General features: G+C 43.0%; 3 protein-coding genes across 4 annotated transcripts; 2 read left to right on the forward strand and 1 right to left on the reverse strand.

Moving 5' to 3' along the window:
- The first annotated feature begins 8,659 nt into the window (after nt 1–8,659).
- LOC309688146 (uncharacterized protein) lies at nt 8,660–13,836 on the forward strand. The gene is made up of 3 exons (XM_082503620.1): nt 8,660–9,295; nt 13,120–13,357; nt 13,696–13,836. Exons 1-3 carry the CDS (start codon nt 9,104–9,106, stop codon nt 13,740–13,742), a joined length of 477 nt encoding a protein of 158 aa, XP_082359746.1. The 5' UTR covers nt 8,660–9,103; the 3' UTR covers nt 13,743–13,836.
- An 11,617-nt stretch (nt 13,837–25,453) lies between these two features.
- LOC309687942 (uncharacterized protein) lies at nt 25,454–40,542 on the reverse strand. Its single transcript, XM_082503268.1, has 15 exons — nt 40,430–40,542; nt 39,541–39,649; nt 39,088–39,250; nt 37,140–37,332; nt 36,278–36,374; nt 36,128–36,189; nt 35,748–35,862; nt 35,452–35,513; nt 34,783–34,885; nt 32,992–33,056; nt 29,920–31,906; nt 29,779–29,838; nt 27,204–27,284; nt 26,551–26,616; nt 25,454–26,235 (listed from the first exon to the last, which is right to left on the reverse strand). The coding sequence occupies exons 2-15, from the start codon at nt 39,641–39,643 to the stop codon at nt 26,009–26,011; spliced, it is 3,384 nt and encodes a 1,127-aa protein (XP_082359394.1). The 5' UTR covers nt 39,644–39,649; nt 40,430–40,542; the 3' UTR covers nt 25,454–26,008.
- A 3,656-nt stretch (nt 40,543–44,198) lies between these two features.
- On the forward strand, nt 44,199–48,010 carry LOC309688997 (uncharacterized protein). 2 transcript variants are annotated; one of them, XM_082505111.1, is made up of 9 exons: nt 44,199–44,419; nt 44,479–46,326; nt 46,399–46,434; nt 46,512–46,682; nt 46,812–46,931; nt 47,100–47,162; nt 47,247–47,309; nt 47,397–47,498; nt 47,601–48,010. In XM_082505111.1, the coding sequence occupies exons 2-9, from the start codon at nt 46,254–46,256 to the stop codon at nt 47,702–47,704; spliced, it is 732 nt and encodes a 243-aa protein (XP_082361237.1). In that variant the 5' UTR covers nt 44,199–44,419; nt 44,479–46,253; the 3' UTR covers nt 47,705–48,010. The 2 variants fall into 2 exon arrangements, with proteins under 2 accessions (XP_082361237.1, XP_082361238.1); XM_082505112.1 differs by lacking the exon at nt 47,247–47,309 and having other exon boundaries at nt 44,199–46,326.
- The last annotated feature ends 24,079 nt before the right edge of the window (nt 48,011–72,089 follow it).

Below are 72,089 nucleotides of genomic sequence, written 5' to 3' on the forward strand. Positions count from 1 at the left end.
GTCTGTTAATCAGTGTTTAAAAACACAATAAGAGGGAAAAACTGTGCTGATTTCTACATGACTCCCACAGTGCCTTCATGTAAGTACCAGCTCGAACTGGTCTCATGACCAAAGGGAGGCTTTGAAGTAAAATATACCTGCCTGTCACTGAAATCCACTAGGACTGCTTTACTCCTGCATGTGTGATGACATTAAACTCTGCGTTGTGACAACCAGCTCCAGCAGTCGACATGCTGTTTTGACAGCCAATTACATCCAGCCTGTAGCCAGAATCGTTGCAGAGCAGGTGGATCTAGCTCTTGAGTTATTTATTTCAAGGTCACCTGGGGTTAAGGGAATATCCTTCCCTCCAGAAACACTGTTGGCACTAGCACATCCGAGGTTCCTGGGCTTGATTCACTTATGCCAGTAATATAATATGGTTGCTGGCGCATGGAAGAAAAGCTGAGAAGGTAATGCTTTCTCACCCCCCAACACACACACACACACACACACACACACACACACACACACACACACACACACACACACACACACACACACACACACACACACACACACACACAGAATCTAATGGGTGATTGCATTTCCAGGAAGGCTCTCTGCTAAATAAAGTGGCATCAAAGTGTTATAATACTGCAAATATTTAGAGAGCATTTGAGAGAGAGAGAGATAAGAAATGAGTGAAGATCAAAATGAGAGAGAAGATGAATTGGCTTTCTGCTCAGCTGTAGGTGTAGCTGTGTCTACTGTGTGTGTGTGTTTAACTCCGTCTCACCCTCACTGGCTGCGTAGCTCATTATTCTTACTGAGTCCTTTAGCACTCTGATACTTATTCCCACACAGATAACATTCCCCATTCACGCTCAGATACAAACACTATATTAATGGAAGACATTTATGCAGGTGCTAACTCACAACATGCTGCTAGAGCTGTGATTCATTTATACACAGCACGCTCTGTGTGAACGTGGGTAAAAAAAGAGACACTGACATAAACACATCCCGACACACACAAACTGGTAAATGAGAGTCTAAATGACACAGTTGATTCTCTCTGGATGGTACTCTCAGGCCACAGTAATCTACTGTAAGCTTTGGTACTATTGTGTCTTCTTTGTGTGCACAGAGGTTCTTGTACACACTTGTTGCTTTGCTGTGTTTTATGACTTTATGTGCAGAATATGTGCCTGCCTGCTCTCCAAAATAGAGCTTTATATATTTGCCCAGAGCAAACCCGGCCTTAACTCTGGCTCCCATGGATCGGTTGCTGGCCCCTGTGGCACACACGTGACAATCAACACATGTGGCAATAATCAGTTACAGATAAAGCTGATACTGCTGATCTCAGATCAGTATGTGTATGAGCCACATAGTCGAGACCAAAGAGCTGCCAAAAGAGGTCACAGATAAGACTGTAGACCTGCACAAGGTTGGATTGGTCCACAGGATCACCAGCAAGAAGATTGGTGAGAAGGTGTCAACTGTTGAAATAGAGCAAATATAAAATGATCATCACAACCATCTGTATGGAGCTCCATGCAAGACCATGCCACATGCGGTGATGATGGTTATGAGAAAGGTGGTTGTGGCATGGGTGTGGTCTCTGGCTGGCTGCAGAGGAGGGGTGACGCAGCGAGCTCCCGGGGCGGTGCAGGGGAGGGGTGAACAGGTGTGCTGGGACGTGAATGTGATTGTGACTCTTTATGTTCACAGTGACAGTCCGAGAGGAAGGAGAGTGGACGGGACAGCAGAGCGGGAGTGTCTGTGTCCCACTGTGAAACCACAGTAAATCGAATGTCAAAATAAAGACATCCGTGTGTTTACGCAAGTAAAGGGTCCAACTTCACAGTGGTGGATCAGCACAAAGAGTTACACTGGCAACACGCTATCTTAGAATGGGATGAAATGAGGACCCACGGTTGAGGAAGAGCTTCCAGAGCTTCCATACAGTGCAGGAAGAAGAGGGAACAAAATGTGGACATGGGTGCCTCTGCTACAAGCTGTCCTCAGTCATCATATTTTAACCCCAATGATACTATGTGGTCTAAAGGCTGAGCCCAGTTTTTGATCAGGTATAGTGAGAATAATCACCATAATGTAATATCATCCCATACTGTAAGGTAAAGGTGCAACGTTAGAGAGAAAACCCCAGGAATTAAATGATGGTGGGAAAGAAGAACTCCTTCAACACTCTACACCCAGATAGAATTCTGTCTGAATTTTCCAGATGCCTGAGAAAAGTACATTTTCATCATATCTTCCTCTTCCTCTTCACTTCTCTATCCTATCGTATCACATTCATCCTCTTACTCCTCATCTCCTGAAGTCAGGGCTGTAACATATAGTAGGGAAACATGTAAAATACGAGAATCTATAGCTGATACTTTTTACAATTAGTTATTGTTACCAGACAAGTGATGTGACTGTCCTATTGCCGGACAGCTGATAATGAGCCTGCTACTACAAGCTAACATTATCGTAGCTAATGTTAAACAAGCTAATGCTAACTTTAAAGTCTCCTCAAGCGTAAACAGATGTCAGTGTTTCACACCTCGCACTTTGACACTGGAGGTAAAAAGTCATGTCAGCCTAAACTTACAGCGTGCTGGTCAAAGTGTTTGAACTGAATCTGTGGTAAAAATGTAAAATATTGCAATATATATATATATATATATATATATCCTCTGGTAACTAGAGACCAGTGGCACAGTGAAACCCGATAATGAATTTATATCGAAACAAACGATAGCGTGAAATGTGAAATGATATGATGATGTTTTCATTTTGTCATCCAGTATATTTTGTCATATCACACAGGCCTGGTATTAATAGTTGTCGAGCTACATGAGTTCTCAGGAGGTCATTAAGTGTGATTCTGTTTCCTGTGAATTTCTGTTATTTTAGACTGAACCAGTGTGTTGGAGCCAACTGCCGGCCTGCTAAAAACACAAATCATTTCACACTAACAGTATCCTTGGGTGTTTTGAAAGGCTTTTTTAAATAAAATGTATTATTATTATTATTATTATTATTATTAACAACATTAATGCTGTTTCCAATTTAAAATTGCCAACAAAATATTTTTACAGTTTGCTGTAATCTGTACATTATTTCTGTATTTTATATCACAGCTGATGTAAATTAGAATATCATATCCTGCATACTTTACACTTTTAGAAACAATGGCCAGGGTTCTCACCCAAAGACCTTGCATCCTTCAGTGGGAATATTTCCTACCACAGAGATGCTCTCAAAACAACATTTTTAGAGAATGTTATTTTGAACTTCTGAGAGCAGATATACCCTTGCTCCACTTCCAGAATGCATCACAACTCTCGAAGTGAGAAAACAAGATTTGAGCTGGCATTGCTAACCTGACCTCTGCACTTGTGGGGGTGGCCTGTATTCTCCGTGTGATAAAGCCTGGCCTGTAGGCCTGCAGCCAGAGTGCTCAGCGCTACACTGGATATGAAACATCACAAGTAATAACACTCCCCTGATGCAGCACCTCTCTATTTCTTTCATTTTCTTCCCCCTTGAATATGTTTCTACCTTGTTATCTTTTTATGCACCACCCTGCCTGTAATATTTTTCTATTCTTCGATGGACTTCTTTCGTAATTCTTATCCTTGAAAAGAAGCAGTGTACAAATAACTTTGCTCTGAAAGGTTCTCTTACAACATCCTCTCCACTATGTTTTATGTTCAACAATGTAACAATGTGTAGTTGACAAAGCACAAATGTACTAATTACAGTACAATAGGTTTTAGGGTGGGGATACCACAGTCATCTCAATCAATACTATATTTTTTTAAATTAAAAAAAAAACATCTGTCATACTCCAGGAAACCATGAAGGATGTATTTTTTCCCCCTTGGAGCTCACAAAAAGTGATCCAATTTCAACTAGCTGGTTTAGTTACTAGCGAAGTCAAATAACTTGGTTAACTTTAAAACTTCTCTTTTTGTAAGTGAAGCCTTACACACAGTCACAATGAAAGTTATTATGCCCTGAATTTTATGCTATAAAAATTTTATAAAAGGGGAAATTAACTGTGGAGATCAAAACGTGTTTTACTTTGTAGTGTGTTTTGGGGATTTTTTGTTCTTTTTTCTGGGCTGTAAATATGTTAATTTGGAAGAGAGAAGGGGAGCATTGCTACACTTTGATCCATGGTACCCAGAATTTACTACCATACCACTGAATAAACCTTAGTACATCCAGAGCTGTGCTGCTGGTCTACTCACTCACTCCCACACATGCATCATTACTGTCCCACAACAGATCCACTTGCAAGCCCTTCTTTTAACCCTTGTATTATGTTGAAAAAAAATCACATTGATTATGTTGCGGGTCATTTTGACCCGTACTGTGTAAATCCACTCAGAATTGTCAAAAAAGTACAATAAAACAATAGCAACTTTATTTTCCATTAGAAAAAACATTTAGAACACAGACATACAATACAGTTTGAATTACCATAACTCTTTTTAAGAACAATTTAGTAAAAGTTTTTCCTTCTTTACAAACACATTTCTTTTGAACTTGCTCGATTTTCTCAGTTTTTCAGTGTTCAACATTTTCAATTTTGTCCACATGATGGACAGAATGTGACTGTGTGCTTTCTGCAGATGTACTTTTTGCATTTCTCACAAACAGTGCTTGTTTTAATGTCTTCTCGTGAGGGACAGACCTGGCATCTTTTTCGTTTCTTTACACCTGTATCCACTGGATCCACTGCAGATTGGTTGGATGGTGCACACTTGACCTTTTCAATGACAGCTGCTGCTGCTGGGGATCGAGCTGGTCTGACTCGCATCTGGATCTTGGGAGTGACAAGACTTTTTCCCAGTTCTTCCAGGAAAAGGCGACGTCGGTACAATTTACCCGCATTCCAATGTTGGTTGATTTCAGTCCACAGGACATAGGCATTGTAAGCAGACACATCCAAAATGTTGTAGAAAATTACCAAGGGCCAACGAGCTGTCTTGCGCTGGCAGCTGTATGTCGCTGTGACTTTGTCAAGATTGTCCACTCCTCCTTTGGTGGAGTTGTAGTCTAGGATCATTTGTGGTTTTTTGTCTTCTCTTGTGCTCAGAGATGCATCTGTGTGCATTGTGCTCATGACAAGAACATTCTTGTTTTTCTTTGGGCAATATAAAACAACTGTTGCTTTCTCAGTGAAAACAAATATTGAGGAATGCAGAGATCTTCCCTGCATCTTCAAAATTTCACTGGGAAGTTCTGGCTTATTTCTTCTGATTGTTCCCAACATAGTCAGCTTTCTCTTCTGAAGTTCCTCTCCAAGCCAGTAGGATGTAAAGAAATTGTCACAGGTGATGTTATGCCCTTGCAGCCCTTCACTCATCTGCAGCACCATACGCATCCCCTGATTCTTCTCAGATGCTCCTCCAGGTAGCTTTCCAGTGTACACTTGCATATTCCATGCATAGCTAGATTTTGCATCACAGGCTGCCCATATTTTGATGCCATACTTGGCCGGCTTGTTGGGCATATACTGTCGGAAAGGACAGCGATCCCTGAATGGGACAAGGCGCTCATCAACAGTAACGTGGGGACCAGGGTTGTACAACAAAGGTAGAATTTCCACCCATTTATCCCATACATCTCTGATTGCAGCAAGTTTGTCTCTTTCACGTCGACCAGCTCTGGTTTCACGGTTGTCAAATCTGATCACACGAGATATCTTGAGAAATGTCTCCAAAGACATTGTTGCTCGAAAGATTGGCCTTCCATTCTCTTCATTCCATAGACTTGCAGTTGCTTCTCCCTTGGACCTGTATACTCCAGCTAATATCAGAATTCCAATATAAGCATGCAAGTCAGTCTGATCCAGTGGCTTCCATTTCTCTTGAAATACACGCCTCCCTTCCAGGTTAGTCATGTCCAGTATAATCCTCTCTATTGGAGGGGATATGAAGAGTTGAAATGCTGATTGAATATCATCAACTCGTGTGATGGCAAATCTTGTAGGACCAGGAGTCATTTTGATGATATTAGAAGATGACAGCCTGCCTTGACTTCGGTGTGGTGATAATGACCATTTTATATTACCATCTTTAGATGTCCATGTCTCCTCTGTGGATGATGATTGCTGCATTCCTTGGTTTTCATTTGATGTAGAGATGGCGGCACACTCTCCTCCTCGTCTGAAAATTGTCAGTCTGGATCATCAATAACATTGTCCTCAGTCTCTGAAACATCTTCTTCTTCATCACTATCCCAGTTGAAAAGCAGTGATAAAGCTTCTTCAGTCGTCAACCTTCTGGAGCTCATTTTTGGTGTGTTGAAATGACATGAGAACAGTGAAAAGAATAGGGGAGAGAAAGTTTCTTGCATGCACACCTGGGTCTGAATGTATATTCAGAAGCAGTCAAAACAAAGTACATCAAAGAGAAATGTTTATTTTGGATCTGAACAACTTTTTACTTACATAAAAGTGTGCGGGTCAAAATGACCCGCAACATCATCTTTGTATACAAACACTGCAGAGACATTCCAGGACACATCAAAGTGTCCATATTTTACACACCAGTTCATGACCCCAGATAAGGAAAAGTCATAAGCTTTCATGAAGAAAAAGAAAGGATGACCAGTACTTTGGTCAACACAAAAACTGGAATGGGTCAAATTGACCCTTAACATAATAAGAAGGTTAATTCAGAAGGACCAGTCCCACCTCACTGACCAACCGCATGACCACAACCTCTGCTCCTCTGATGCCAAGCTCCAGTCTAGACTAATCAAGGCCTGGGGCAACAGAGCATACTCGATAGCCACCATCTCAAACTACAGCTCTTACCTGTACAGGTCCTAGATTGCTTCTTTTATGCCATATAATGTCAAATCTGTCAAGACAAAATGTACGTAAAAGAGCCGATTTGAATTACCTTCTGAAACTATGCTTGTTTGGGTGACTTAAGTGCTCAGAGACTGAATCAGCATATCGTATCTTTCAGTACTGTTGAAGATTCAACAGAAATAAATCAACAATATTACAACAAGTTGATAAAAAAATGAAGAAAATATGTGGAGCAACATTAAAAAGAAAATACATAATTCATCCTGGACTTGTTGTATTGTGTCTTGTGGGTTCAGTTAGCATTCAGTAGGATTAGATCTTCCTTTTAGAAGTCCCACTTATCACTTCTCTCAGATGCCTAATGAGCTTCCATTTGTCTCCAATCATCTTTCTTCCCCCTCCCTGTATTTTAATTAAAGTATCCTCTTTTACCTTTACATGGAACATCAAAGGAGAAACACCAGTTCATGCTAATTGGAGGTAGATTTGAGGCTTTAACAATATTTTGTTTGGACTAATTTCCTCCCGGTGCATAGGTGTACAGAGAGGACAGATGGGGGAGGGGGAAATGGATTTTTATAGGTGGCAAAAAACCCAAGAAAAACAAAGTCAGAGAAATAATGAGATCACTACAGGTAAAAATAGGACACGATTGGTATTTTGTTTTGCTAATTTCCTGTTTTTCACAGGTGAGGCAGAGGGATTACGGGTAAGTAAAAATAGTGGCTCTTGAAAATTAAACAGGATGCACATAACCACTAAAATAGCAAGAAGGCAGAGAGATATGAAAGAGAATCATCAGCATGGGAACCATTAGCAAGGCACCAGAGCAAAAACAGCTTAAACCTAATTATAAATGCTGCTCAGACAGCAGGAAACACAATATTTTGCAGCACCTATTGCCTCTTGTTGAGTCAGTGTTGCAGGTCAGTGCAGCAATATCACAAAAACAAGGTTTAATTATCACCTCTTGTCTTGTGTTCATTGCATAATCACATATCTAAGAGATGAAGAAAAAACAAGGTCAAACATTTCCAAGAGGAATATGGCGTCTCTTTATTTATCAAGTCGAAACATTCGCCCACACGAGGACTTAGGGGTGAGCACAGCTGGCATTTAACAGAGCAGACTCAGTAGGCTGAGATGAACAACATGTTTGAGTCCAGTGCAAATGTGCTGCTGGACGCTCATGGCATGCAACTGCCTTGGAGACGCTGCTGGTCAGAATGACGCCGATGTAGAATTTCAGGAATGTATCATAGCCCCTGATGCTCTGGAAGCAGAGGATGGACAGATTCAAAGTTGCATATTTGGTTAAGCTCTTTGAGGGTAAAATGACTATGACTGATTTGTCTCTGAGGGCGAGGCATTGGCTCAGTACACAGACCAGTGACTGGCACGCTGACTCACTCTAAACTTCACAGCAAAAGGACAGCAGATTAACATCACATTCTATTTTCATCAGAACTAGAATTTAAAGCAGCTTGACTTCCAGTTAGAGAAAACCTTTTGTGATCTGTGGCTGAAAGAAGCTACCTCTGTGAAGTCAGCCACATATTCACATCTTTTGAAACTTCTGCATCATGGTTACTTTCAGTTGGGAAGTTGCAAAGAAAACCCTTTGTGGTTTGAAGCTGAGATTTAGGATTGACGACATGACGATATCCCTCATACAGGGTTGGGATAACATCTACTTCTTAAATTGAACTTTGTCCTGTATAGCAGCGCTCCCCAACCTTTTTTGCTCCACGGGCCGGTTTTGTCATGGTCCCCGTGCCTGCCCAGCCGGCCTCACAAGGCTACACTTGTGTTTTTTTTCTCTTTCTCCCCCTATCTCTCTACCTGGGTGGAGCTCACAGCTGGCTCCCGCCCTTGGCTCTCACAGCTGTTGGCGATCAGCTGATTATCCGTCTTCTATTTGAGGCTGGGTCACAGATCCTCTCATCGCGGGATGATTGCGCTACTGACGTTAGTCTACCTTTCCAGCTCCCGTGGTCTTACACCTTTATGCCTTCGTGATTTGTGAGTGATGTCTCCCTTTCCCTGTTCCAGCTTATCTTCCCGGACCTGTGACCTCCCCGCGGTACGAACGTGTGTGAGGACGTGAGCGAGCGTGAGAGAGAGAGAGAGCCTTCCCCTAATCCCCTGGAACCCTGAATTTCCCGTCACTGTATATATTATTGCACGGGTGTGTAAATAAATCGTGTTCTGAGACATCAACCTGCTCTGCGCTTGAGTCCCTGCTTTCAGCTCGTGACAGAATCATCCCGCCAGGAAATGGACTCAGCAGACTCGGCGGCCTCCACTCCCACTCTCGCCACCCTGGCCGCAATGCTGGAGCGACACGAACAGATGTTTGTTCATCTCCGTGGCGAGCTCGCTGCTCTCACGCAGGCTGTGGCCCAACGAACACCCCTGCCGGCAATTCCACCTGCCGCCGCTCCTCTCCAGGAAGCCTCGGCCTCAGCAGTAAGTGCCACACCTCCTGCTTCTTCACTTTCCCAAGCTAACAGATTTCTACCCACACCGAAAGCTTTCTCCGGAGAAATTGATAAATGTGCTGGCTTCCTCACTCAATGTGCCCTTCAGTTTCGTCAGCAACCGCAAGCTTTTGCTAACGATGGTGCTAAGATTGCATATATAGTTCAACTACTCCAGGATCGGGCTCTGATTTGGGCTCAAGCTGTGCTTCACGCCAACCCTGACATAACGTATTCTGACTTTTTGGATAAGTTCAAAGGCGTCTTCGATAGAAAATCCACCACGCTCACAGCCGGCCAGCGCCTGCTCGCGCTCAAACAAGGCAAGCGGAGTTTGGCTGATTTCTCTATTGACTTCTTCACCTTAGCTGAACAGACAGAGTGGGGGGAGGAGGCTTTAAAGAGTACTTTGCTTTCTAATGTTAACGAAGACATAAAGAAAGAACTGATGCTTCGTGAACTGCCTTCTTCCCTAGACGCGCTTATGACCCTGTGCGTTCGGCTGGATGACAGAGTACGTGCACACCGGAGTGCGCACACACGGACGGGACAGGAATCACTGGATTATCACGGGGCCTCTCCAGCCGGCCGCGGGCCGCGCGACCATGACGCCGGTGATGAGGAGGAGCCCATGCAGCTTGGACACTCGCGGCTAACGCCTGCAGAGCGCCAGCGCCGTCTGGCCGCCGGTGAGTGCGTCTATTGTGGCCGTAAGGGTCACTTTGTCTCCTCGTGCCCGACGCTGGCAAAAGGGAGCGCTCGCCAGTGATTGAGAGGGTGCTGGTGGGCGATCTGTCTAGTAAAAACCCTCTCCCCAGACTTCTCTTACCGGCCAAACTTCAAGTACAATCTGTTTTTCACTCGCTTTCAGTACTCATTGACTCTGGGGCTGAGCAGAACTTTATTGACACCTCGCTCGCCGCCAAGCTGAACATCGCTTTGGAGCCCTTGTCACGCCCTCTCCGCGTGCACGCGCTCTCTGGTCACCGCCTGCCCGATATCACTCATGTCTCGGAATTCCTTTCGTTGTCTCTCTCGGGCAATCACACGGAGAGGATTTGTTTTTTTGCATTCACGGCTCCACTCACTCCGCTGGTTCTCGGTCACCCCTGGCTTGTGCTCCATAACCCGCACATTGACTGGGAGAAGGGTGACGTCCTGGGTTGGAGTGTTAATTGTCACATGTCCTGCCTTCGGGCGGCCACGGCGCCCATTCCGCTTCTGCCCTCTGGTTCGCCGTCCGACCCCCCAGATCTTTCGGCGGTTCCGCGGGTCTATCATGACTTGCGTGGCGTGTTCTGCAAGGATCGGGCGCGGTCCCTTCCCCCCCACCGCCCGTATGACTGCGCTATCGATCTCCTTCCGGGGGCTCCGTTGCCGTCTAGCCGCCTGTACAGCCTCTCCCAGCCGGAGCGGGTCGCTATGGAGCGTTACATCTCTGAGTCGCTCGCTACGGGCTTGATCCGTCCCTCCTCCTCCCCTGTTGCGGCTGGGTTCTTCTTCGTGGACAAGAAGGACGGTTCGTTGCGCCCGTGTATCGACTTTCGCGGCCTTAACCTGATCACTGTCAAGAACAAGTATCCTTTGCCGCTGCTTTCCTCTGCTTTTGAGCTGCTCCAGGGCATGACTGTTTTTACTAAGCTGGACCTGCGCAACGCCTACCACCTGGTTCGCATCCGGGAGGGGGATGAGTGGAAGACGGCCTTCAATACTCACCAGGGGCACTTTGAGTACCTTGTTATGCCCTTCGGCCTCACCAACGCTCCCGCTGTTTTTCAGACCATGGTGAACGAGGTGCTTCGTGACTTTGTTAATCGCTGTGTCTTTGTGTACTTGGATGATATTCTCATTTTTTCTAAGTCACTCGCGGAGCATCAGGTGCATGTGAGACAGGTCCTGCAACGCCTCTTGGAGAACCGGCTGTTTGTGAAGGGGGAGAAGTGTGTGTTCCACGCGCCTGCGGTGGCTTTCCTGGGCTATATAGTTGAGAACGGAAATCTACGTACCGACCCTGGGAAGGTGCGTGCGGTGGTTGAATGGCCAGTCCCTCCTAATCGCCGCCAACTGCAACGTTTTCTGGGATTCGCTAATTTCTACAGGAGATTCATTCGCGATTTCAGTAAGATCTCTCTCCCTCTCACTAGACTCACCTCTCCGAAGGTTCCTTTTCTGTGGGACCCTGCCGCTCAGCGAGCCTTCGTCCAGCTCAAGGAGAGGTTTTCCTCAGCGCCCATCCTCCGGCAGCCGGACCTCACAAGGCAGTTCGTGGTGGAGGTTGACGCTTCTGACTCCGGGGTGGGGGCGGTTCTCTCACAACAGGAGGACGGTAAGCTTCACCCATGTGCTTTCTTCTCTCGCCGTCTCTCACCCACAGAAAGCAATTACAACGTCGGGGATCGGGAACTCTTGGCCATAAAACTCGCCTTGGAGGAATGGAGACATTGGCTGGAGGGGGCTGCTCACCCATTCATTGTTTGGACGGATCACAAGAACCTGGAGTACATCCGTTCGGCCAGACGCCTCAGTTCTCGGCAAGCCAGGTGGGCATTGTTCTTCGCTCGCTTTGATTTCACCATCACCTACAGGCCCGGATCTCGCAACGTGAAACCGGATGCCCTGTCCCGGCAGTTTTCCACCACGGAGGAGGAGTCGGTACCCGAACCAGTTCTGCCGGCGGCCTGGGTGGTTGGAGCCGTTTCCTGGGAGATTGAATCCCTCATTCAGGAGGCACAAGAGACTGAACCGGATCCTGGGACCGGCCCAACGGGCCGCCTCTTCGTCCCCTCGGCGGTCCGCTCCCAGGTACTCCAGTGGGCTCACACTGCCCGTTTCTCATGCCACCCCGGGGTCTTCCGTACCCTGTCCTTCCTTCGACGCTACTTCTGGTGGCCCACCATGGCGAGGGACGCCAGGGAGTTTGTGACCGCCTGCCCCGCCTGCGCCCAGAACAAGCGGTCAAACCAACCGTCGGGCCATCTTCTACCTCTCCCTACGCCGGCTCGACCATGGTCACACATCGCGCTGGACTTCATCACTGGACTGCCTCCTTCTGCAGGTTACACCGCCATACTAACTATCATCGACCGTTTCTCTAAGGCCGCACACTTTGTCGCCCTTCCTAAGCTCCCTACGGCTCTGGAGACGGCTCGGCTCCTCGCCTCACATGTGTTCAGGCTCCACGGGATCCCCGAGGACATTGTCTCGGACAGGGGACCACAGTTCACTTCCCGAGTATGGAAGGAGTTTTGCACCGCATTGGGGGCCAAGGTCAGCCTCTCTTCTGGTTTCCACCCACAGAGCAACGGACAGTCCGAACGGGCTAACCAGGAGTTGGAAGCTGCCCTCCGGTGTGTTGCCTCCCACAATCAATCGACCTGGAGTGAACAGCTGCCATGGATCGAGTACGCCCACAACTGCCACGCCTCCGCCGCCACGGGCAGGTCACCCTTTGAGGCATCCCTGGGCTACCAACCACCCCTGCTCCCAGCTGTCGAAGGTGCGCACTCTGTCCCCTCTGTTCAGGCTCACCTCCGCAGGTGCCGCCGGGCCTGGCGTGCTACTCGGGCCGCTCTACTCCGCACTAAGGAGCGCAACAAAGCCCTCGCTGACCGTCACCGGACACCGGCCCCTGAATTCTCCATCGGTCAACAGGTATGGCTGTCTACCCGTTTTGTGCCGTTGCGGACGGAGTCTAAGAAGCTGTCACCTCAGTTCATTGGCCCCTTTCCCATAGACTCCATTGTCAACCCTGTGTCCGTTCGCCTCAAGCTGCCTCGTACCATGCGGATTCACAATGTTTTCCATGTGTCCCAGGTCAAGCCGGTGCTCTCCAGCCCGCTGTGTCCTCCTGCCAGGCCCCCGCCGCCCCCCCGGCTTGTGGGTGGTCAGCTGGTCTATGACATCTCCCGCATCATGGACTCCCGGCGCCGCGGCAGGGGTTTTCAGTACCTGGTGGATTGGGAGGGCTACGGGCTAGAGGAACGTTCCTGGGTGCCTCGGGCGGCTATTCTGGACAGGAATATGCTTCGGGACTTCCATCGCAGGCATCCAGGTAAGCCTGGTGGGTCTCCGGGAGGCTCCCGTTGAGGGGGGGGTACTGTCATGGTCCCCGTGCCTGCCCAGCCGGCCTCACAAGGCTACACTTGTGTTTTTTTTCTCTTTCTCCCCCTATCTCTCTGCCTGGGCGGAGCTCACAGCTGGCTCCCGCCCTTGGCTCTCACAGCTGTTGGCGATCAGCTGATTATCCGTCTTCTATTTGAGGCTGGGTCACAGATCCTCTCATCGCGGGATGATTGCGCTACTGACGTTAGTCTACCTTTCCAGCTCCCGTGGTCTTACACCTTTATGCCTTCGTGATTTGTGAGTGATGTCTCCCTTTCCCTGTTCCAGCTTATCTTCCCGGACCTGTGACCTCCCCGCGGTACGAACGTGTGTGAGGACGTGAGCGAGCGTGAGAGAGAGAGAGAGAGCCTTCCCCTAATCCCCTGGAACCCTGAATTTCCCGTCACTGTATATATTATTGCACGGGTGTGTAAATAAATCGTGTTCTGATACATCAACCTGCTCTGCGCTTGAGTCCCTGCTTTCAGCTCGTGACAGGTTTATGTCCAACAATATTTTCACAGACCGGCTTTTAAGGTGTAGCGGATAAATACAACTAAATAAAACCAGCACCAGTACCAAAAAAAGAAGATTTATTCATAACACACGGGAAAAGACCCAGGGAAAGAGTTAACGATAACAACAATAAAAAAATAACAATAAACCCCCCCAAAACATATATATGTTGCATTTCTCAAGGCCCTCATGGAGCTTATTAGTTGGGTCTTCTTTGTGATTTAGCTGGAAGCAAATAGCAATTTGCAAATTCAGGAATTTGGTTAAATTGGTAAACTTATGAGCTATATTAATATTACATAGAGTGCACTATACAGGTCATCGGATGTTCAAGATGGGCTTTACGTCTACCAACAACTGCTCACACTGCCAAACCAATTCACCGGACAATTATATCCACGCTCTTTGGTTCTGTCCACCAGTTCAGAAGTTTTGGCGTGAGATATGTGAAGACTTATCGAAGTGTCTGAAATGTAACATTCCAACTTCCCCCTTAGTGTGTTTGTTGGGCAGCTTAGATAATGTCACTTCAGAAAAGAATATCGCCCATATGGTTTTCACTGCCCTATGCATAGCCAAGAAAACAGTCCTCATGAACTGGAAAAATAAAAATAATCTTAATTCTAACCAATATAGAAATTATCTATTAGATTACATTAGTCTTGATACAGCCTCTGCCACCACATCAGATCAATTGCTCTGGGCTCCTTTGATCAGCTCCATCACCTAGTGGGGGTGGGGGGTCATAGTTTGGTCCCGCCTTCACTGTTGTGATTGGTGTGGGGGTAGGGACAGGCTTAGGGCGTCGGGAGGTTCCCCGGAGGCATCTTCCTTGGGGGGCTCAACCCGGGGTAGCGGTCATGTCCGGTTAGGGGCTCTGTTGGCTCTCAGGTGACTGTTTCCTCACGGCTGCGTGCAGCGGGGATAGGGGAGGGTCTGTGCTGATGGACGTGGGTTACTGACATGGTAGCCTGGCTGCCCCTGGGTGGGTCCGGGATGGGCGTGAGGTTCTGGGGGCGCTCCGTCTCTGGGCTGGGACCCGGACCGGGCCTCGGGGGCTTGGGTCCTGGTTGGTGTGTTGCCGGGGTTGTGGGCGGGTGGGTGCATGGGGGCCCAGCCCTGGAGCAGGGTGCCGCCAGTGCATCGAGCCACCTGGGGGGCTCTTCACCAGGGTGCAGAGGAGGCTACCCCCCCCTGTCCCCTTCTGGCTGCCTCTGCCTCAATTTTATCCCACAACTTAGACATTCACATTACTCACACTCTCATTACACATACATATAGGATCTTGGGGGTGGGCACGATACACGGAATACAAAGTACCATCAGGGTGTACACCCCACCCCTGGCGTCATTGCCCACCTCTCAATTTTAAATACACGTAGACATTGAGGGCTATCAGGAGGGACTATGTGCTTACCTGCTGCTCTCTGGCAGGTAGCTCCATGCCCTCCTGGGTTTTAAATGCACCTTAGAACACACATGCATCAACACTACAATGAGCGGGTGGAGGGAGGTTTGGAGTCTTCTCTCACCCCCATTCTCTGCGACCTGCTGGAGCGGGGGGGCTAGGAGGAGGAGTTGGCCGTCCGACTGCGGTCTGGAGTGTGGGGCCTCCCTGCTGCTGCGGAGTCGGGGCGGTCTGCCTCCCCCCACCGCAGGGAAAAGGGTAACACCACCTGGGTCTGGGTGCAGTTCCCCCCTCCAGGGGCGGGGGCACCTAGACCCGGTTTGTAGAGTACGCTTGGTGAGTGTGATCGTGTGTACAGCGTCTCTTTATGTCTGTCTCCACGTTGGTTGAGTGTGGAGTAAGTGCATATGAGAGCATGAGGGTGGGAATGGATGTTTGTATCTGTGTGTGCCTGTATGTCTGTGTCTATATGTCAGGTTGGGTGTCAGGCGCCACCTCTCTGGGGACATCTCAGGCCCTCCAAGGTTTGGAGGCCTATCTCCCCCTACCACCACTTCCCCTGCCAGTGGCGGACTCCCTCAGACATCGGTGCGTTGGTGGTTCTTTGTGTCTGGGGATGGGCGTCCAGGTACACACCGGCTCACTCCTTGGCGACCGCTTATCCGGGCCTGGAGCCTGGGGCTCGCTTGGGCCACTTCGGAGGTGGGGTGCCCCCGGCCTCTCGGCCTGGGGCTCGGTCACTCAGGCACGGCTGGCTGCCGGCGGAGCTCACGGGCGCGTCACTGCAACTCCCCCTGGCTTCTGCTCCGCGGCTGCTGAGTGAGCCCTCATCTGGGACTCTCCTCAGCTCTTTCTGGGACAGTGGCACGGCTGCCCCTCTGTTGGTCTTCCTTGGTCTCTTGTGTTCTGAGGGCCTCTGGATGTCTGGAGTTTTGATCTCCTCCATACCTGCTTCATGCCCTGGAGGAGGCTGTGGCCCCCCCACACCCTCTAGCAGATTATTACATGAAGGAACCTTTTAAAAAACAAAAAACAAGCGCGTCCATGCTCACAGGTGTACACACGGGTGATCACACCCACAAACTACACCCTTTTTGGCTCCTACCTCAAAGCACACTGTGTTCTGTTGATCTTATGTGCTGCACAATAATGTTTAACATTTAGTATTTACTGTCATATTCCCATATATCATTGTGATGTTGTTTATTCTATTACTCTTGTTCTCTTCTGCTTGCTTTCTTTTTTCTTTCTCAGCAGGTGACCCAGGTGATTGATATATGCTTTTTTTTTTTCTCTGCCCGTTCTGTTGGTTTTTGTCTTTTGCCCTTCTCCCCTGTCCCTCTTCTCAGCTGTTTCTCTTTCCCTCTTTCTTTCTCCCCTTCTTTCCCCCAGTCAAGTCTGTCCCGTATTCAGTAAGTGAAAATAAAATAAACAATAAAAGGTGAATCAAATGGACCATTACGGCAAGGCTGGGATGGTCAATTTGGTAAAGTAAATCCGTTGGGCATCTTTGTTTGCCTTTAGACAACAATTCTGATGGCAAAAGAGCCAAACGGGACAGGCAAAAAAAAGAAAAAAAGGTAAACGTATGAGCATTAGTTAAACTTTAAAAATGGCAGTACTACAGCCAGACAAGTGTTTAGGTTTATATTGTTGGATTGTCATTTATGCTTATAAACATATACTCATATATTCATACAATTATGTAATTGATTGCATATTGATAGGATTTCTGATACTTGTCTTGTCATTCCAGAAATAGGTCTGTGCTAGACAAACCTATCACAAGTCAGTTCAGTTTAGAGCTACTTGGAGTTCTCTAGAGCTGTCTCGATCTACCTTTAGGGTACTCTAAGTGTGAGGGTTAGAGGGTACTCCAACTGTGCTTAAATAGGGTTTAGTGAGAACTACATCATTGTTGAATGATGTGCTTGAAGTTTCAGCAGAAAGCTTTGATGCAAATTTCAAGTGTTTTTCAAAAAGCTTTTATTGTCTCTGGCTACACTCAGAAATAGCTTCCATCAGTTCATTATAGTCCCAAGCAGGATTTGACAGTCGTCCAGCAGAACAGCTCATTCAAAGTCACCTTGACTGCATAAAGGAAAGCATTACTCACACTCTGTGCTCTTTCACTGGTAGCCTAAGCATTCAAATTAGAACCCAAGGGGTTTAAATGTCATATAAGCAAATGTACACAACCTACGTCAGCTGAGTCACTGTACCCGACAGAGATCCATGACTCGGTTTGTTGAGTTCATTCATGACTCGGTATCTTAGACAGGTCTGTTCTAATAGTGCATGAACAGTAATGTCTCGAGTGAAATCGATAGCTTTGAACTGATTAATGTAATGTTGTAGACATGGAAGTGACTCCTCAGCAAGATCATCCATCAAAACTGTTGCAAACCATGAGGCATCCCTGCTGACTCAAAGGCACCAACTGCAGTTCTGCATGTGGTTTTTAATGTTTATTTAGATAGAATATTTATTTTGCCTTGCTTTTCATTTTTTGCAGTGGTATGTAGACAGTATGTAATCATAAATGATCCCAAAAATTGTTTAAAACCTGAGTGTAACTATTCCTATGTTCACTCCATCACTTGAAAGAACAGAGGTCTAGACTTACTTACTTAGAACAAGTCCCGTAAGTATGTAAAAAGTAGCCACTGAAAGGCCAGCTTAAGTACACCTACCCTTAAAAAGTTATCTATATTCTAACATGGATTATAAATATCAGCTTTTGACTCTAATGACCAGGCTTTGTAATAAATCTGCAGATTTCTTTTAGAGTTGAAAACTTTCTGTCATAATGAGTCAGGCCTTAGAATTTCACAGTGCCGAAAAAGTCCGACTTTTTGCTCCTAACTTTACTTTCTATATTGTATTCAGCTGTTTCTTAGCTGAATGAGCTGGTATTCAGCTGCAAACTCTGAGCAGAGCATATTCTGGGACATGTTGTTTCAGGCTGAGTCACCCACAACACAAATCTACTGTATCCTCTGTTTGCATCTTCCCTCAGACATCTCTGCATTGCTGATGTTGATGCCTGCTGTCGTAAACACATGGTGCTGTTGTTTGCACATGAATAGACCTGTAAAGAATCACATTTCCAACAGGTTTTGTTTCAAACTATTTAGAGCAAAGTGTTTGATGAGGAGGCACGGTGTGGTGGTTAAACCTATTTCCGCAGAGCAAGAAGTTTCTGGGTTTGAATCCAGGCCCGGAGTCTATCTGTGCTCGTCCCAGCTTCCTTACTTGATCTCTGTGTGCTGGTTCAGTTAATAAGTAATCAGTGGTGATTCTAAATGGACTAATATGTCTCTATGGGTTGATTCTGCCTCAGTGTTGATCTGTCCACACTGTACCCCACATTTCACATTATAGCTGGGATAGATCATGTCTAATTAAGATGACATGATAGTTCTTTATAACAGTGTTTTAAGCTCCAGTCTTTCTTTTTTACAAATGCCATTCACTGAGCTGTAACTCAGTTTTAATCATGAGTAAGGTCTTACAGAGCCAGTCCGGTGCATTTAACAGAGTTTATAGAAGTTCTCATTTCATGATGATGATTTTTTATCTGATTGTGAGCTTTGTGTGATATTTTCAGGAAAGTCAAATAGTCTAGAAATATTTTTATATTGCTATAGAAATAATTTGTATTCTATCTCAGAAAATACATGTGGTGAAAACATACTGCATTTTTAATCATAAAGCTGCATCCACAGAGGAGGTGGTTTACAGCAGTTTTATAACCAGGGACTATAGAAAGTCAATGACATTCCCTCATCAGTGGAAAAAATACATTTTGACTGATGTGGGTGGGCTAAGATGAGTGATTGAAGCAGGACACCAATGATTGACATATGACATAAATATGTTAGAGGGTTAGGTGTCTAGGTGTCCGAAACCTGAAATGACCAATGGTGACCAACAGTCATCTTCAAAGTGTGGTCATAGCTAATTTGAGATCTGGGACTCTTTTAACACTCATTCTGTGTATTTTGAAGACAAGCAGAAAAAAAGTAAACAGGCTTAAGAATGATTATTTTCTTTGTCTCCTGACAGAGGAGACTAAGGAACTCTATTTTTAAAAATAACAAAAATGACACCTGGATGACTTACTGTTAGAGTCATCAGCGATGATGACTCAACCCTCAGAGACCTTATGAGTTATGCAGCTTTTTTCATAAACTCAACTGTTCTTATTGCCAAAGTCTGAACTGATAGACAATTTATAAGAAATAGAAGTTTCCTGACTCTCTCGGTTGCTCCAATAAAAGACTTAGTTATGAAAAAGAGAAGTAACACTCTTGGTTGCTTAAATATCAGATTGCATCACAAACTAATGTGCGTGCTTAGCTAGTAGCTACTTTTGTGAGCAAGCGAGGTAATGCAACAATCAAGCTGCTGCTTTGTATATCAAGCAATTTCTCTTCCTTAACAAATAAGATAGCATTAGTCACAAGAAATACAAGTTATTTAATGAAGCACTGATTAATGACAGTCACAAATCATTAGCCAAAACACAAAAAAGAACACAGGAAATCAAATATATAGAATTACATTCTCAAATAACAAATATGATCAAAGAGCAGTTCAAAGAGCAGCATAAACTATAGAAATCAGAGTAAATACAGGAAGTAACTTTAGTACACAAGTGTAGAAAAAGAATATAAAGTTTCTTCTACCCCAGCCCTACAAAATGTCCGGTGGGAATTCACATAAACTCTGATTTTCACACATTTGTGATGAATGTTCCCTCTAAGCTGTGCATGTGCGCAATTGTGCACTGCTGGCACGCTCTCTGCGCACAGAAAATCTGTGTTGCGCACAAAAAAAGAAAAATCTAACCTGAAATGAAATTAAAATAAAAACGTTAACAATTCAGTTTTGCAGTGTTAGTCAGTAAGTGACTGGCTGCTCCCGTATGGGATTAGAACGATGCCACCTTATCCAATAGTCCAGCCAATGATGCAATTCACACTCGTATATACGCAGCTAATCAACGTCGCTGACAGGCTCTGACAGCGTCCTTATGGGCCGACACCGGTGTTTTAGCGAGCAAAGCGGCTGATGTGGAGTGAAGCCACGTTAATGACAACGTGTACAACCATTGGAGATGTGAGCAGGACAGACGGAACAACTGACGGAACAAGTGTGGACTTCATACCAGTTTTTAAATTGTGTTGACCGGCCACGTAAAACCAGAGTTATGATAAAAATATCTGCAATTTTTGTTTTTCTTCCTGAATACTGTCGTTGTTTATATTTACTGCGGGAAGAAATGGTAAAAACGGCATTTTATAAGGAAAACGCTCGAAAGCCTGTGAACAAAAACAACACCAAAAAACCTCAGCCTTTCCTATTGGTGGAAAAATATACATCATTGTCAGATTGTGACAATGATGTCATCAGCACAAATGATCTATGAAAACACTGGAGATGTCATTATTGGGGATTACCAATGATGACATCAGCATGAAACATCATAGTGTTAGTGCAGTCCTTGCCCTTAGGGCGGAGTTACCTGGTTTTAAATGTAATTTCTTAAAAAAAAAAAAAATCAGTTACAGGCTAGCACTGCCAAAGAGCAGTGAGTCTACAGTTTATTTCAGCAGCTCATTTTACTCAGGGTTTGTTTGACTTTTTTAGGAGTTCAGTTCAAGAATTTCACATTTAGGAATTTAAGAATTGTTTAGAAGTCGATCAACAGCTAAAAGATAAAATAGGCATGTTTTTTGTGTATGTGTGTTTTTCACAGTAATGTCCCTGTTAATGCTGTTTCCTGTGATGCATCTTAAACTGAAGCATCGTTCGCCAGCTGGTTGTAAGTAGTGTGAAATGATCTGCTGCTCACCCGCACTGAAATGACTGGATTGGGACTCATTACATTTGAACACTTGAGCACTTGGTACTTTTGTGGGGATTTCCACATCTTCACTGCACAGGGAGTTTTTGACCTTTGAGTTGAAGCTCCTTCATATTTCAAAGGTAATCAAAAGGGCACACACACACATACACACACACACCATACAGTAAACAGTGACACTATTTAGTAGGGCTGGGTATCGTCACTCATCTATAACAGATATTCTGTTTCACAAGGTCCCGCTTTGATTTGATCCCTGATTCGATTCGATTTAAATTTTGGCTCAAAAATATTATAGTTATGATCATTTATCAGTACATACCCATATTTTTATATTTACAGTGGGGCAAAAAAGTATTTAGTCAGCCACCGATTGTGCAAGTTCCCCCACTTAAAATGATGACAGAGGTCAGTAATTTGCACCAGAGGTACACTTCAACTGTGAAAGACAGAATGTAAAAAAAAAAACATGAATTCACATGGTAGGATTTGTAAAGAATATATTCGTAAATTAGGGTGGAAAATAAGTATTTGGTCACCTCAAACAAGGAAAATCTCTGGCTCTCACAGACCTGTAACGTCTTCTGTAAGAAGCTTTTCTGTCCCCCACTCGTTACCTGTATGAATGGCACCTGTTTGAACTCATCATCTGTATAAAAGACACCTGTCCAAAGCCTCAAACAGTCAGACTCTAAACTCCGCCATGGCCAAGACCAAAGAGCTTTCGAAGGACACCAGGAAAAGTATTGTAGACCTGTACCAGACTGGGAAGAGTGAATCTACAATAGGCAAGCAGCTTGGTGTGAAAAAAATCAACTGTGGGAGCAATCATCAGAAAATGGAAGACATACAAGACCACTGATAATCTCCCTCGATCTGGGGCTCCACGCAAGATCTCATCCCGTGGGGTCAAAATGATCATGAGAACGGTGAGCAAAGATCCCAGAACCACACGGGGGGACCTGGTGAATGACCTGCAGAGAGCTGGGACCAAAGTAACAAAGGTCACCATCAGAAACACACTACAACGGCAGGGAATCAAATCCCGCAGTGCCAGACGTGTTCCGCTGCTGAAGCCAGTGCATGTCCAGGCCCGTCTGAAGTTTGCCAGAGAGCACATGGATGATACAGCAGAGGAGTGGGAGAATGTCATGTGGTCAGATGAAACCAAAGTAGAACTTTTTGGTATAAACTCAACTCGTCGTGTTTGGAGGAAGAAGAATACTGAGTTGCATCCCAAGAACACCATACCTACTGTGAAGCATGGGGGTGGAAACATCATGCTATGGGGCTGTTTTTCTGCCAAGGGGACAGGACGACTGATCCGTGTTAAGGACAGAATGAATGGGGCCATGTATCGTGAGATTTTGAGCCAAAACCTCCTTCCATCAGTGAGAACTTTGAAGATGAAACGAGGCTGGGTCTTCCAACATGACAATGATCCAAAACACACCGCCCGGGCAACAAAGGAGTGGCTCCGTATGAAGCATTTGAAAGTCCTGGAGTGGCCTAGCCAGTCTCCAGACCTCAACCCCATAGAAAATCTGTGGCGGGAGTTGAAAGTCCGTGTTGCTCGGCGACAGCCCCAAAACATCACTGCTCTCGAGAAGATCTGCATGGAGGAATGGGCCAAAATACCAGCTACTGTGTGTGCAAACCTGGTAAAGACCTATAGTAAACGTTTGACCTCTGTTATTGCCAACAAAGGTTATGTTACAAAATATTGAGTTGTATTTTTGTTATTGACCAAATACTTATTTTCCACCCTGATTTACGAATAAATTCTTTACAAATCCTACCATGTGGATTCATGGATTTTTTTTCACATTCTGTCTCTCACAGTTGAAGTGTACCTCTGGTGCAAATTACTGACCTCTGTCATCATTTTAGGTGGGGGAACTTGCACAATCGGTGGCTGACTAAATACTTTTTTGCCCCACTGTACAAAAGCTGACACTGTGAGACTTCATCAGAGGTGTAAGCGTCACAGCAGATGTCTTAGTGTCAAAGAAACTGAGGATAAAGCTGAAAAACATGAAGGAGACTTTCCTGGCCTTTTATAGCAGGTAACTGCCTTAAAAATATTCTGCAGTAGATGAAAAACTATGAATCATCATATGAAAATTACCTGATGCTGCTGAAGTGAATCAAAGTTACAAAGGTTTGATTAGAGACACAGCTGAGAGTTTTGAAATGTGGCATCATTTGTAAAAGTTTAAATTTCTTTGGTATTGAACAGAAGAAACTAGGCTTTCTTGTCGGAGGTCATTTTTGAAATCAAAAACAAAAAAACAGTGGCCGACAGCACTGAACACAATGGTAGACTGGTGCAGAAAAAGCAAGCAAATAATGTAGAAAACAGAGATTTTTGATGGTAATTGATTTTCAAACCTACCCCTACTGTGTGTGTGTGTATCACGGTCCCTGTGTCTACCCGACCGCCTCAGTAAGGCTACATGTGCTCCCGCCTTTGGCCCGTGCTCCTGCTGTTAATCACACACCTGAGGCTCATTATGCGGCAGTCTACTGGCCGCCATTTAAGATGGTGGCTCAGAGCTTCTTGTTGCTGGACGCTGTATTGACTCACGTTAGTGTAACCCTGGCCGTAGCAATCTCTTGAGTTCCCAGTGATTTCCTAGTTGTAATTATTCCGTCTTTCTAGACTTCCCTGAACGTGTTCCTGAGGTTTTTCTTGCCGTAGCGTGAATGTGAGCTGAGAAGTGTAACCAGTTTGCGTAGAGTGTATTGGAGAACAGGAGTGGAGCCAGTGTAGGAAGGAGTGGAACGAGGATTGTGGAGCGAGTGTAGAGTGTGTGTTTTCCCCACATGCTGTGGATCCCTGGAGCACTGACCTTCCCACCTGACTTTGTACATAGTTAACGTGGTGCTTTGTACATAAAGATTGTTTTGGCTGATTTCTGAATCTGTGTGTGAGTTCTTTACGTCAGCCCTGACAGTGTGGGCTTGTTTGGAAACAAGCATGCACTGTGGACTCAAAGAAACACTCTGTTACGTCCATCGAGTCATCCATCCATCGCTCTTTACTTCAAGTCCCACAAGCACACTCGCTGATCCATCTCACCAACAAGACAGTGTGTGTCAAATCTTAGTGAGGATATGACACTAAAACCACATTTCGAGCCTCAAAAATGTCTTCAAACTCGCATTTGGTCCTCATAAGTGACGGTTGGTCCCCACAAGCATAATACCATGCCAATTATCTGTCCTCACAAAAATGTCTAAACATGTACACACACACACACACACACACACACACATACCCGTTTCTTGGGTTAGAGGGACAATTTCTGAAATTTTTGGCAAATCAGACTGGACATAGGGCTATGGGGACACCGGGTTCCAGAGGTGCTAGAGCTACAATATGCATATCAAAAATCATGAAAAAAATCAGCAAACCTATACACAACTTAAAATTTAAACATTTTCTTTGCTCAACTGAGATATAAAAAAGGCTATTTTTTCAGACATTCTGGTGGTTTGTAGAGACTTTTCTGTAGCTCGGTCTATAAGGACAGTCTGGTGTACAAGGTCAGTGATGTCATCATACATATACACAAAGTATAGTCTGTTCTGAAGGGACACATGGTGTGTAAAGCCAGTCTACTGTACACACACACAGTGAGTAAATCTGGTTTAAAAGGACACATGGTGTGTAAAGCCAGTTCACTGTACACACACACACTGAGTTAATCTGGTTTAAAAGGACACATGGTGTGTAAAGCCAGTTCACTGTACATATACTCACACATGCACTAAGTATAACCTTCTTAGAAAAGAACGTGTATTATAAGACTGTGACTGATACATCATTATAGTAAAATTGAATAAATTTGCTTAGGCTGCTGCCCCTGCGACCTGGCCTCGGATAAGCGGTTGAAGATGGATGGATGGATGAATAAATTAAAAAATAATAAAAAGACTATATTTTGGTTTTCTCTGATGAGCATTACAATCTGACATACAAGCTTACATAAAACACCACAGATCATATCTGTTGTGATCTACTAACAGGTGGTCAAAGTGTCATTAAAACAACTAGAAGCATAATAATAATAATAATAATAATAATAATAATAATAATAATAATAATGGATTGGATTTATATAGCGCTTTTCTAGGCACCCAAAGCGCTTTACAATTCCACTATTCATTCACTCTCACATTCATACACTGGTGGAGGCAGCTACAGTTGTAGCCACAGCTGCCCTGGGACAGACTGACAGAGGCCAGGCTGCCATATCGCGCCATCGGCCCCTCTGGCCAACACCAGTAGGCAAGTAGGGTAAAGTGTCTTGCCCAAGGACACAACGACCAGGACAGAGAGCCCAGGGATCGAACCGGTGACCATAACACAACAGTGCTTGCATCAACTAGAACAAACTATGTATTATAGAGTTTTTCATTGTCCTGAAGAAACTGGCACTGAGTGGCTGACCAATAAAACAGCACCTTTGCACACCAGGGGTGAGTCGGGCTGACACCATGACTTATACATAAGACTTATATCAACACACAACACATTTGTTGAATTACTGAATTATATTTAATATAACCAACTCAATAATCAATTCCTTAAAAGGACAGCATTGTAACAATTATTGAAGGAAAATAAAAGTGAATCCTGGCATTAAAAGACTCAGGCTAACCACACATCAAAACAAAACACTGCCTGTGAGCACAGTGAAGTCAACTACATACTTTTTGAACGGAGAACACTAACCTTGAAATCAGGCCCAGAAAGGTAAAGGCTCAGACTGTCAAAAAGTGCATTTAGTGTTTAACATTTATTTATTTTTTTTAAAGGCCAGTCCTCTGTTGCGCACAAAATCTCGAATGTTTTGAATAGATCTCGTCTCCAAGATAGGTTGTTCCTTTTCTTTGCACTTCAGACACTGCTGGTTGGTGACAGTGATACCGTTTTCAATAAAAGGCTTCATATGTTTCATCACCGCTCCTATCTCCTCCTCAGACCATGGTCTCTTCACACACCGCCTTGATGAAACACATAAACCTGTTCAATAAAACAAAACAAATTTGAAGTTTAAAAAGATCATGTGAGATGCACTTGTAGGTAGAGATGGTGTTCAAAACTGTGAAAACAAGCTGGTACTTGTCTAAACAAATTGTGTGTGATAATAAATAGACTGTAGACCTGATAAAATTTAAAGTTTGATTGTTTTCATTAACATGATAGTTCATCACACTGCTTGGTAAGCACAAAATACATTCAGCTTCTTTATATGTTATATAATGTCTAACCACATGATGTTGGTGTTGACTGCACATAGTGCCTAGTGATGGACATGGCATCTGATTTATATCATACCTTTAGTAACTGAGTCAGGGACAGGAGGTGAACCAGAAGTCACACAGGCATCATTCCCCTGGTCATCTAAAAAATATTGCACAGTATAAATGTATGGGCTTAAAGAGGCTTTCTGCCTACCAATCAAACACCATGGGCACAGAGGGGACAGTGACAGCCAGTTCTATTATACTAACTATACACATGGCAATGCTGCTGAACTGGATGAAGTCAACAATACCTTGGGTAATAAGTTTACTGGGAAATGATGTAGATTTTGCACAGGCCAAATTTTGCTTGGCCAAAACTGATGAAGCATCAAAATACTAGTCATAAAGCATTAGTGTCACAATTAGGAATGGAACAACTAACAATCGACCATGTAAAAATGTACTGATGGTTAGTAATATTGTTCTATTCACAATCCCAGGTTATCGTAATCAGCATAGTAGTGTTAATAGTAAAGTCTGATTTCATTTTTAATGCAATGAAAAACAGAGATGCAAGTGGCATTAATGAAACAAGAGAGCATCTTTATCATACGTGATGTGCGCTGTTAAAATACGTTACTGCACATTTCACTGGATTTGTCTCTGAACAGGACTAACTCACAGATCCCAGCTCATTACCTAAGATATGTTGGGCAAACTTTGAGTACAGCATTGAAAATGTACCTTGAGCTGCAGTCTCGGAGAAGTGAGGCAAATCAGAAGTCACAGAAGTTAATATTTCTTCATTGTCATTGATAGATTTTTCTAGCAAAAAAATAAAAAAATTTTTTATTTTATTTACACACACATATATATACATACATATGTATGTATGTGTATGTATGTGTGTATATATATATATGTATATGTATGTATGTATGTATGTATGTATGTATGTATGTATATATATATATATACATACATACATACATACATACATACATACATATATATATATATACATATATATATATATACATATATATATATATATATACATATATATATATATATATATATATATATATATATATATATATATATATATATATATATATATATATATATATATATATATATATATGTATGTATGTGTATATATATATATATGTATGTATGTGTATATATATATATATGTATGTATGTGTATATATATATATATGTATGTATGTGTATATATATATATATATATATATATATATATATATATATATATATATATATATATATATATATATATATATATATATATATATATGTATGTATGTGTATATATATATATATATATATATATATATATATATATATATATATATATATATATATATGTATGTGTGTATGTATGTATGTATGTATGTATATATATATATATATATATATATATATATATATATGAATGAGGAAAATGAGTATTTGAACACCCTGCTATTTTGCGAGTTCTCCCACTTAGAAATCATGGAAGGGTCTGAACTTTTCATCATAGCTACATGTCCACTGTGAGAGACATAATCTAAAATAAAATTCCGGAAATCACATTGTATGATTTTATAACAAGTTTTTTGTATATTTCTTTGTAAAATAAGTATTTGAACACTTGAGTCAAACTATATTAATATTGCCTTTGTTAACAATTACAGCAGCCAAACAGTTCCTGTAGTTCTTCACCAGGTTTGCACACATTGCAGAAGGTCTTTTGACCCACTCCTCCACACAGATCTTCTGTAGATCTGTCATGTTTTGGGCCAACACAGACTTTTAACTCCATCCACAGATTTTCTATTGGACTGAGGTCTGGAGACTAGTGAGGCCACTCCAGAACCTTGAAATGCCTCTTACGGAGCCACTCCTTGGTTTTCCTGGCTGAGTGCTTCAGGTCTTTGTCTTGTTGAAAGACCCAGCCAGAACCCATCTTCAATGCTCTGACTGAGGGAAGGACGTTTTGGCCCAAAATCTCACAATCCATGTCCCTGTTTATCTTCTCCTTAATACAGTGCAGTGGTCCTGTCCCCCGTGCAGAAAAACAGCCCAGAGCATGATGTTTCCACCCTCATGCTTCACTGTAGGATGGTATTATTGGGATGAGACTCATCCTTCTTCTTCCTCCAAACCCCAACAATGGAGTTTAGACCAAAAAGTTTTATTTTGGTCTCATCGGACCACAGGACTTTCTCCCATGACTCTGGATCATCCAGATGGTCCCTGGCAAACTTCAGACGGGCCTGGACATGGGTTGGCTTAAGAAGGGGAACCTTCAGTGTGATGAATGATTTTAAACCATGACGTCTCAGTGTATTACTGATAGTAGCCTTGCCAACGGTGGTCCCAGCTCTCTTCAGGTCATTGACCAGCTCGTCCCGTGTAGTTCTGCGCTGATTCTTCACCTTTCTTAGGATCACTGACACCCCACGAGCTGAGATCTTACGTGGGGCTCCAGTCCGAGGAAGACATTAGCCTCTTCCATTCAGGGGCGCCTGCAGGAGTCTTGCAGAGGGTACACACAGTCACCTGCACGCGCTCCATCGCGCACACGCACATGCGTGCACGCGCACTGTCGCGCACCGAGCTGCTTGGCAGTGGCTCTGGAGCCCTTTCCAGCTTTGTGAAGGTCTAAAGTTTTGTCTCTTGTGTCGTTGGACAGCTCTTTGGTTTTACTCATGTTGCTGCAACACTTTTGACAGATTGTGGGGTGCACATGTGTCTTTATGAAAGCTAACGGCATCAAACAGGTGCTGCTAAATTAGAATCATGAGCAGAGTGTAGTTGGACTGTTTAAAAGCAGAATAACAGGTCTTTGAGGGTCAGAAATCTGCATGATAAGCAAGTGTTCAAATACTTATTTTAAGCAGTAATATACAAAAATATTTTAATAAAATCATACATTGTGATTTCCGGAATTTTCTTTTAGATTCTGTCTCTCACAGTGGACATGTACCAACGCTGAAAATTTCAGATCCCTCCATGATTTCTAAGTAAATGGCCTGCATTTGTATAAATGGCCTGCATTTGTATAGCGCTTTTTCTAGTCCATAGGACCCCAAAGCGCTTTACACTACATTCAGTCATTCACCCATTCACACACACATTCACACACTGGCGATAGCAAGCTACAGTGGGAGAACATGCAAAATAGCAAATACTTACACAGCAAAGTACAAACAGAACTGCAATAACATTATCTAAATATATAAAAATGTAAATTTTAAATATTTTATCAATACAACTACAAAGTCTATAACACAGAATACAATAATTTCAGTACCTCGCAATGTGGAAGCATCAGGGAGTTGCTGTGATCCAGTAGCCATCCCATCTATGTCATCTATAAAATTGAAAAAATGTTATTAGACCAACCATATTCACAAACACCAAGCCGATTTAACAACATATAAACCATGCATACCACCAATTTCATCCAGAGTTTTTCCTTGAATATCCTTCACAGTTCCCTTCTCCATGGCCATGAGCAACTTGGAGATCTTAGCCAGCTGAATTGTTGATTGGGGCAGTCGATAGTATTCTCTATGGACCCTAATGTCATGGCCGAGGAAATCGGCCAGCTGGTCTAGTTCATTATCTTTCAAGTTCATGACTTGGCTTATCGTGGCAATCTGTTTGCGAAGGTTAGTTGATCTGAGGTTCTGAGGATGTTCAGCTCCGCAAGCATCTGCAAACTGACCAAACTGCCCTCTGTAGTGACCATCACTACAAGGAATGGCGAAAAGGTACATATTGTTTTCAGATACCCCGCACTCTTTCCTCTTACTAACGAGGAGTGACAGGTTATCGGTCATATCAGAAGTCAGGATCACAGCCACCTTTCGTCCTTTTTTCCCCTTCAGTTCCACTCTGGCAAACTGTTGGCAAAGCCTTTTCTCAACTTCTGTAAGCCCAGAGCTGATGTCATCGTTTAGTTTGGACATGTCACGATCTTCAAAATTTTTGACAGTCATACGTGCTACTTCACCTTCCCTCCTCCTATTGAACAAAATCACTTGACAAAGGATCACCTTTGCTAGTGCTGCATAAGTTCCTGCTGTTGGGTTATCACCTAGTTTCTCCCTAGCTGATTCCACTTGCTGACCAAGATATAACTGCAGCTTCTGAACATCTCTGGTCAGTGGAAGGCTGTCGACCTTGTTGTATTTTGCCTCACTCAGGTTTGATAAGGCTGAATGGGAAACTAATTCAGACCACTTTGTTTCATGAAGTGTGTGAAACCTCCTGATTGAATCGATCGCCTCTTGATCCTCTTCCATGAGAGCACGACACATGATAATATCACTTATTTTTCTGAGAGAATGTCCAAGCTTCAGGGCCAAACTTGGGGCTTTGAATGTGCTGGTTTCAGTATCAAAACCTGAAACTCTCTTGACAGCATTAGTAAGAATAAAGAAGTTGGCTGGTTTTATTGCCTCTTCCATATTATGGATTCTTGTTGTGTGACGCAAAGTCACAAGTAATCTCCCAAGTTCCCTTACTTTCTGTCTTATATACTCATGCTTTGATCTGTCACTTCCATGCTTATTAAAAAGAGACTGAGCCAACTGCATAATATAATGATCATTCCTTATTGCACTAGACACATCATCCTTGTGCATCTTGCCCAGTACTGAGTAGAGTTCACTTGAAATTGGCTGAGACATTGTGGATTGAGTAGATGCTATACCAAAGACTCTATCTTTCAGCTTCTCTTCAGCATTATTCTCTGGTCTTAAAGCACATCTTTTCATATGCCGAGAAACTTCTTTTCTGGATATCATACCCTTACAGTATAAGCAGTACTCGTATGTCTCAGCGCTGCTGCTGCTCTTTTTTGAGATCCTTTTCACTTTAAGACAACCTGATCCTGTGGTTTTAACAGCAGAGTTGTGCTTGAAGTTACCAAGGTTTCGTAACCTTTCAAGATGAACTTTTCTGTCCTTTGATGATTTGGGTAACTGAAGCACCTGGGCGACTTCAGCATTTTCATTTACATGCGTCTCCAGATGACGTGCAAATTTTGTTTGAGGTTTTCCACACACAAAACAAAAATTGACTGTGCTTTTGATTAATTTTGTTGACTTGGTTGGGGATTCATTTTGGCTAATATCCACAGTACTCTTTTCGCTACATGCATCTTTTGTTTTCTGCTGGCATGACTCTGAGCTGTCTGGTTCTTGGTCGGGATGAAGATCATCAGTAGTTTCAAGATCATTCAAAATGTGCTCAAAGTTGTTCTTAACATCCATGGTCTGTTCTTTTTCAGCAAAAGTAACGCATAAATCAGGCATGCTAGCAGCATGGGAGTTTTTTGATGGTCCAGGTAACTCAATAGACAACTCTGTTCCTGAGCTTTCTGAATCTGATGCAGAATTTGGGATGTATTCTTCATCAGATGAGACATCACCCTGTTCGTAGATACAGCATAGATTAAATAACAGAAATAAACATGGGAAGGATAAATGCTAAATTGTTCACGTCACAGAGCTCGGGACGTAAACCAAAGTCTCTAGATGTCTTAAAAGTACTAAGAAATACCTCCTGATTTAAAGAAGAAAATGTGCAGCAGATATGTATTTTGTGCAAGTATTTTGATTCTGCTTGATCAATTTGCAATCTGTGATCGATTCAGTACTTTTTTGATATTTGTCCCATTTCTAATATCCAATTTATATTTTTTGAACAATGACATTAACAAAAAAAACAAACACAAAACAAAAAAAACTAAGACACCAGCCCTAACCTGGTCCCGGAGCCCCTCCCACAATGACCCCCACAGATCAAAATTTGTAAAACCTTTGAGACTAGATTGTATGAAACTGTTTTTTTTTTTGTTTGTTTTTTTTTACAAAGGATTATAATAAAATCTAAGTAATATTTTTACAATGTGTTTATTTCTGGCCTCTCTCACATAACTTCTACACTCTATCCAGTCCAAAATCTCTCTGCTTTCAATTCTCTATCTGAGACAACACTTACAAAACTGATTATCCTTATAATTTTGTGATGAAAGAAAAAGGAAGAGCAAGCAACATGTGGCAATCTTCACGAACTGCATCTACGTCAATATTAACTATATTATAATGAAGCCTGCGTAAATTCAACCTGGGAGAAACACCTGCACATCATCTCCATCATCATCATCATCATCTCAACTCCCTTCAGCTGCTCACTCCGGCACAGCCAATCCGGAGCTCCCTCGCACCTATGCCTCCATTCAGCATCCGGGCATTTAAGCTCTTTCACCCATAGCTCGGCCTCTCAGCGTTTTCGCATCCCTCCACCACCCCTGCACCCCCATGCTTGCCCCCTGCCTCCATACCACCACCAGTGTCCAGACCCCAGGGGAAGACCTCCTACTTCAATCAGCAATGCTTTTATCAACAGTTTTCCCGCCGGGGTCTGACCGCCAAATATTTAATGTTCAATAAAGCATGTCTAATTCTTTCTCCGTATCTGAGTCTTTCCAGGTTGAATTTCACTGTACACTTACGTCGGACATATCCCAGTCTTCTGAAGATGTCTGGAGGCAGATCTTATGCCACACACAACGGCATTCTACAAATACAAAGAAACCACAGCATTAGACAACAACCGATGATTCATTAAGTTATAATTTAAAAAGTAGCGATCCCACACATCACAAATTATATTCACGAAGACCACTAAATATAAACAAGCATAAAGTGAATTTAAAACCAACGCATAATTCAGAATAAAAAGCAGATTTTTTTTTTTAAGTTTAAGACACATTTTAAACTTATGAATATGATATACTGAATCATCCTAATAATAAATTTTTTCATCAGATTTGAGATATAAAACATTGTTATTTTAAAAACAGACTAATTGACAGACAGACAGACAGACAGACATACATACGATCTAATGAGAAACAGAAAAGCTAAAATGTTTATCCTACATTAATTAATAAGGATTGAGATGAAAAGGACTTCTACTAAAAAGTCATTGAAAATGTGTAGAGACACCATCAAGCATTTGTATTGCAAATTGCCTGATTGATCTATTGGAATAGGTCTGGATTAATCAGACCCAGTACCTTATTGGGCTTCCTATATTGACATTGTAAGAAGTTTGCAAGTTTGATGCAATGTTTACTCAAAGGGTTTATTATCATCAAACATCATCTTCCAAGTTTGTGTGTATATGTGTAATTACAGAATGACAAACAGACTTGAGGGCAGTTTACTTCATACATGTTGATACTCTCTTAAATATAATTAAACATTTGTGCATTTTGCTTTATCTTTATATAACAGATCAAATCAGGAACTGTGGTTTTTGCATTGTAACATCACAAATAAGCTAAATCAGCATTGTCAGTACGCATGCACGACGCGGCCGGGTCAGAGTACACCACTACCCACGATGTAAAGGCTGAATTATACTTCTCCGTCAGATATAGGCTTGGTTCTTTTAATACATCCATGGATATAGGCCTACGGGGAAGTGCTGTGCCAGGGTTGCCAGACGTCAGTGGCCAAACCCCGCACGAGCGTCTCCGGGCACCACAGAGGCTGATGGCTCCGAATATGAGGCTTTGAAAGTGAAAGTTTATTTGCAGCTGTTGATTCATTGTACCAACCTTCCCTCAGCTCTAAGGGATCTGGAATTGTCATCTGACAACTGTCAGTCTCGATCTCGAGCAGAGACTTATATCCAAGGTAGCATAGCCTCCCACTCCTGCTGTTTTGTTAAAACTATAGGGGCTTTTTGTAGTGAAAACGCCCAAGCGAGGGCCACGAATTCTTTCTTTCTCTTCCCAGCAGCACTGTATCCCCGTTTCGTACCAAATTCTTTTAAAACATTGACTTTAGGACGCTCAAAATATTCAATATCGCTATCACACGCGGCAGTGTTTACTGTTTACGATGCACGCTGGGTAGTCGTGACCCTTGACCCGGACCGGCATGCCTTGCGCGCGGTGAGATGCTTATTTAGCTTATATGAGCTTGATGTTGAAAGAGTGAAACAAAGATTTAAAGTTGTAAAGTTCAACAGTCTAATCAACAAAGAGTAAGAGGGCAATATACATTATTACAGTATGTTCTCTGTTCTCTGCCACACTAAGCAGACAAACTCAAATGCATGATATGTGATAGTATCTGCCATTACACTGTGTATCATTGCAATGGTTTGAATTGATAAAACTTTGAAGTGATTTTTTTTATTCTTTACATATGAAAATGTAGACCTGACTCATGGTAACTTATGGTATAGTGAAAAAATGCATTAATTAACACAAGATAAATAATACACTTACGCTTGCATCTTAGACCGTGCCATCTGATAGCTGTCAAAGGTGAATGGCATATCCCGCATTTGTCAAGTTTCACCGATTCAAATACCAGCCTATGAATTGTACACTGGAAAAAATTAAAAACATGAAATGAAACATAAAACATTGTTACCCAAATATTTTATGACGAATTAAAAATAATGTTTGACCATTTTACATATTTTCTACCAATCCTTCAGGAGAGATTGAAAGGGAGATAGGAGTTACTTTTTAGATAAAATAGTGAAGCATATCTATTCAATTCCTGAGATTTGTGAGTTAGAGAGAGGGGAATCTATTTAGATGAAGCAAAAGTAAAATACTAAGAAGCTAAAGTGACTGTGAGTAAAAGGTGCATGTATATGTCTGACACAGAAAAACCCAAGGTTTACAAGGACACTGGCCATCAGCCTCATAATGACATCCGAGCTCAAACTGATGCTTTCACTGTTTCACCTCCAGTGTGTGGCCACTCAGTAAAACACACTTGTTAAGGGGACACTGTGGTTAGAAAAGACCTCCTGTTCTAAATAGAGGACATTTCCACCACCGCTGCCAGATGTTTGCTAAAATACTCAAAATGGAGTTTCATGTAAACACCATAACACTTCTAACCATTGGTCAATTTTAAAACAAAGGTCAATTTCAACTCACCTCACAAGCAGAGTCGTTAGGCACAGCTCTGGATGATTGTGGCACCTCTTTCGATTTGCTCTCTGTACAAGGGAACATAAGGAGATTCAGTGCTTGACTTTCGTTAAGTCAAAAAAAACACATCTACGCATAACGCAATCAATTCACATCCCTGACTGTTACAATTCTACTCAAAATATCCATCAAGACACTATAGAATCATCAGAAATGTCCCAATACTGGCACATTTTTCATGCAGCAAACCTTCAGGCATGTCATGCATTGCCAGAAGTTAACAACATTTACTCAAAACTGACCACTGGTAAGTTCTTCTGAGAACGCTTGGGGTGACAACTCCTGATACTGGACACCAACTTCACCAATTAACTCTTTCAGAGAAGAAGTGCCACGCTGACCTCCAACAGAATGCACCTAAAAAGATGCAAAGATGAACAAGCATCAATGGTACAGTGTCCATCTGATCAAGAGGGACACTCTCAGTCAAACCTTAAAACACCCAAATGATGTTGAGAGGGAAATGCAATGTTAAATGATGACTACCTGTACTTACAATGATTTAAAGACTGCACATGCAGTATAATTGTAATCAATTGATAAACATGATCTTTACAAACCACACTATTTACCAAACTACACATTGATACAATCTTTAGTAAACAGATGAATCCATGCTAACCTCATGTTCAGAGTTGTCTGCTGTAGGTCTAGATGACTGACACTCTGCTCTTAATTCTCTGTCTGTAGAAGAGAACACAAGACATGGAGACATAGTGCTTTGCAAGACCCCAGGGTTTAACAGGTAGTGCTTACTCAAGCAGGGACTCACCTGTGAATGAGTCTGTAGAGATCACATGGTGCTCCACGTCATGGGCAATAGGCTCTGCAACACACTGTTGACCAGAAGGGATGCTTGCGATCTTTAGCTGGGTATGAAAAGTAGAACAAATATTGTAAACATCTGGCAGCTACAGTGGAAATGTATTTAATCCACTACAAGTGGTCTTTTCTAACCAGTGTCCCCTCAACCCGTGTGTTTTTCTGAGTATGCCAAACACTGGAGATGAAACAATGAAAGACTCAGTTTGAGCTCAGATGTCAGGACAGTGTTCTCACATACCTTGAGTTTGTCTGTGTCAGACACACACACATAGTTAAGCATTTTCTGTTTCACCTTCAGTTAAATACAGTTCTAACTCTCACCCTAACTGCAAGGAAACAGAGTGATTAACCCTTACCTAGTTAAGTGAAGCCAAAGTAAGACAATACTAAGAAGCTAAAGTGACTGTGAGTAAAAGGTGCATGTATATGTCTGACACAGAAAAACCCAAGGTTTACAAGGACACTGGCCATCAGCCTCATAATGACATCCGAGCTCAAACTGATGCTTTCACTGTTTCACCTCCAGTGTGTGGCCACTCAGTAAAACACACTTGTGGAGGGGACACAAAACAGATAAGCTTGCAATCATCACTTGGGAAAGTCATACAAATTCAAGATTTAGTTAAACCAGATTGAATACCACCAAGAGGACATTTAAATATTGTGACTAGGGCTGAAACAACTAATCGATTAATCGACAACTAATCGATTATTGAAATAATCGTTAGTTGCAGCCCTAATTGTGACATCTAGATATGTAGGTTTTAAACAACAATTCATAGGGGGAAATTTTTTTTTAAATGACCCACCTTTTTCCGCCAGGGCCATTCTTTCCCACCATAGTCATAAGTAATTTCACTTCCTGCCGCAATTTCCTTCAGTGCAAAAAGGCAGAGATGTGGCTTCCCTTCTGCTTCAATCAACTTCATTCTGCAATTTGGTGTCCTGTGTTCATCGTTTACTAGTCGCCCAAATGACCCATCTTCAAGTGCTCCATCAATACTGCAAATTTGGAAACATACATTAAACAAACATTTATAGTGACACGCCTATGAACTATACTATAATTTTTAAGCACCAACACAAACACAACATCCAATACAAGTTTAGTTGTTAAATGCATAGTTGATAAGTTAAAGAGGGTCCATCAGTCAAGGACGCGTTGCTTTCTGACTGAGATAAGTGTTTGCGCTTCTACTTGTGCTTAGAGCTTAAACGTGGTTTTGTTGTACTGTCGCGCTGACCTAGTAGGTGTAGGTGTGGCTGTGGCTGTTACTCTTCTCTTCCTCCTCTTGCCCACTACCTGCTCTGTGCTGCTGCTTGCGCGTGGCCGCTGATTAGACCTTGTGCAATCTACAGCTAAGCGCAGCCTGGTGCGCACTGCTCCGCCAGGTGAGTTGAATTAGAGCAATCAAGGGCGGGCGTGCCTAGTAGACCTTAAAATGCATGCAGCAGTCATTTGACCCGAGCGTGACATGCTGAGAGGACAGCAAACCAAGCACAATCCACTTTGAGAAAGACTTTGAGTTAGACGGGCTATCGGTAAGCTTGGACTCATATTTGCTGCTTATGTTTGGGAACTATGGAAGCTCAATTGTGGAAATGTATTTATGCTTTGGGAAATAGTTACTGCATTTAAGTTTAAAAAATTATATTGATATTAAAATAAATGTTTAAGTTTGAATAAACTGTTTATGTAGATAGTGTTTCCCACACTTATGTTAATTAATACTAAAAGCAATTACCCCAAATCCTTGGTTAAATCTTAAAACTAGTGTAAATATGTTTGGTTTAATTTAAGGAAAATAATTCTTTGTAAAAGAAAATCCTTGGTTAAAGTCTTTATTAAAATATTTGTAAACTCTAAAATGTATACTTTAAAAATGTAATTGTTACAGAAAGTGTAAAAAATGCAAGGTAGACCAGTTTATTTCATCTTTGTTGTTTGAAATTACTCACCTCTGATTCAAAAACTAATGAATGTAAAACTAAAACTAGGATAAATGATAGTTTAGACAAAAGTGGCTTTACTGAAGTGTATATTTTTGTTATTTCATTTGTCTTCTGTATAATGCATTTAATTTATCTGAATGATTAATGAAATGTTCTTTATTTTTTGTGTTGAAAGGTTTTTCACCTATCCATCAAGCCATCCATCTACCTACCTCACAGACAGAGAACACTTGACATGTACTATTTTGGCATTGTACATATTATACAGTAGTTTTGGACACAGTATAACAGTGCACGAGTCTCCGTGTCCACATGTGCCAAATGCGCACAGACACAGGGGCGCTCATTCAGCCCTGGCCATTTGAATTTTCTCTTATTATTTTCTCTATCTCTATATTATATTTTAAATCTTCACAGCAGCGTGAGCACACTGTCTTAGCTGTAAAATGTAGGCTTATATTATTACCCCTCTAACCCCGTACATTACGCCCGTGAGTGTGTATTAGAGAAGGCACACACAGGCTGAATACGGGGACTAACGGGCCCTCAGCATATGTGGGAGTCCCGTCAGTCCCCAGTACTGCGAGTTCCCGGGGACCACAGGGTCACCGGGAAATGACGGAGCCTCAGTAAGAATGAGATCCTGCTATTCCACGGGTCCGTCACTCCCCCTTCTATAGATTCTGGGGACTGACGGGGCCGGGTACTAGAGGTAAGGACTCGTTAAAGAGCAATATGAGAGGTTTGCTTCAGAAATCCTGACCTTGCAATAGAAATGTAAACATTCAGTCATTTTGAATTTACCACAAAGTCTTCTGCTTCCATATGAATTCAAACATGAAGACTGAACATGCGCTGGGGTACAGGTTACGTCTGTGTTCAGCTTCAGTTGCATCAATAAGCTCCCCTCTATACTCGACCACGAAGTCTCCTTGTTTGAAATTGGCTAAAGTGAAGATGCCACGACCTGAAGAGACAACCATATTAGAGACACAGGCGTGGCAGCACTGCAAATAATCAATTCATTAAATATGTATATCTGTAAATTGCAAGTATGCAATGTTGTGCTTTTTTTCAATTCTACATATATAATAAAGAAAACATGTCCAAGTGCAGAAAACATAAATAGCCAGGCTCGCTAATAACTAAATTATTATTAAAATACCTTAGATTTTAATTTATATTGATGTTTGTACAGGTCACCACTGGTGATGTGTAACCCCTCAGTCTAGCCTGCAGTGTGTCAAAGTCACTCACCTTTAACTGAATTAATAAATTTGATTTCTAACATTGAATTCTTGTCTCTTCTTGCAAGGATGTGATTAATGGCATCCTGAAGGGGAGTGGTTCTCCGTGACATGATTTGCTAAGGAAATCAAGATAAAAATGTAAACAACATCAAAACTTCAAGCCTTTATGCTTACAAGGGCATTAGTAAAGCTGAATGAGAAGCACCCCCCCCCCCCCCCCCCCATGTTAGCGTATTATTAGTTTAAGGTTATTTTAGTTTGGTGATGAGTGCTGGAGGGATTCTGATTAACAGATAAATGGATGGGGGCGAGGCTGTATTTGTGCAGATTAACTTGACTGTGTTCCACCTGTGTTGATTAAGTCAAGTTTCTGACATGCTCCACCCAATTTTTCTTATTTCACTAATAGCATGGATACTGAAACTGTTTCAATTGAGTTCTATGCTTTCATTACATTCACATAACAGACACAGACAAGGCTGATGTCTGAGTTGTTTTAACAGAAAGCATGCACTTGCAGATATTAAAGATACTTAAATGTCCTAATTTAACTAAAGCCTAACTCTGACTTAGCCTAAACCTGTCTGTCAAACTAAGCTTTAGATCTCTCAGGAATCATGTGCTTCATCAACACAACTATAAGAGCAAAACAAATGTTTTTTTTTTTTACAATATTTTATAAACAAATGTGTGCAGAGTGACACCAATACTGTCTCAATTTAATTTCATAAATCTACAAGAGTTTATTTGTATTTGCCTTCCAATGTTTCCTTGGTATTTGGGCAAAGATCATCTAATAGCAGTAGCAGCCATTTTACATTAAACAAGTGATCTTGTCGTGAAAAAGGCCTTCTTTCAAACTCAGTGAAACATCACACACTTGTGTAATTTCTTACCTTGAAACAAGTGATGAGATTAGGCCAGGGTAAAAATAACCCTGGGACAGTCCGGGAATCCCCGCCCCGCGTGTTGCTGTGACCTCCGTGAACCGTTCCGCGTGCTCCGGCCCGCTCCGGCCCGCTCCGCCGTCCTCACCTCGTTGTGGTCCGGTCCCCGCGGTGCGCTCTCCGCCGTATGCTTTCCACCGTACCTCGTCGTTCCCTCACCTGCCGCCTCACCACGGCTGTGCCTACTCTGAAGCACTGTGTCTGTCAGAACGCCCGTCTTTTAAAAGTTTTATAATTACCTTCTTACCTTTTCTCCAAAGCGTGTCAAAACTCTGCCAAAATTGATGGATGAATAAGAAGCGCCCAATCAGTCAGTCTAAATCATTGATGTAAATATCAATGGTCTAAATGGGTAATGTTAAAATGCGCATGCGCAGCTTCCAATTTCGCGCCATGTGTATAATGTCCCGCGCTCGTGTATAATTTCCCGCGCTTGTGTGTGCGGCATGCAGGGACAACTCCAACCGACAGGGGGCAGTGGCGGACACACAAATATACAACATATGTCAAGTTTTTGGTTTACAAAGACTTTTGAGAAAAACACTTTTTGGGTATTAAAACATGCCCAGAAACCATTTTAAAAGGTCAATTTTATGAGGACAGCAAAATGTCCTCCTGTAACAGAGGGTCCTCATAGCTCTTTGATTTGTCTTGAAAATTGTCCTCCTAAAACGAAAAACAAACACACACACACACACACACACACACACACACACACATCATCAGCATCATCATCATCCTCAAGATCTTCCACTAACAAATGGCGGCAGCCATTATAAAATGTGCCAGCTTGTAGTTCCCTCTACTTAACAAGCTTCAGCTAACAAACCACGAAAGACTCGAATAATTAGAGAACAGTGAGGAAGAGAAGTGGCAGAGTTAGAAAAGAAGCAACTACTGAGAAGCCATAATAATGCCAATAAACAATGAAAGACGAGATGATGAAGTCAAGGCCAGTGGGACATATATACATACACATGTATACTGAATGACAACAACATCAGAGAGAAGGAACAGGAGACACTTGAAAAGGACCAAGGGCTCAGAGAAGAGCTAGGCGAATGTCTCCAGTAGATCCCAGGAACAACATCCAGAAGAGCGCAGTCCTAGGAACAGCTAAGATGCTGCAGCTCCCTCAAGCTCAAGGATAGACCACCCGCAGGAGCAGGAGGGGAATTTATATATATATATATATTAGGGGTGCAACGATACTCGTATCGCTATTGAACCGTTCGATACAGTGCTTTCGGTTCGGTACACATATGTATCGAACAATACAAAATTTTTAATGTATTTTATCAACTTTTCTTCTGACGATGCTGTCTGTGTTGAGCGCTCAGTGGATCCGTGTTGTGGCGTTAACGTCATTTCAACGAGATTTACGCTGACAGCACTAGTGGGAACACAACGAATATGACTGCACATTTACACCGACATCATCCTAGTGCAAAGACAAGTGGAAGCAGACAAAAACAACAAGCACGCATGCTACAAACTTTACCCGAGTCATTTAGACAGCCGTTAGCACATGATTCTCCTTATGGGGACCTGATATGTTTAATATGCTGCTGAGAATATAGCCCAGAAGAAGCGTATAGTATAGCTTTTATTTTGGAAAGAGCCATTTCTCTGTAATAAACTCTCTTTTCCAAAGATGAGTGATTCCTCAATCAGATACAGGGCTCGCAAAATCGCTAGCCCCAGGATGTTGGGCTAGCGATTTTTCCAGGCTACCAAAATCTATCTCTTCCCTGCCCGTCGGCCTATCGTAGGAAGGAAAAATATATGTCAATGCTTTTGCATTCTTTCGGAAATGTAGCTGGGTAATTATGTCATTGGCATCGGTGAGCCACTGTCAATATGTGACATATTGAAATCGCGTTTGAATTTGCGCTTGTTTTTTGCTTTCACTTTGCAATCGCGCGAACTGTGTATAGAGAGCGACAGCACTGATTGGTGAGTGATGATAATTTGTGCACCAATTCCTCTGACATCGTCTTATCAATCGTTAGCTTACTATGCAAACATGACAAGTGAAATCTCCCGCAGCAAGCTTAAACATGTGAGAGGTTGATCGCGCAGAGAATCGCTGAGCGTTATGTGAGTGCGTGTGTAAAAGCAGCAGGATATATATTTTAGTTCTGCTGAGCCAAATAAGACAGGTCAGGGTGAAGAAGTGACAGCCAAAGAAAAGCTTACCACAAAACGGAAAAGTTATGACAAATCAGACTATAAGGCAAAAAGAAAGTGCAGCCTTATGGTTTCATGGACAAAAGAATTTCTGTGGCTGCAATATGACGAGCTAAATAACCAGGGCTGCACATAAGTAGTCCGCAGGTGCGCATTCGCTGTCAAAATAAAAAACGCGCACAAGATAAGAAGTTGCAACGCGTGTTTGTGTACATAAGATTTTCAGGAGGAGGACAGACATTTGTTTAGAACTCTTAAAGATGTTGAAGAAGCTCCTTTAAGCAATTACTTTGGTTTTCCTCCACCTCCAAAGAAATGTCAGGAGTCCGAACCTCAAAAGAAGCACGTATTCTCAGAAAAGTAGTTGCAGGAGGTGAGCTGGCTTCAAACAAATGATGAACGCACAGAGATGTGGTGCGGAATGTGCCGTGAAAATTTAATAAATGACAAATTAAAAAGGCATGAACATTTTTTTTGTATCGAAAAAATATTGAACCGTGACACCAAAGTATTGAACCAAACCGAACCGTGAATTTTGTGTATCGTTGCACCCCTAATATATATATACAGTATATATGCAGGAGAAATGAAGGATAAGAGGGAAGAGGCAAAATACTGTAGTGGAGTGCTGGTACAGGAAGCAAGAGAGGGATTATTTATTTAGAATTGTTTTCTATCCGGTATCGCCTCTAGGGAGAAAAGAAAAGGGAAAGAGAAAGAAAAGGTAGAAAGAGAGAGAAAGCGCATAAGAGGGAGAGGAAGGATGCTGCCAGAACAGTTTCTGTTAAACACACAGGGAGGAAAAACATGCTTGCGGCACACAGAGAAACAAATACAGGAAAACACAGAAACAAATACAACGCCAGCACGCTCACATGCACATGTAGGAAAATACAGGATAATAACAGGGGCAAATGCACACAAATGGGTCTGCTTGTGAAAGTGGATGCACATTCAGGTAGATAAGAGAACAGCAGGCAGGACTATCAGTTAGATTGTATTGTGACCTCTGATCCACAAACTCAGCTGGTGGTTAGGGCTGAGAGAAGGAGAAACCAGAGAGAACACAGATGCAAACCCAGGAAAGCCGATTCCACACTCAGTCTAATCAGACAAATTGGGAAGAATTTTCTCTTCAGCAAAGATACTGAAAGCCTTTGTTTTCATTCTCTAATAAAGTTTTGATATGAATCAGCAGCCAGCTGACAGAATTCACGGTGGTATAGTTTATGGCTCAAGTATGCCTAATAAGGAAAACTCTCTATTCCCATTTCTTTATCCTTTACTTGTTTTACAACTGTAGGTCTTTGCTAGAGAAGAGCAGGGATAGTGCTACACTGTTTTAATGTCTAATTAAAATAGTTTGGCCCCATTACCATCTTTGACCTGTGGTAAATGGACTGATTCTTATATAGCGCTTTTCTACTCTCCCGGAGTGCTCAGGGCGCTCTAAATAACATGAGAGAGTTATTCCCATACAGCTTATGACAAAATTTGATCCGAAGTGATTGATGGCCCTAATCACGACCTTTTGACCTCCCGCCCCTCCCCTCCGTGGGAAACCCCCCGCGTGACGAATCGTATCCGGAGAAGGGGGGGTGGGAAACCCCCCGCGTGACGAATTATATCCTGAGAAAGGGGGGCGAACCCCGGAAGCGCGCCATCTGTTGCTAACCGTATCGAATTGCACCCTGAGAAAGGAGGGGCGAACCCGGAAGCGCGTCATCTGTTGTTGGGGAAAAAAAAAAAGTTTTTAGAGGGAGGGGGAAAACCTCCGGAAGCGCGTCATCTGTTGTTGGGAAAAAAAGTTTTTAGAGGGAGGGGGAAACCTCCGGAAGCGCGCCATCTGTTGGAGGGGAATAAAAAAAGCAGAGAGAGGAGTCCGTCACAATTTCTAAGGCACAGACACAAGATGGATTTCCTTCTGCAGCCCCGCAGCGGTCCTGTGTCCGATGAGATCTGCTCTCCCAAAGAAGAAGGTTTTGAATATGACATATTCAAATACAGCATATTTACTATGGAAGGCATCGATCCGGACCTTATGACCCTACCGGAAATACTCCGGAAGTGTCTAGTCATTTTCAGACCTGTTGCATCATGTTCCCTAAGCACAGCGGTGATGCAGCAGATGATTCTGTGATGAAAAGAAGAACTTTCTATCCGCTTGTAACCTTTAAGATACACCATAGCTTGTGATGAACAGAAGAACTTTCTATCCGCTTGTAACCTACAGGCTGCCTATGTGTAAAAAAATTGAATAAATATCGCTTAGTGAATACTACTTTTCCTTTTGAGAGTCCTTTTTTACAAGAGACTGAAAAAACAAACCAGCGACAGGCGATCTTGTTTCACACACACACACACACACACACACACACACACACACACACACACACACACCTCTGTGGGAAAGAGTCAACCATGAGAGTTTTGTCAACAGCAATTGTCCATTTGGCAAAACAAATATCCGTCTCAAAGCCGTATTTTACCGTTGCAGAAAACAGACGGCGTTCACAAGAAGGCCCACACACACACACACACACACACACACACACACACACACACACCCACCCCCACCCCGCGGGCCAAGGAGGAGTGAGACAGCAGATATCAGTTTTTTTTTCTCAATGCTTATATCCTATAACACGCCCTCCAAAAAATATTATTATTATTAAAACATCTATATGAGGTAGGTTTTGCGCAACCTGCTCCTTGTCAGACCAAAGTAGAGAGTTTTTTCTTCAATACTTTAACAATAAGTTTTCTCAATAGATAGAAAATGTTGATCCGCTGAGGAGTCAACATCCGATATTATCATTGCTTGTAACCCGGTTTTTTACATCTCCCCATAAAACTAGTCTTAGCGAGGAAAAAAAGCTCATATTCGAATAAGTTTATTAAAGCACCCCCCTCTGTGGGAAAGAGTCAGCCATGAGCCGAGTTTTGTCAACAGCAATTGTCCATTTGGTAAAACAAATATCCGTCTCAAAGTCGTATTTTACCGTTGCAGAAAACAGACGGCGTTCGCAAGAAGGCCCACACACACACACACACACACACACACACACACACACCCCGCGAGGCAAGGAGGAGTTTTTTTCTTCATTACTTTTTACAATAAGTTTTCTCAATAGATAGAAAATGATGACGCTGAGGAGTCAACATCCGATATTATCATTGCTTGTAACCCTGTTTTTTACATCTCCCCATAAAACTAGTCTTAGCGAGGAAAAAAAGCTCATATTCGAATAAGTTTATTAAAGCACCCCCCTCTGTGGGAAAGAGTCAACCATGAGCCGAGTTTTGTCAACAGCAAGAACAAGGTCAGACAGCAATTGTCCATTTGGTAAAACAAATACCCGTCTCAAAGCCATATTTTACCGTTGCGGAATGGGGGAAAACAGACGGCGTTCGCAAGAAGCCAATCAAAAAAAAAACAGCCCACTCTAACTACCGGTATTGTCAAGAGAAAGATGCGAAAAACAGATGCTTCGCTAGACTAGGATAAAATGAGAGAAGAAGCGGAAGGGGAGTCGCTATCTGTGACAGTTCTACCAATCGCGAGGAAGAATCCGTGAATATTATGTCAGCATTCCGTTCAAACAACGCCGCCGATCAGAGGGCCATCTCGCCAGATCTGTTCATACCTCACCCCGGTAAGTTTTTTTCTTTACGACTTTAAATTATATATCAACAGAGATGTCAATAATTTGATTACTTTCTTTTAGATTTCTACATCAATGATTTCACGCAAGTGGACTACGGTACGTTTAAATAAGTATATACCATTTTTTAAACAAGTTTAGATAGACTTGATTTAACCATGCTCTGATACTTACAGAAACAATCGATAATGCAGTGAGTAACAGCAGAAATCCGGCCGTTTTCCGCGGCGAATTAGAAGCCATATCCCCCGCAGAACCTCCGCTGCCGCCGCGTCGAAGAGAAGACGGCACTATTTTCGTCTCCGCATACCGGGAGAACCGCGGAGAAAAAAGTTTTAAAATCGAAGGTAAACAATATGATGCATTATCAGCCATTTTGTTGAATAACAGGATGTGACGGAGTAATCCGAGTGTGCTATACCGCCCCTCCCGACCCGGAGCAGATTTTTAAAAAGTTTTGCTTTATTTCTCGACAGAGGTAACCGAGAATATACAGACCCCGCCGCAGCGAAAAGAAGAAGAAGAAGAAGACGACGACGTTATTTTCGTCAACGCATACCGGGAGAACTGCAGGAAAATACCTTTTAAACCAAAAGGTAAACAATATGATGCAATATCCGTCATTTCGATAAATATCAGGATGTGACGGAGTAATCCGAGTGTGCTATACCGCCCCTCCCGACTTGGAGTGGTATAAAGCGTGCTAGAAAGTTTTTTTTTTTTTTTTATTAAATCTTTCTCTTTTTTGTTTTATTTCTCGGCAGCCGAGATTGCGGATATACCTATTCAAGCCCCCTCCGCTACAGACAATCGCGCGGAGGAGCGAGGTAAATAAAAAGTTTTTTTCATTCTCGAAAAATAGGAAAGAGGAGGTTGTTTTCTTAAATCTCTTCTGTTTTATTTCTCGGCAGCCGAGATTGCGGATTTACCTAACCAATCCCCCGCCGCTACAGACAATCGGGCGGAGGAGCGAGGTAAATAAAACGTTTTTTTCATTCTCAAAAAAATAGGAAGGATGAGATTGTTTTCTTAAATCTCTTCTGTTTTATTTTCCCCGACAGAGACCGATACAGAAAATCAGGCGGAAGAAAATCAGGCTGAGGAGGAACCGTCCAGATCGCCTCCTCTCAGGAGAGTGAGAGCTCCTCTCGGGAGACTGAGAGGTAATTGACGGGGGGGTGAATCGATCCTATTAAACTTCTCTGCTCTATAAAAATAAAAAATGTAAGGTTTAAAAAATACATTCTGTCCGTCTTTTCTTACAGCTCGACGGATGCTTCATAAGAAGAGAATCCTTGAAAACCTCGCTTTCATGTACGCCGTAACAGTTCGCACATATGCATCGATATACAGACACAAGGACCTGTAAAGTAAAAGCATGTAAAAGTCTGTGAATTAAGAAATAAAGAAAATCATGTCGGAAGAACACAGCATTCCTGAGGCTTTGTTGGAAGCCGTGGCAGAATTAAACAGAAACGATGAACATTTAGCCCCACCGTTAGAAAACAATATAGCCCCACCACCACCAAACGACCCTCTACAACCTTTAGAAAACGCATTGCAGGTCCTCCTTCAAAACATTGAAAACGAGCGGCTTGCCGGTCTACTGAACTTTGACCCTCTGCAGCCGATAGAAAATGCTCTTCAGCTCTACGACCGGCAGCAGGTGCAGCAGCAGGTGCAGGTGGAGCAGCATCATCATCAGCAGCCCAGGGAGGAGGAGGACCGGCCTGCGGAGCATCAACAAGGAGGAGGATCTCGGGTACAGAACGATGCGGTGACTCGCCGCGAACATTTTAATAATTTCGAAATAAGGCGAGTATTTAACATTCCCTCTCCGGATGAAGCGAGCGACCTCGCTCAATTTTACCTCAACGTCAGGGATAATTTTGTAGATCTAGCGGATAGGGTCAGACCGGAAGTTAGTCGTAACGACCGGGTTCAACTGGAGATCATCAGCGAGCACGCGCGAAATCACTCTGTTTTTAACGTCGACGACGAAAGCGCTGAAAACATTGTACCGGTTTTTGAGGACCTGGTAGCCAGGCTGATACAATCAAACGGAGCGATCGTCGCAGGCTCTCCCCTAGAAATTGTTGTGCAAGTAATTAGAAATCCTAGAGGCGGTGGCAGTAATGACCCGCGTAAAAAGATTCACAAAATGTTAGACGATGAAATTCTAGTCAAAAAGCGTCGCTGTCTGTACGTGGTAAAAAACAAAAACGATAATCTGTGTTTTGCCATCAACCTGATTCACCTCACTCAACCTCATTTCACAGATAAACAGGCCCTGGAACGCGGCAGAGAGCTGCAGCGTTTAGCGGGGTTGAGCGATCGCACTCAGGTAACTCTCACCGACATAGGTAAATTCGAACAAATACTAAAACGTAAAATCGTCGTGTTTTACCGCCCGGCCGAGGACAGAACTCTTTCATTAATCGAAACAGACTACCCGAACACACGTCACCCGCTGTACTTATTCTTATTCCGCCATCACTATTACGGAATAAAAAATCTAAAAACATTTTTAGGAATCCAGTACATTTGCAACGAATGTCACCGCGGGTATTATAAAAGAGAGGAACACTTTTGTCAAAACCGCTGCAACCTCTGTTTTGACCCCGCATGCCCCTCTCACTTTCTGGACTCTGTAATCTGTACGGATTGTAACAGATCATGTCGCACATGTGCGTGTTATTTAAAACACAAACAACCTGGAATTCACTCCGGTTCAGACCTCAGCGTTTGTCAACAATTGTATAAATGTCCGGACTGCAAGCGCCTCTCCCGTCGCGGAATGCACAGGTGCACAGCCGCCAGGTGTAAAATCTGTCGCGCGGAGCTTCCTCCCGACGACGATCAACACCTGTGTTACATCCAACCTTTGAAACATGAAAACTCTGATAATGCTTCCCAGACAGGGAGGGGGCGCACGTCCCTTACCTAGTGTGCACAAAATCTCTAGAAGGAGAAGAGTGGCACGCTTACGGTGTAGACTGTGTTGAAAAGTTTCTCCAAAGATACAGAAGGAAAAAATATAGAGAGACCACATTCGTTGCGCACAACGCGAAAGGGTTTGACAGCTATTTAATTCTAAGTCACCTGGTGGGGGGTGGGATGACGCCCTCTCTCATCATGCAAGGCAGTAAAATTATATGTTTCACAGAATCCGATTTCCTTCTCAAATTCATAGACTCGCTTTCTTTTCTCACCATGCGTCTCAGCGCTATGCCCAAAGCTTTAGGCTTCGAGGACAAATCCAAGGGATTTTTTCCTCACAAATTCAGCTCGCGGGACCGCTTAAAATACTCGGGTCCGTACCCTCCTCCTTCAGATTACGGGGTGGAGCGCATGTCACCCCTCGAAAGGGCAGAGTTTTTGCGTTGGCACTGCGAGGCCTCCCGGGGAGTGTTTAACTTTGAAAAAGAATCCCTGTATTACTGCCGAAACGACGTTAATATCCTGAGAGAGGCGTGCGTAAAGTTCAGAGACGGGTTTATAGGCGAAACTAAAGTAGACCCTTTCAGCTGCGTCACTATAGCTTCAGCCTGCATGAAAGTGTTTCTCACCAATTTCCTACCCGAAAACAGTCTGGCCATCCCCTCGCCTGACAACTACGGGCGCAGATTCAAAGCCTATTCGCACGCGTCCATTCAGTGGCTGGAGTGGGTAGCTCACTCTCAGAAAATTCCCGTTCAACACGCTCTCACATCCGGCGGGGAGAAAAAAATAGGCCCGTACTTTGTCGACGGATACGCGCTGATTAACGGGGAAAAGTGGGTGTGGGAATTTCTGGGATGCTTTTATCACGGCTGTCCAAAATGCTACAGGCCTGAGGAAATCTGTCCTTTGACCCGCGCTCCTTACGGGGACCTGCACGCCTCTGCCGAGGCGAGGCTCCGGGAGCTGAGAAACGTTTACAGAGTCCGCACGGTCACTCTGTGGGAGCACGAATGGAACAAGATGAAAAAATCGAACGAGGAGGTTATTAATTTTATGCGGAACTACGAAGCCCCGGAACCTCTGTCTCCTCGCTCGGGGCTTTACGGAGGCCGCACTTCGGCCTTGAGACTGCGTTACAGCGCCTCGCCAGGAGAAAATGTGTATTACGTAGACGTCACATCCCTGTACCCTTACGTCAACGCCAAGCGCGCTTACCCTCTGCATCACCCCCAAATCATCAGAGAGAATTTTGCAGACCCTCGCAGTTATTTCGGGCTGATCAGAGCCACCGTTTACCCGCCGCGCGGGCTCTATTTCCCCGTTCTACCGTACAAAACCCCCGGAGGTAAATTAATATTCTCCCTCTGTCGCACCTGCGCCGAGACCAATCAACAAAGCGGTCCGTGCCTTCACGACGACGAGGCCAGAGCTCTCACCGGGGTCTGGGTCACCGTCGAGTTTAACAAAGCCTTAGAATTAGGTTACAGAGTGGTTAAAATCACAGAGGTCTGGCACTTTGATAGTAGCAGCAGCGATATTTTCGCCGGCTATATTAACACTTTTCTCAAAGGCAAACAGGAAGCCTCCGGTTATCCTCCGGAAGCTCGCGACGAGGATGAGAGGAACAAATACGTGGAAGAGTACCACAGGCATCAGGGCATACGTTTAGACCCGTCAAAAATAGAGGTGAATCCGGCCAAAAGACAAGTTTCGAAATTGTGTCTCAACAGTTTCTGGGGAAAGTTTGCTCAGAGAGCCAACATGACTCAGACCGCTCTGGTCAGAAAGCCGAGTCAGTTTTTTAACTACGTCTTTTCGGGACAGTACGTCTTTAAACACGTCTCTTTTTTAAAGACCAAAAAACAGGAAGTGGCTTTAATTCAGTGGAGCTATAACGAGCGGTGTGTGATACCTCCCGGCGGTACCAATAACGTTTTCATAGCCGCTTTCACTACAGCCTACGCCCGTCTAAAACTCTACGAGTATTTAGAAAAATTGCAGCGCAGCGTTCTGTACACCGACACCGACTCTCTGATCTACGTAGTGAAAGAGGGGGAGGAACCTTTAGAGCTGGGTAACTATCTAAGGGATCTCACGGACGAATTAGACGGGGACACCATCCAGGAATTTGTCTCCGCGGGTCCAAAGAGTTACGCCTACCGGACCAGAAACAAAAAGAAAATGGTGGTAAAAATGAAAGGAATAACGCAGACGAGAGAATGTTGCGAACGTGTCAATTTCGACAGTATGAGCGGGTTGGTGGAAAGTTACCTTTCTGGTATGAAAGAGGCGGAGCTCCAGACCCCTCAGAACGGTATTCAGAGGGATAAGAGAGGCTTTGTGCTCAAAAACAGAACATTTCAGAAAAAGTTTCGCGTGGTTTACGACAAGAGACGTCTCTTTCCAGACGGTACAACTCTGCCTTTCGGGTACTAGTGTTTTTGTTTTAGTTTTCTTCTAAAAAAGAATGGAGGAAACTGATTTTGATCACAGACTGAAAGTGCCTTTTTCCTGTCTAGTTGTGGGTCCTAGCGGGTGTGGGAAAACTCATTTTGTAAAGTGTGTTTTGGAAAACTGTGAACGCGTCATGGATACTGTGCCCGCGAATATTGTGTGGATTTATACTTCTTTTCAACCCATGTATGAGGAGCTTTCAAAGACCAATAAAAACATTAAATTTATCGAAGGGCTGCCTGATTCTTTTGAAGATTTCCGAGACGTTCTGGTGGTGCTGGATGACGTCATCTTTCAGGCCTCGGATCACCAGGAAGTGGTTAAAATTTTCACTCAATACCGCCACCATAAAAACGTCTCGGTTATGATGCTAACCCAGAACGTTTTCCATCAGGGTAAATACAGCCGCACCATCAGCTTAAACTCCAATTATATGGTGTTGTTTAAAAACCCCAGAGACAAGCTGCAGATTGAGATTTTGGCCCGTCAGATTTTCCCTTCGCAAAAAACATTTTTCTCAGACAGTTTCAAAGACGCCACCGAGGAGCCCCACGGGTATTTAATCCTCGATCTCACTCCTTCGTGCCCAGAACGCTACAGAGTGCGCGCCGGTCTGCTTCCGGGGCAGTACCCCGTCATTTACCTGCCTAAACCCAAGTAGCCATGTCTCAGCGTATAAAAAGAAACGCAGTCTTACTGCAAGCTCTGTACCACGCGTCGCCGCAGAAACGCAAAGACATTCTCGCTCACAGCTCCCCGGATTTCCTCCAGGCGCTGTGCGAGATAGCTTTAAATCTTTTAAGGGGAAACATACCTCTTTCCGCTCCTCAATACCAAAAACTGAAACGCCAGAAAAAGATCATCAGGCTGCTGGCCGACAAGAAAACGAGTTTAAACCGTAAACGTCAAGTTTTAAAGAAACAAACGGGCGGGTTTCTTTTCCCTCTGTTGTCCGCAGCCGTACCCATTCTGGGGAACCTGCTGGGAGGAATATTTCAAAAACGCTGAGATGTTTAAAAAAATGATTCTCGTTCCCTCTCACGAGTTGAAAAAACTGACCCGACCCACCGAGCCTACCGTCAGAGAAACTGCCAAAGACGATTTGGACGAAAAGATGAAAGCCATACTGGAGGATCCGCGGTTAAATTCGTATGAAAAAATCAAAAGATACGAGTCTCTGCTGCGGAGATATCTCACACTCTCTAAACAGGACCGGGACGAGGAGAGTAGGGTGACTTTCCACCTCCCGCCAGAGGAGGCGCAGCAGCAGGTGCAGCAGCAGGTGCAGCAGCAGGTGCAGCAACAAGTGCAGCGGCCCAGAGAGGAGGATGATGAAATGATGGAAGAAGTATTAAAATCCTTACCCCCTCGAGATCGCAAAAACGCCCGCTACATTATGCAGAAATTAGCTGAGGGTGGAGGAGGATGGACAAAGAGGGGTGAATTTGTTTACAAGGGGGATGCGGTGCGGGGTTCGCACATGATTGATCTATTTAAAAACCTCTCCCTCTCTTTTAAAAGTAAAAACCAAACGCGACCGAAAGGATGGAACACGTTTTTAACTACTTTGGTCGAAACAAACATACCCTCATCCTCAATACATAACCGTAGAGCTCGCGACCAGTATGCGCGTCTTAAATCTGTGGAGGAGGAGGAGGAGGAGGGAGGACAGACACCTGCGCGAAGGGGGAGAAAACCTTCTCGGGTCAAAATAACGCTTTCCCCGACCTGGACCTCTATGTAAAATCAAATGTTTTTTTGTTTACAAATGAAATAAAAAAAACGCTGCAACAAACTTTTTTTTGTTTACGTTTCTTTATTCGATACACACATCTTTAAACTTTTGTAAGGAGCACGCCACGTGATGACCTCTGCGAGAGCGAGCGGGGCAGCGTCCTTTCAGAAAGTCAGACACCATGTCATCATTTTTAAACACATCGTTATAGTACAGAGAAAGTATTTTACCGACGGATAACCCCTGAGCCTTGTGACATAGATAAAAAATGCAATGTTGCCCGCAAACGACAGACATAGGGTGCTGAAGTTGACGATCGTGATAGAGTATTTTGTCAGAGCGGCCTTCCAGAAACTCTGAGATGACCGAGGGATAGTGAGCAAAGTCGGGAGGGAATCCGTAAGAGTCAAAAAAAGTGGAGGAGCCGTCCTTTTCCAGAGTCAGAGCCAGCCAGTGTTCTCCCCTCAAGTGCGAGGGGTGAGTGTTTACTATAAAGTAGGCGGGGGGTTTAAAGTCGCGCCTCAAAAAGGCCAGCTGGTCCGAGGCCCAAACACCGCAGAAAACGTCTCCCAAGGCGCGATGTAGAATGTGCTCCAGCTGAAGGTTATCCATGTGTGTATATTTTAGTAATAATCCACCAGCACCTGTCTTTTAGAGTCAATCTCCAGAATTGAGTCGTAGCAGGCGTACACTATGAGAGTTGTGGTCTGAGGTAGAGGAACTCTGAATCTCATCTCCAGCCTCAAATTCCCGTTGGAGACGGGAGACAGGGCGTCAGCATCCTCGCTGGGTTCCAGATTAAAGGCAAAAAGGGCGTACCCTTCATTAAATTCCCGGCGATCGATGCTCAGAGGTAAATCTTTGAGGTGTCTCCCCGTGGCGGAAAACATGTGATAAAACTCCCTGACCGAATTTCCGCGGTCAAACTGTGGCTGGAAAGCTTTGGCGGGCACCTGCCTGCCGTCCTGACACAACGCCAGATACTCTACATCGTTGTGTCTAAAGTTGAAAGGCGACAGATCCCTCCTCCCGGTGAAGGCGTCGTGATGAACCATGCCCAGGACCACGTATTTGGGCATGGCTCCCAGAAAGAGATTCTCTTGGTTGCAGATCCTGGAATTTTCAGGGATGGAGTAGGTTTTCACAGAAACGCGCGAAAGAGGATAGAGGGCGTTTCCTTTCATCAGGGCCGCGGCGTGCCCCAGCCTGACGGCCGGCGAGACAGTGACCTTTTTAACAAACAGAGAGGCCGAAGTTATTTTCAGAGCAAACTGCGAATCCCGAGTTCCCATCAGACTGAAGGCATCGCTGTTGCGTATCAATTTAATTCTCAAATCCACAGAGTTCAGCAGGAGCCTCTCGCAGAAGAAAATATCTGCGTGGAGGGGACCCAGCAGGTCCACTTCTCGCGACTCGGCCGTGAAAACGGCTCTCTGTTTTATCCCTCTGTTCGGCCCGTTGCTTATAACTATAGAATCCATGTCTCCGGCAGTGTCTTTGTAAAACAGACCGGCGCTGAATTGACTCTTTAGAGTGTCTTCTGAAAAGTTGAGCAGCGTCTCGATCATGGCCCTGTAAGGATGGGTGGCGCTGGACTGCGAAATCAATCGATCCCCCAGAATAACGTCGCACTGACTGAAAATTGTGTTGAGAGGATAATTGATGAGGGCTACCCCCGCATCGGGTGGGATGTTGCTCCCGTCCCTTTCCGTAATTTTCACTCTCAGATGGAGCATGGTGTCGTTCAGATCGAGATACTTTTCCCCGTCTCCGGGGATGAAAAATTCAATGGGTGAGTTGTCGTTCAAAGCAGAGAGGGGCTGACATTCTTGATATTTTTTATCCTCTATGGATAGCTGGGTCATGGGAGCCGAAAATAGATCCAGTTCGGCAAGGGTGCATTCGGCAGATTTCTTGTGTAAGAGAGACATTTTTTATTTATTTTCTTCTAAAATATGTCAGAGCTCCTCTGGGGCTTCCTTCTCTTCCCGCTGCCAGCCTTAACTGATTTACTTTTTACTCCGACGCTTTTATTTTTAATCCGCTCGCCCGGAGGGCGTTTCCTCTTCCTGCGGGAGAGGACCATCATACCCCCCGCCCCCTCCTGGCGAGGCTCTGTCAGCTTACCCATCACTCTTTTCACAGCGTCTGTAGCGATATTGGTTGCGGCCGTTTTCAGGTGAGGTTTAGCTACGGCGAACCCGGATTTGAAGAGAGGAGACACGAAACGAAACAGTCTGGAGAAGATGGATCCTATCCCTCTGCCGTACATCACGGGCGCTCCGTAAAAACCCGGAAGGGAACCTCCCACCTGCCCCTCATAATACCTCACAAAACGGTGAGGGTCCTGCGGGAGACGCGCAGCCATTCTCAAGCCGGTTTAAAGTGCAGCTTGACTATCGTTTTCCCGTAAACAAAATCCACGAATCTGTCGCGGTCCGTTTTAATTTCTACGCGTATGGTTTTAATGTATTTTTTAGAAACGCGCAAGTAATGGACCGTATTATGTCTGATGCTGATCACGTCTCCGTAATCGCCTTTCACGTTAAGGACGCTGAGCAACGGTGAGTAACTGTCACCGACCGGCTGGTACTGAACGATGTCGGTGTAGAGAAACAGGTTATATACGCCCGCGTTCATATCGCACGGATACGGAGTAGAGCGCTTCGACAGAGTCCACCACTCGTTCGTTTTCAATCCCAGCATGTAAGCCAGAGGAGGGAAGACCTTTATTTTATGGCTCCCGACTCCTTTGATATCCAGACGTTTGGTGATGTTGTTGAATGAAGCCTCGAAGGACGGGTCGTACTTTTGGATCGCCGGCACCAGGTGATCCAATAGATCTTTAACGGGTCCGTAATGACCTCCCCTGCCGAATTTTAAAATCACCAGGGGCTGATCTTCCTCCGTCGTCCGCATCAGCTCCAAGTAGGAGGCGTCCGGCGGTAGATTGTACCATGTGCGCGGGTAAATGAATTCGCATAAGCCCACGCTCCATTCTCCGGTCAGCTCGAGGGGTTTGGCCAGATCCACCGTGTAGCAGCCGCTGGCGTTATCTTTAAATAAGCCCTTGCTGGCGTTGGAAGGCAGGGTCACGTAAAACCCTTCGGACTGCATGATGAATTTTAAAAAATGAGCCGAATGATGCGAGGGGTCTCTTTTTTTATACGCCTACCACTTCCGAGGCTTTCACCCAGCTGTTGAATTTATCCGGCCAGTTTTTCCACTTGACAAAAACCTGTTTTTCCCCTCTGACTGTGCGACGCTTTAAAATCTTCTCCACATGAAACGCTTTGTCCTCGGTCAGTTTCACTTTCTGCAGCTCGGGCTCATAAAACGACCCATCAATGGGGTCCCCGTCATAATCTTGTAGTTTATACACGGGTGGCGATCGGTGAAGGACCCTGATCACAGTAAAGATTTCGTCCGTGAAACTCTGTTCGTATTTTTTATCAAATACTCCTCTCAATTTGGATATCCTCACCAGATCCGCCCTCTTAAATTTCAACTTTATTTTAGGACGGACGGGTGTCTTTCCATACAAGTTGCGAAACACCTGATCCGCGTTCTCGGGGCGCACCTCGGCAGGTGCCATTTTAATGCTGCTGTGATAACTGCGGTTATATCCTTCTAACAGGTCGGGCAACACCTCCAGATAGCGTCTGGTATTGTGCGCGGTGAAATATCTCCACATCCTCGTTTTCAGAGTGCGGTTAAATCTCTCCACCACCGAGGCCTTTAGGTCGCTGGCGGTAGCAAAATGGGAGATGCTGTGATTTTTCATCAGAGCTTGAAAACTCTTGTTGAAAAACTCTTTTCCCGCATCGGTCTGTAAATTTTCCGGTATTTCACTCTCTCTCAACACAGATTCGAAAGCTTCAGTCACTTCAGAACCCGTCTTCTTTTTCAGGGGGCGGGCGTAAGCCTTTTTTGAAAATACGTCTATGACGGTTAATAAATAATTGAATCCGTCGTTGTATTCAGACAGCTGTCTCATGTCGCACAGGTCGGCCTGAAGCTGCTTCAGGGGTTTGGTCACAAACACTCTATTTCTCTTAAATCTTACTCGCGCCGGCTTGTGCAGAGTATAGGCGTCCTGCTCGGATAAAAAATTCTGCACCTTGCGGATATCAACTTTTTTACCAGTTTCATCTTCTAAAGCGCGTCGGAGTCTATTTACTCCTCCGAAACTACCTGGGTGATGCGGGTCATAATACACTTTTTTCATCTCACTTTTCTCGGCCATCTCGTCTTCTGATAAAAAGCTCGTCTGCGTTATAACGTCGCAGGAGTCGGCTTTTATTATTTTATTCAAAAAACCAGAGGGCTTAATGTGCAGAAAACAGGAATACGTTATTCAAAAACCAGAGATGAATGCTTTTTAAATATTTTTTATTCAAAACCAGAGGGTTTAACATGCAAAAAAACAGGAATACATTTTTATTCAAAAACCCTGAGATAAAACACACTTATAGAATACAAGTAAGTTACAAAAAAACAAAACAAAACAGGAATACACTTTTATTCAAAACCCTGAGATAAAACACACTTATAGAATACAACAACTCTTTCTTTTTTTTTTAATTCAAAACCAGAGGGTTTAACATGCGAAAAAAACAGGAATACATTTTTATTCAAAACCCTGAGATAAATCACACTTATAGAATACAAAAAAACTCTTTCTTTTTTTTTTTTTTTAAAAACATGAGGTAAACATGTTAAAAGGTTACAAACAGGATACTTTTTTTTTTATTAAAGCATATACGATTAAAAAATGAGGTAGTTTTTTGTTTTTTTCGTTTTTTAAAAAGAAACAGAATACATGATTAAAATAAAGCAGAATTAAAAAACGAGTTAGGTTTTTTTGTTTTGTTTTTTAAAAAGAAACAGAATACGCTTTTATTCAAAACCCTGAGATAAAACACAGTTATAGAGTCAAACGGTTACAAAAACTATTTTTTCTTTTTTTAAAAAACATGAGGTAAACATGTTAAATGGTTACAAACAAACAGGATACTTTTTTTTAAAGCATACACGATTAAAAAATGAGGTAGGATTTTAAAAAAACAGAATACACGATTAAAAATGAGGTAGTTTTTTTTTTTTTGTTTTTTTAAAAAGAAACAGAATACATGGTTTAAAAAACAAGGTTAAATATAGGAAGCATGCAGGATAAGAATCAGCAACCTTTGTAAAACTCCGTAACCAAACGGAGTTCCCCGATTTTAACCACATCTTGCCCCACCAAATTGTCATAAGCGTCTGTGATGGCGTCAAAGACTTTCCTCACCGATTTCAGCTCATGAAGCAAGGTCTCCGCAACCATCCCGACTTTAACATCCTCAGTTTTGATGTTGCGAGCAATCAGCAGACGTTGAATGGAAGGGACAAAGCGAGGAGTGAGCAGTTTCTTTCTGATGTTATAATAATTGTCGGAATAAAAATCATCCTCCAGAATTTGCAGGCACTCGTGTTGTCTCTGGCTGGGATGGTCTATCTTACATCCATTACATTCGTCGGTGCGGTGCTTGTTTATCACCAAGTTGACCAGATGATACACAGCAGTTTTCACAGTGTCGATGAATAAAGAAGACGCCCAGCCGTCCATCTCGTCGGTATGCTGCTGCCGCCTCTGGCGCTTCAGAGGCCAGTAACCGGGAGTGTCGGGTACCAGCTCGCCCTCGTCAGAAAAACAATCGGTGGAGCCGGTCTCCTCATCGCGAAGCAGGGGTGCAGAGTCCATCTCTCTCTCTCTGAGCTAAAAAAGGCTTTTTGATCGGACTTTTAAAACAGAAGGAAGGGGGCGTGGTCCGGGAGGGGCGGGGATTTTCAGAAGTTGAGACATTTCCTTACTCCTACGGCATCCCTCCAGCAGCGGCAAGTTTGAAAAAGAATTGTAATATCCTTCCTCACTTGCAGCATTCTTACGACCCACTCTTTGGCTGGTATAACCATCATGCTGCGAAATAATCCGCAGTCGGGGTTGAATTTTTCCATGACAAAAATGTCAGGGGCATCAGACTCGTCAGTCGAACGCAGACTAGCCCTCATTCTCCATCTCCCTGTGGCCGTGGTTCCTGAAGACCAGACGGTTGACAAGATTGTTTTAGTCTTGATCAGCTGCTCATCATTGAAGCGTATGCCTCCGTTCCGCGGCGGGGGAGGGGGAATAGCTTCTATTTCTTCTTCCGTAGCTTTTTCTGGAGCCGGGGGAATGTTTTCTTTATTCTCAGCGGCTGCTTTCTCCTCTTTTATTTCTGGAGCTGGGGGAATGTTTTCTTTTTTCTCAGGAGCTGCTTTCTCCTCTTTTATTTCTGGAGCTGGGGGCTCATCATCTTCTTCTGGAAGTTTTTCGGCCAGGGGCTCATCATCTTCTTCTTCTTCTTCTTCTGTAACTGTGTCGAGAGGATGATGATCATCATCATCATCATCATCAGCTGATTCATCAGGGGAGGAAACATCCTCTACAGAGGGGGTCTTTTCTTTATCCTCATCATTCTCAGCAGCAGTATCCTCTTTTTCATCAGACGAGACAGAAGGAGGGGAAGGAGGATCTTTTTCATCATGCTCTTCTTCATCACCGAAGCCGGAAGGAGAAGGAGGGGGAGGAGAATCTACCTCTCTCCGGGGTCTTTTAGCGGCAACATCTTCCTCTTCAGGAATGGGAAAATCCTCATTTGCCTCTCCGATAGCCATCGCAACCAGCAGCTTCAGCACGGCCCAGTCATTGGGAGTCAGCTTCACAATGCTGCTCGATTCCGTCAAGCTTTCTCCTTCGTTCAACTGATAAAACCAGAGCTCCCCCGATTCATATTTGAATATGTAGCCCCACTTTCCACAACCCTCAGCAGGCAGAGTCCATTCTCCTCGCAAGTTTCTCGGTGCTGGAATTTGGCTGCGGAACATGAAGACGCTCTTACTTCTTCCTTCTTTCCGCGGAGTGTCGGTTGCTTCGGGTCTGGTACTGTAGACAGACACCGGCGTATCGCTGATAATCGACGAGGCCCACTCGCTGCTGCTGCCGCCCATGCTCGAGGGTTCTGCGGGAGAGCAGATTTCTTCACCGTCCAAGTAAACAGGACCGCTGGAGGGCTGCAGAAGGAAAGAATCCATCTTGTGTGTGTGAGACTTAGAAATTGTGACGGGACTCCTCTCTCTGCTTTTTTATTCTCCTCCCTCGCTGCAGTCCCTCCCACTAAAAACTTTTTTTCCCAACAACAGATGGCGCTCTTCCGGGGGTTCACCCCTCCTTTTTCAGGATGCAATTCGACACGGTTAGCAACAGATGGCGCGCTTCCGGGGTTCGCCCCCCTTTCTCAGGATATAATTCGTCACGCGGGGGGTTTCCCACCCCCCCTTCTCCGGATACGATTCGTCACGCGGGGGGTTTCCCACGGGGGGGAGGGGCGGGAGGTCAAAAGGTCGTGATTAGGGCCATCAATCACTTCGGATCAAATTTTGTCATAAGCTGTATGGGAATAACTCTCTAACATGCTATATTCACCCAATCACAGCCATTCACACATGCACTGTCTTCTACGTTTCTTAGTGCTTCCTAACTACCATTCATACTCCGATGAACGCATCAGAGAGCAGTTTGGGTTAGTATCTTGCCCAAGGATACTTGGCATGTAGACTGGAGGAGCCAGGGATCGAACCACCAACGTGCTCTACCTCCTGAGCTACAGCCACCCCAATGTATCGATTGTCATTGGTGGATGGTATCTAGTGAACCCAGTAGAGGCTTTATCACCACCTAAATCATCTGCATGCATGCTGCAACTCAAAGTTTATCTGTTTGTGTTGTTACTAAACACTATAATAATTCAAAGACTTGCACAGTTTGATATCTTCATATTATTGGATCTAGTGCCACTGGAATATCTTACATGTGTACTGCACTCAAAAACAGATCAATTCTTTAAGGTGTTGGAACCATACTTGAATTATCTGGAACCTGACGTTTCTAATATTATGTTACAAGGATTCTCTTGAGTGTTCAAACTGCAACGTACTACTGGGACCACAGGTATTGTACTGCATTGTATTCTCTCTTTATTTATTTATTTATTTATTTATTTATTAGATGGAACTGAGCTGGTGTTCTGTGCTTAGTTATCAGTCTGTTTGTTTTGTTTATTTGTTTGTTTTTGTTTTTTATTTATATATTTATTTTTGGTTCTGAATTGTACACTTTATTATGTTATGTAATTATGTATTATTTGTGAAAACAGAAAAACTAATAAAAATACATTATTAAAAAATGAATGGAAATAAACAGATGAATGAAAACCTGCAAACACAAATCAATAAATGGAAACGGCGTCTTGCTGCTGTCTCAAAGGATGTTTTCGGTTTTGAATTGGACAAGCTTCATATGAATTGTTACAGTAAAAGAATATCTTTAGAAGGAAACAAGGATTTAGCACTTTATTACTTTCACTTCTCAAAAGAGTTCTCAAAAGAAAAAACAATGTTTTTATAAATCAGCATTTGCAGGAGAATCTTGGACTCTGCCTCATATTCAATAGAAAGTACAGCATATTCCATTTTCTACTTAAGTCATTTTTCCTTTATCCATATATGTGATTTTTCTGGGGTTGCAGGAAACTACAAGAAACTGCTGTGGACCTCACATATAGGGATGACTGATCTGGACTGCCGCGTCAGCCTGATAACAAACTTGTTAGTGAGCATTGTTCAAAGGCGATTGCTGCAAATAAACTCATTAGTGTTGACAGGGGAGATTTCCGTGGAGGTCTAGCAGCTTCAGGCTTAACAGCCAGAAGGCACAGCACTGCATACAGAGATAAGCTCTGAGAAATAATCTGAAAACGTCACTGGAGAGCTGTTCACCTGAAGAAAAGAATGAAAGAAAAACACGATGTGCCATATATAGAAAAAAGCAGTTTGCAGTCTTAATATCTGCATGTGTGAACTTTTATTTTTAAATCCACCTCCTGATCAATTATAATGGCACAAATTTGCTCTCGCTGCATGAATGTGATACATCAGTGTGCATACTGAATGCTGACACAGCAGCAGTGCTTTCTATTTTACTACCTGTTGCTTTTCATCAACACACTTCAGCTGTGTCTGTTTTCTTCCATCGTTCCCCTCACCAACTGAAACCAAATCTGTGGTGTACTCCGAGCACAATAAAGTCACCATTTAGAGATTACTTAGTCCCCGACTCTTTATCAGTGATGCGTAAATTAAAAATTCATTTGGGAGTCAAGCAAGAGAGTCCTTATTCATGAGGGCTTTTTCATTCTACAAACAAATCATTGCTTTGGAAAAAAAAATAAAAAAACCCACCTCTTGACTAAGCAAAACTGACAGTTTAATATGTTTATTACAGTTGCTGTTGCTGTGCTAAGCCAAGATGCTGTTACTCCCTTTGCATTTTTCTTTTTTTACACTTATATGTTTGCATTGCTTTGCCATTAAAATGAGCTATGAGTTACACTTAGAGCTAATTAATATCAAACAAGTTACTTTAACTAAAATCCAGGAAAGTGAGAAGATGTAAGAACCAATGGAGTTGAATTTGAAAGTCACAAGGTGTTGTATTTGCATTTTGAGTAAGTTATAGTCATAGCCCATAATAACCTGAAGCATGCTGATGTAGTGGGCAGCACTGTCGTCTTGGACCAAGAAGGCTCCTTGTTCAAATCTTCTGGCTTGCTTGGGTGGAATTTGCATATCCTCCTTGGGTTTCAAGTAGTCCAGCTTAGTGGAGTACTTAAAATGTCATTTGTAGTCTAAAGTGCTTTTTCAGTGCCCAGCAAGACTGAAAAGTGTAATTATATAAATGCACTTGTGTTATATTAATACCAACCAGCAACTTCCTTGGCTTAAAACATGAATAAATAAATAAAAAGAGTGTTAATGTCAAAGCAGAAGTTTGTTCCATTGAAAGGCTGGTGGACTGTGTTATAGAGACTTGCTCATTGGCCCTTTGTCTGCATGAAATGGGTTGAGATCAGGTGACTTACTTGGTCATTGACGAATACTGCACTGATTTCTCCTGAGAATCTCTTGGGTTGCTTTTGTGGTACGTTTTGGGTCATTAGCCATTTGCACTGTGAAGTCCGATCAGTTTTGGAGCATCTGGCTGAATCTGAGCAGGGACTACAGCCCTGTATGCTTCAGGATTCATTCTGTTACTTCTATCAGCAGTCACATCATCAGCTAACCTTACTGGCACACTTCCATTGGCATGGGCAGACATAGACATACAGTAGTTACGCAAAACGGCGCGTGCCTGCTCTGACCGGTTTTAAAGGGTTAAAGACCGGTTAAAGTCCAAAGATATGCTGATGTAAAGATGCTGTCATCAGGTTGAGACACAAAATAAACTTATCATACAGATAGCAAGGAGTGGTGAAAGCAACATCTGATACTTTCCTAAGAAAAGGAATGAACCAGACCAGCTCAGAAACCCCAATAAACCCAGAACACCACAGAAGACAAGTTTATGTTATGAAGATTATGATACCGAATTCACAGAATATTTTTCTTGGTTATAAAAAAAGAAGAAACATCTAAAATCTAACGTTGAAGAGGTAGACATATTGTTGTCAAAGTCGTCAATCAAGAGATGCTTTCATGAATATAAATGCAAAGGTTTTACAACAAACCCACCAAGAAGCATTGGTTACACTGAAGAACAAGAAATCTTTGGACAGGTGAACCCAAGATAACTGGAGAAAAACATGGAGAAGCATAGGAACAGGTCAAGATCCAAAAGGTACTGCATCACCTTTCAAACACACTGGAGCCAATGGGCATGTACAGTGGGGCAAAAAAGTATTTAGTCAGCCACCGATTGTGCAAGTTCCCCCACTTAAAATAATGACAGAGGTCAGTAATTTGCACCAGAGGTACACTTCAACTGTGAGAGACAGAATGTGAAAAGAAAATCCATGAATTCACATGGTAGGATTTGTAAAGAATTTATTCGTAAATTAGGGTGGAAAATAAGTATTTGGTCACCTCAAACAAGGAAAATCTCTGGCTCTCACAGACCTGTAACGTCTTCTGTAAGAAGCTTTTCTGTCCCCCACTCGTTACCTGTATGAATGGCACCTGTTTGAACTCATCATCTGTATAAAAGACACCTGTCCACAGCCTCAAACAGTCAGACTCCAAACTCCGCCATGGCCAAGACCAAAGAGCTTTCGAAGGACACCAGGAAAAGTATTGTAGACCTGCACCAGACTGGGAAGAGTGAATCTACAATAGGCAAGCAGCTTGGTGTGAAAAAATCAACTGTGGGAGCAATCATCAGAAAATGGAAGACATACAAGACCACTGATAATCTCCCTCGATCTGGGGCTCCACGCAAGATCTCATCCCGTGGGGTCAAAATCATCATGAGAATGGTGAGCAAAGATCCCAGAACCACACGGGGGGACCTGGTGAATGACCTGCAGAGAGCTGGGACCAAAGTAACAAAGGTCACCATCAGTAACAGACTACAACAGCAGGGAATCAAATCCCGCAGTGCCAGACGTGTTCCGCTGCTGAAGCCAGTGCATGTCCAGGCCCGTCTGAAGTTTGCCAGAGAGCACATGGATGATACAGCAGAGGAGTGGGAGAATGTCATGTGGTCAGATGAAACCAAAGTAGAACTTTTTGGTATAAACTCAACTCGTCGTGTTTGGAGGAAGAAGAATACTGAGTTGCATCCCAAGAACACCATACCTACTATGAAGCATGGGGTGGAAACATCATGCTATGGGGCTGTTTTTCTGCCAAGGGGACAGGACGACTGATCCATGTTAAGGACAGAATGAATGGGGCCATGTATCGTGAGATTTTTGAAGATGAAACGAGGCTGGGTCTTCCAACATGACAATGATCCAAAACACACCGCCCGGGCAACAAAGGAGTGGCTCCGTAAGAAGCATTTGAAAGTCCTGGAGTGGCCTAGCCAGTCTCCAGACCTCAACCCCATAGAAAATCTGTGGCGGGAGTTGAAAGTCCGTGTTGCTCGGCGACAGCCCCAAAACATCACTGCTCTCGAGAAGATCTGCATGGAGGAATGGGCCAAAATACCAGCTACTGTGTGTGCAAACCTGGTAAAGACCTATAGTAAACGTTTGACCTCTGTTATTGCCAACAAAGCTTATGTTACAAAGTATTGAGTTGTATTTTTGTTATTGACCAAATACTTATTTTCCACCCTGATTTACGAATAAATCCTTTACAAATCCTACCATGTGGATTCATGGATTTTTTTTTTCACATTCTGTCTCTCACAGTTGAAGTGTATCTCTGGTGCAAATTACTGACCTCTGTCATCATTTTAGGTGGGGGAACTTGCACAATCGGTGGCTGACTAAATACTTTTTTGCCCCACTGTATTTTTAAATCCCGATAGCACTGCAACCACGTGAGCTAGCGCAATAATTTTTTTTGCATATGAAACCGGAGGAGTTGTACTTACATCTTATGCCATCAGCTTGTCCTAGGTCACAGTTTCCTTCCACATATAGCTTTGCAAAAACTGCATAAAAAGCGCTTGCAGCAACAAAAACATAATATTCCAAAAACACACTTTGCTGATCCGATCAGCTGTTCATAACACTTCCTACGTCCATCAGCACAAACTATCGCATGTCTGCCATGACCTGCCCGAAACCGGAAGTGACGTCATTTTCGCGGAAATGTAGTTTTTTACCATCAAGGCCTCATGAGCTTATACAGTTTTTTTAAAAAAGTTATGTTTGACTTTATGACTTTCTGTGTCGTTTCTGGGATGCTTAGGACTAATATCGCACGGCTGGAAATAGTTTATTTTGATGCATATGCTGCTTTTTTGCAAATTTGCACTATAATATTTATTTTCATTTTTCCTGCAGTGTATAGAAATTGGTGTATTTAAAAAATAAAACTATGAAGACACTCAAAATAAATTTCCTGTGGTGGGCAACTATTTTGTGCAACTTTTTTGTATTTACAGTTTTGAGGGATAAGCCTCTTAAATTTCTCTAACTAGAAATATATGTTAAAAAACAAAAACGATTTTCAATTTTTTTGTAGTTTATTGCACTTTTTTGCAATTTATGTAATTACTATGCACTTAATGCAGACATATTATTAAAATTTAGGCTGCAATGGTTGTATTGATGTATAGCAACTTGAAATGCTCCCAAAAATGGCTGTACAACATTTAAAAATATAATATAAGCTCTGGCGGACTTTGTTCTATGGTAGGTCTTAAAGGATTAAGTGATGATGTATGAACCCTGCGTTTATAAAGGCTGTTGTGTTTTTAACATGTTTTAATTTTTTGTGTCCTGCTCTGTTTAATTAGTCAGTGATCACTGCCTCTCTCAGTTTTTATTACCAATGTTCATTTTAAAGCTCAGTTTTTTAAAACCTTACAATGTAACTACAGCCCAGCCCATGCAGCAGTATATTAATAACTAACCTTGTATTGTGGATGGATTATCCCAGTTGTTCTCCTTACTGAAGTTTGGTCCATTTACTATGAGGTGCCGTAAGGGACATTATTACTGAAACGCTCTCACACACACAACTGAAACGCTCCCATACACACTACTGAAATTTTAGCTCTCACACACACAACTGAAACGCTCTCACACACACTACTGAAACGCTCTCACACACACTACTGAAATTTTAGCTCTCACACACACTACTGAAACGCTCTCACACACACTACTGAAACGCTCTCACACACACTACTGAAATTTTAGCTCTCACACACACTACTGAAACGCTCTCACACACACAACTGAAACGCTCTCACACACACAACTGAAACGCTCTCACACACACTACTGAAACGCTCTCACACACACTACTGAAATTTTAGCTCTCACACAGACTACTGAAACGCTCTCACACACACAACTGAAACGCTCTCACACACACAACTGAAACGCTCTCACACACACAACTGAAATTTTAGCTCTCACACACACTACTGAAACGCTCTCACGCACACAACTGAAACGCTCTCACACACACAACTGAAACGCTCTCACACACACTACTGAAACACTCTCACACACACTACTGAAATTTTAGCTCTCACACACACTACTGAAACGCTCTCACACACACAACTGAAACGCTCTCACACACACTACTGAAACGCTCTCACACACACTACTGAAATTTTAGCTCTCACACACACTACTGAAACGCTCTCACACACACTACTGAAACGCTCTCACACACACTACTGAAATTTTAGCTCTCACACACACTACTGAAACGCTCTCACACACACAACTGAAACGCTCTCGCACACACAACTGAAACGCTCTCACACACACAACTGAAACGCTCTCACACACACTACTGAAATTTTAGCTCTCACACACACTACTGAAACGCTCTCACACACACTACTGAAAAACCAAGTCATTTGAGTTGAACGGGAAGGCATTTCATTTAAACAGGAAGGTGTTTCAGTTGAACAGGAAGGCATTTCAGTTGAACAGGAAGGCATTTCAGTTGAACAGGAAGGCGTTTCAGTTGAACAGGAAGGCATTTCAGTTGAACAGGAAGGCATTTCAGTTAAACAGGAAGTTAATTCTTGACAAGGAAACTGAAGGAAAAAGTGTTAGATTTCAAACAAACCACTACACAGATGTCTACTCAGCAACCTGTTAGTTAGGGGTGGGTTTTTATAATCATTTATTGATTAAAATCGATTCTGGCTTGGATAACGTGAAATCGATTCATTAAAATCCTGAATCGATTTTTTAATATAAATTTATTTTGCCCGAAATGCCAGAATCTCTGGTGAAACCTCACAAAATTTCAACAACCACCAAACAGCTAAGACAGTAAATGAGAGCAGGTACACGCTTCTGCACAAAGACGTAAACACACAGCGCGGACCCGCGGATCAGAATCAGTGAGATGTCGCCTTTCTCACCCGACAGCACGGACACGGTCGGGGCTGAAAGCCGACAGCTCGCTGACTCTGATCTGTCGGCAGGTCCGCGCTTTGTTTTCACGCCGTTTTTGCGCCGATTCTAAAGCTGTTAGTTTTATCTCTCTCCAAACAATATTGACTGAACCAGCAGCAAAAGAAGATCCAAACTGCGCTTCACATAAACATCGTCATGAATTCCCTCACTGTTTTGCTTCCACCACGATAAAATCGCACGTCATGCACAGCCCTCTCTCTCTCTTTCTCTCTCTCTGTACTTCAAGAACAGTTTCCCGTCTAAAAATCTGTTTTCTGCATTATTCGCTTGCTTGTTAGGCACAAGTCTACTGTTGTTTACAGCGCAGTCGGCCGCTGTTTTTTTTTTTTTTCATTTTACATACTTCCGAAAAGAAAACCTAATTTCTGCCGTTCAATACTGAATAAATTTAAACTTTTTAAAATTATACAAAATGCAAAACGTTAGCCGTGTCTCTAATAAAACCGCTGTAACGTCAGAGGTAACGTTCATATGTTGATTAATGGTTTTCTTTCGTTTTTGATGTACTGCAGAATATTTTTTATAAAATCCCAGGCCAGGAAAACCACCTTCATGTTTTTATGTGTTTTATCTTCAGCTACTTTGACACAAAGGCATCTGCTGTGATGCTCACACCTTTGATAAAGTCTTGCGTGTGTCAGCTTCCTTTTTTTAAATACAAAAATATGTAAATGTACTGATCTGAATTATAATATTTCTGACTGTCAAAATTCCCCATAATCAAATCGAATTGAATTGAATCGAATCATGGAACAAATCGATTCTGGACCTTAGTGAGACAGCTGCATTACTTAACAATATATTAGCCTCAGCATAAGTCAAAATTTAGAATAGCGGGAGACGTGCATTATCCTGGTTATTTTTTTGGCATATGTGCTTTTTGTCTTTTTTAGCAAAGAAAAATATCTTAAAATCATCAATAAAACCAGGGAGAGAAGGCTTAGCGTTCCTCCATTTAGCACAATGGATATGATATTTACTCAAAAGTATGATGATGTTAATAATGTCTGAGACATCCAATGCTAGATGATCCATATAAAAAAAATTATGATGTAATTCAAACAGTGGCACATCATTAATATTTAGGGAAATCCAATTTTTTAAGTTGCACCAAATACATTGTGTGATAGGGCATAGGGGAAAAAAAGATGTTCTAGGGTTTCATTTTCATCAGTACAAAAAGAACACTGATCCACCTCAAAGCCAAATCTCTTTTTTTAGAAATTCTGCCACAGTATTAGTTTTGTTTAAAGTGTGTTTCTTTAACTTTAGGTAGAATAGGCTCTTTCATAGATTTTTAGTATGCTTTATCCAGTGTATATGAAATAACTAAATTAGAACCATGCCATGTAACCATTCTGTTGTAACTATGAAATATTTTGTCTTTGAAGAAACTACTAACAAATTTCTTATTGCATTTTTATCAAACAGCTGACATTGCCCTAGCAATAAATTTGGGAGCACTGATGAGAAATTATTGTATATCATAAAAATGTTAATCAAATGAAGCAGAGGCAGTGGGACCAGTTCACAAAATTTGTTATATTCTCTTTGAGAACAGTTTAGACAATATTTTTCTGAAAAGTCTGTGTAACTTAGAATGACACCGTTATCATCCAACAAATCTGTTATGAATATAATATTTTTGTTCAAACCAGTCACTCTTGAAAATTGATTTTTGATTAAGTGTTATTACCCTATTATTCCATAAGGTTGAATTATGGGGAGAAGTTGTGGGTAAATCTCATTTTCCCAAAAATGCAACGTCTGTTTTGGAAAGTTTGATATCTTTATGGGGATTTTATTTGCCGCAAAATCACATTTCAAAATAAAGTCTAATTCTGTATACTATTTTATTAAACAAGAATCATGGGATGTGGAGCTAAGTAGAGTCTGGCTGTGACAGACAAGATTTTAACCATTTAATTCTAAGGGTGCCAACCATAAATTCCAATTCTGGAGTTTTGATACCACCTTTATTGTATCCCTTCACAAGCTGAGATCTTTCTATGTAATGGGTTTTATTCCTCCACAAAAATTCGAACACATTTCTATTCATGGTTTTCATGGTATTTATCTTTTTTTTTTATATCATTTACGTGGCGCAAAAAAGGTTGGGGACTGCTGTACTAGCAGGTTGCTGAGTAGAAATCCTTGTAGTGTTTTGAAATATACCACTTTTTCCATCAGTTTCCTTGTCAGGAAACAACTTCCTGTCCAGCGGAAATGCCTCTGGTTTCAGTGGTGTGTGTGAGAGCGTTTCAGTAGTGTGTGTGAGAGCGTTTCAGTAGCGTTTCAGTAGTGTGTGTGAGAGCGTTTCAGTAGTGTGTGTGAGAGCGTTTCAGTAGTGTGTGTGAGAGCTAAAATTTCAGTAGTGTGTGTGAGAGCGTTTCAGTAGTGTGTGTGTGAGAGCGTTTCAGTAGTGTGTGTGAGAGCTAAAATTTCAGTAGTGTGTGTGAGAGCGTTTCAGTAGTGTGTGTGAGAGCGTTTCAGTTGTGTGTGTGAGAGCGTTTCAGTAGTGTGTGTGAGAGCGTTTCAGTAGTGTGTGTGAGAGCTAAAATTTCAGTAGTGTGTGTGAGAGCGTTTCAGTAGTGTGTGTGAGAGCATTTCAGTAGTGTGTGTGAGAGCGTTTCAGTTGTGTGTGTGAGAGCTAAAATTTCAGTAGTGTGTGTGAGAGCGTTTCAGTAGTGTGTGTGAGAGCGTTTCAGTAGTGTGTGTGAGAGCGTTTCAGTTGTGTGTGTGAGAGCGTTTCAGTAATAATGTCCCTTACGGCACCTCATAATTTACAGCATCCTGCCATGCGATTGCATTTGTCCCTAACCATCGGGAACCCTCACATTAACTTTTAATGTGAGGGTTCCCAATAGAGTGATCGTGGCTCAAGAGTTAGGAGTTCGTCTTGTAATCGGAAGGTTGCCGGTTTGAGCGCCGGCTTGGAGAGTCTCGGTCATTGTGTCCTTGGGCACGACACTTCATCCGTTGCCTACTGGTGGTGGTCAGAGGGCCCGGGGGCGCCAGTGTCCGGCAGCCTCTCCTCTGTCAGTGCGCCCCAGGGCAGCTGTGGCTATAATGTAGCTTGCCATCACCAGTGTGTGAATGTATATGTGAATGGGTGGATGACTGGATGTGTAAAGCGCTTTGGGGTCCTTAGGGACTAGTAAAGCGCTATACAAATACAGGCCATTTACCATTTTTTATCGAGTGGAAAAAAGTTAGCGTTCATCCTCCAGCTTCACTGTGTTTATGCTATGCTAACATAGCTGTGTCGCTAGCGATCACGTAGCACACCAGTATATACCAGCTAGCCCAACTTCAGTAACCCTACAAACGTCACTGCTGTTTAGTTTTCTGTCTTCATTTATGTTGGAAGTGATAGCAGAGCTGTACGTTTTAATTTGTTTCAGAAATCTCTCAGTCAGGACATGCTATATCCTGTTTAGGTGGAAGCTAGCGAGCTAACTTCCTGTTAACTTCTAACTCTGTTAATTTAATATATTCTGTTTTCATGGATGCCTGGATGTTAAACTTAATTGTTACACCTGGTAAAGCAGCAACACTGATCATTTTATTAAAGATGAAAGAATTTAGACAGTTTGTAACTCTCAGTGATGCTGCAGTGTTCGTTTGACTTTGGGACCTGAAGC

Source organism: Aulonocara stuartgranti (genome assembly GCF_965226115.1).
Source record: "Aulonocara stuartgranti genome assembly, chromosome: 2".
NCBI classification, from domain to species: Eukaryota; Metazoa; Chordata; class Actinopteri; order Cichliformes; family Cichlidae; genus Aulonocara; species Aulonocara stuartgranti.

Bases quoted from the DNA above. Each gene is read 5' to 3' on its own strand.
- LOC309688997 (XM_082505111.1), top strand. From the start codon at position 46,254: ATGTCAGCATTCCGTTCAAACAACGCCGCCGATCAGAGGGCCATCTCG. The intron at 46,327-46,398 runs GTAAGTTTTTTT...ACTTTCTTTTAG, and splicing joins TCTGTTCATACCTCACCCCG to ATTTCTACATCAATGATTTC. The intron at 46,435-46,511 runs GTACGTTTAAAT...TGATACTTACAG, and splicing joins TTTCACGCAAGTGGACTACG to AAACAATCGATAATGCAGTG.
- LOC309688146 (XM_082503620.1), top strand. From the start codon at position 9,104: ATGGACTCAGCAGACTCGGCGGCCTCCACTCCCACTCTCGCCACCCTG. The intron at 9,296-13,119 runs GTAAGTGCCACA...CATGTGTCCCAG, and splicing joins AGGAAGCCTCGGCCTCAGCA to GTCAAGCCGGTGCTCTCCAG. The intron at 13,358-13,695 runs GTAAGCCTGGTG...TCCCTGTTCCAG, and splicing joins CTTCCATCGCAGGCATCCAG to CTTATCTTCCCGGACCTGTG.
- LOC309687942 (XM_082503268.1), bottom strand. From the start codon at position 39,643: ATGTCACGGAGAACCACTCCCCTTCAGGATGCCATTAATCACATCCTT. The intron at 35,514-35,747 runs GTCAGTTTTGAG...TCCCTTGTACAG, and splicing joins CTCAGAAGAACTTACCAGTG to AGAGCAAATCGAAAGAGGTG. The intron at 27,285-29,778 runs GTACTGAAATTA...TTTTTTTGCTAG, and splicing joins TGATGCTTCCACATTGCGAG to AAAAATCTATCAATGACAAT.